Genomic DNA, 72,089 nt, shown 5'->3' on the forward strand with positions numbered 1-72,089 from the left:
CTGGCTTCACTCACCAGGATTTTCATCTGCCTAGTTTCACTCACTAGGACTTTCACCTGGCTTCACTCACCAGGATTTCCATCTGCCTAGCTTCACTCACTAGGACTTTCACCTGGCTTCACTCACCAGGATTTCCATCTGCCTAGCTTCACTCACTAGGACTTTCATCTGCCTAGCTTCACTCACTAGGACTTTCATCTGACTTCACTCACCAGGATTTCCATCTGCCTAGCTTCACTCACTAGGACTTTCACCTGGCTTCACTCACCAGGATTTCCATCCGCCTAGCTTCACTCACTAGGACTTTCACCTGCCTAGCTTCACTCACTAGGACTTTCACCTGGCTTCACTCACCAGGATTTCCATCTGCCTATCTTCACTCACCAGGACTTTCACCTGGCTTCACTCACCAGGATTTCCATCTGCCTAGCTTCACTCACTAGGACTTTCACCTGGCTTCACTCACCAGGATTTCCATCTGCCTAGCTTCACTCACTAGGACTTTCACCTGGCTTCACTCACCAGGATTTCCATCTGCCTAGCTTCACTCACTAGGACTTTCACCTGGCTTCACTCACCAGGGTTTCCTTCCAGTCAGGTATACCTACTTGACTCTTCTTCATTCACACTGATCAGTCCCTGATCAGAATCTCCCCATATGAACAACTGCACATGCATTGTCCATGTGTCTACATGTATTGTCAAACATCGAAACTATGACCAAGACTCAAGCTTGGTCAAACCAGTCAACCTTGACCTAAGGGATATTGCACCAACACAAACCTAAGTTAAGTTAGGGTAAAAAAAATTTATAAATTTTGCAAGTAAAAAAAATTACAAGTAAGAAAAAATTTTTAAGTAAAATTTGCTAGAAAAAATTTTACAAAAAAAATTTCAAGTAAAAACTTTTAACCTTTTTGCAAGAAAATTTTTTTGCAAGTACCTTCTAGACTTGTTCTTCCCTACTTCCCCTTTTGATCACATTAAAAATGAAGTTCATTTAAAAGTCTAAGAATAAAAATAATAAATCAATAAAAAAAATTCTAACTGTTTTAAAAAGATAAGAATTAATTAAAAAATATTTTATTAATTTTTAACAGAAAATTAAGGCATTTGTATAACTTTTAAATGCTTAATAGTAAGTCAATTAAATACTTATTATAATAATTAGCTTCTAGGTTATGGCGAGGCACTAGCCCTTCTTAGATATTGGAACAACAACTACTTTTTAGACAAAATCTCTTAAAGAAATTTAATATTTAATTTACTCTGAAAGCCATAATTTAAAAACATTTAATCCAAATATGATTTTGGAACTGTAACGACCCGCCTTCTACTGGCTAGGCTGTAAGGCCGGGGGTTACATTATGTTGTGCTAAGCTATAATTTAAGGTGCGGAAAACTAGACTAATTTAAAACTTTGCTAAACTAATACCATTTCTTTATTCTACATGTGTCAAGGGATGCAATCTAAAATATCCATGGCATATCCTACATCCCCTATGGTCCAGGAGCTGAGATACAAGATTTCCTGGTCGAAACCCAGCTTCCCAATCGATTCAGATTGCACTCAATCGATTGAAAGCTATTAGATCAATCCGTTGATCGATTCAGGTGGCTACTGTATACAAAACTTCGTTCGGATCGATTGGCTGATCGATCCAGACTTGCTGATCGATCCAGTGATCGATTCAGCTTGCTACTATGCACGGAATAAATTCTGGATCGATCGGCTGATCGATCCAGACTTGTCAATCGATCCAAGGATCGATTCCAGAGCTCTCTGTCACGAGAGCTAATTCCCCCGATCGATCGGTCGATCGATCCTTCAACTCTCTATTCGCGACAGAACGCTACTGCTCCCGTCCTTCTTCTTCACGAATAGTACAGGCGCTCCCCATGGTGAGTGACTAGGACGTATGAAGCCCTTGTCAAGCAGCTCCTGTAGTTGCTCCTGAAGTTCCTTCAGTTCTGCTGGAGCCATGCGATAGGGTGCTTTGGAGATGGGGTTTGTACCGGAAATGAGCTCTATCTCGAATTCATTCTCCCTGTCTGGTGCTAGGCCTAGTAATTCTTCAGGGAAGACTGCTGGGTAGTCACATACGACTCGGACCTCCTCTAGCTTTTGGTCCTTATCCTATCTGGTATTGACTACATGCGCTAAAAATCCCGTACATCCTGAATCTAGCAATTTCTGTGCTTTCAGAGGTGAGAGAAATTTCTTGGCTTTTCTCTTTAGTTCACCGCTGTACTCAAATTGTACTCCTACTTCAGGTTAGAATATGACTTTCTGTTTACGACACTCTATGGAAGCACCGTACTTGATCAGGAAGTCCATTCCCATGATGACATCGTAGTCAGCCATATCTAGCACTATCAGATCGCCAAACAGCTCTCTGTCTGCTATAATGACTGGCACTGCTCTAAGCCAGTGCGTAGATGCCATAATTTCTCCCGAAGGTAGCGTAGTCAAAAACTGACCACTGAATACCTTTGGGGGTACTGCTAACTTTTCGGTGAATGCCCTGGATATATAAGAATAGGTTGCCCCAGTATCGAATAAGACAGTTGCACTTTGCTATAAAATACTAATCTGACCTGTAACAACTGTCGAGGCATTCGCTACATCCTCCCTGGTGAGTGAATAGATCCTTGCATTCGTCGTGGCTGAGGGGGCTTCTAATCTGCCCTGACTGATGTGTGGACCATCTAAAACAGCCTGTATCTGGTGTAACTGGGCTGGCTGGCCTCCATGCTGAATCGGCTGTGGTTGAGGAAAACCGGTCTTGTTCGGGCACTGCTTAGCCATATACCCCTCTTGTCCACATTCGAAGCATCCCCGTGTGCCCTTGCGACAAACTCCTGGATGGAATCTCCCACAAGTAGAACACTTGGGATAACTAGGCTGTTTGTTGGCTGGTCCTCCTTTTGGGTAACTCTCTGGTTTACGTTTGTTGCTGGAGTTCCCTTTCCAATTAGAGTCGTGGGAGCTGTGGCCCTGGTGTTTCTGAGTACCTGAGCCTCCCTGACCCTTGGACTCTGAGAGGACTTGCTTCTGCTGTCTGATATTGTTCTGGTAGTGCTCGATGGTCAAAGCGCTGCTTACTAGTTCTTCAGTGGTTTGCAGCCTATGGATGCCGCTGGTCACGTTCATTGCTATTTCCGGCCTTAGCATCTTGAGCATCAACCGGACTCGTTCTTTTTCAGTGCTGACTAATTCAGGGCACAGACGAGCCAATCTGTTGAATTTCTTCACGGCTTCCTCCACTGAAAGGTTGCCCTGACGAAATTCAGTGAACTCGTCGTAGTGGCGGTTTGTAACCCGCATGTGAAAGAACTCCTCGAAGAATTCCTTCTCGAAGTCAGCTCATGTCATCTGATTCACTAGGCGCTTCACTTTAATTCTCTCCCACCACATACGTGCATCCCCTGTCAAGCAGAAGGAGACACACTTCACCTTCTCATGTTCTGGCTAGTCCAGAAGCTCCATCGTACTCTCCAGTGTTTTGAACCAGGCTTGAGCATCCCATGGTTCACTGGTGTCTGAGAAGTTCTCTGGCTTAACTCTCTGCCACTGGATCAGATAGGCTTCTCCCCTTGCCCCGACTGCTGGGTCTACTGGTGTTGTAGGTTGGACTGGTGGAACCGCTATTACTGCTGGGGTCGCTAAATTGGGTTCTGGGGTGACAGTGGGAGTGTTCTGCTGATTAGCCCTGAGGGTGGCTATCTCCTGTTGCTGTTCAGCTAGTTGCTTCTGTAACTGAGCCACTACAGCTGTAAGGTCTGGAGGAGGCACTGAACTGCCTGCCTCATGCTGGGGCTCAGTAGCTGGTGTCTTTCTAGTTGGACGTCCTCGTACCATTTTCTAAAGAGATAGAGGACATACACGACTAAGGCAATCATGTTTATATAACTACTACTACTATCATGTTAGGTACTATCATCAATTAACATGCTACAGTATCTATAAACATGAAAGAAAGAACATAATAAAGTGAGAGACGTTTCTTACTTGGAAGTTGCAGGTTCAATGCTGATATGTGTGTAAGAAGTATGGAACTTGCTCTGATACCACTCTGTAACGACCCGCCTTCTACTGGCTAGGCTGTAAGGCCGGGAGATACATTATGCTATGCTAAGCTATAATTTAAGGTGCGGAAAACTGGACTAATTTAAAAATTTGCTAAACTAATACCATTTCTTTATTCTACATGTGCCAAGGGATGCAAACTAAAATATCCATGGCATATCCTACATCCCCTATGGTCCAGGAGCTGAGATACAAGGTTTCCTGGTCGAAACCCAGCTTCCCAATCGATTCAGATTGCACTCAATCGATTGAAAGCTATTGGGTCGATCCGTTGATCGATTCAGGTTGCTACTGTATAGAAAACTTCGTTCGGATCGATCGGCTGATCGATCCAGACTTGCTGATCGATCCAGTGATCGATTCAGCTTGCTACTGTGCACAGAATAAATTCTGGATCGATCGGCTGATCGATCCAGACTTGTCAATCGATCCAAGGATCGATTCCAGAGCCCTCTGTTCACGAGAGCTAATTCCCCCGATCGATCGATCGATCAATCCTTCAACTCTCTGTTCGCGACAGAACGCTACTGGATCGATCGACTGATCGATCCTGGAGCTTACTGTTCACGGAATAACTCCCCAATCGATCGGCTGATCGATTTCCAACCCTTGAATCGATTGGCTGATCGATCAGGGTTTCTGATTTCGTATCAGGAGTCTGATTTCAGCACTATTTCGTGCTCAAATCACATACACAAACTCTATAAGCAAAAACAAAGGTACTAGATCTATCATTACTCATGACTAGCTAACTAAGATCATCATAATCAATAATCTAAGCATGACAACTAACAATCTAGGCATATCTTTTCATAGTCCAGGACACTAAAATAACTAGAAGTGTAGAAAAATAACACTATGAGGAAATACTAAGTTTTTAGTTGCTAGTTTCTCCAAAGATCTTTATTCCAAGTTCCATCCACACACATCTTCATCGCATTGTCCTCCAGCCTCCCCTAATCCATCTTTCCTTTACCTTTATCTGCAATATAAGGAAAAGAAGTATCTGTAAGCTTACGCTTAGTAAGAAACCATCTACCTCACAAAACATGCATACGATGCAATTTATGCTTTCAAAACATGCTATTTGAAATATATGCTGAACATTGCTAAACACGGATTCTAAAACATGGCATAATCACATACAATACATGACATTCAAACTAAGCAGAGAACTATCATGTGAATCCGTAAGAGAACTAAACTGACATAAAAGCTGAGCTGAACTAATATCAAACTAATGTTAAAGCTGCACTGTATTCACATAACTAGTTTGTGAAGTTTGAAAACTATATATCATAAATAGATGAAAATACATAATCATGCTGCTGATGGACCCGACAACTGTACTTGTTGTGCGCGCATCCCTAACTAAACCCGGGGTTGCAAATTCCGAATCTAGTAGGGTCTACTAGGTTATCTAAACCTAGGGACGATTGTGGGAGCCCAACCCAATGGACATCTAGTCCAGTACAGTGCCACTGCTGAAAATAAAATACTAGTTATAGCTGAATTTTTCTTATCTTGCTATTTCTAGGTTATCTGAACCTAGAGCTAGGTTGTCTGAACCTAGAGGCGACTGTGGGAGCCCACCCATTGGACTGTAGTCCCATATAAGCTGTAGTAAAACTGCATGTACTGAATAAATGCTTCTATTGCATTTAGCTAAGCTATTAAAATGCCTGTGGTAGCATTTAACTGAGCTACACATTTTATCAAACATATGGTGTGCACTAGTTCACACCCTACATACTAAAATTCTGCATACGACTTAAACTAATGCGTAAAACCTCAAAAAGAGCTACTTATACTGCAGGTGAGGGGTTTCTTACCTCCTGCTCGAAGTTGCTTACAAATCTAAACGTTAGGTTTCCGGTGGAGAAGATCCCTTCGTTGATCTCCTCGCGTCTACGTGTCCTTCTCGTGGAGAAGAGCGTTCTCGTGCTGAAGTCATCGCTGGAAGGTGCTCCTATGGCCCTTGGAACGAAACCCTAAGTTCCTTGGACTTGGGCGCCGAGAGGGTGAGGGAGAGAGGAGTCGGCGGCATGTGAGGGTTTGAGGGAAAAGTTTTCTCGTTTAGGAAAATAACTATTCCTCACTTAAATTCCCTATTTATATTAAGTGGTTAATTCGCCCAACTTAAATATAACTACAATTGATTCCCTCTTCTTTCAGCACGGCCCTGCTAGGTTCACTTGGTTACTAGGGTTCACCATAAGTCGTAGGACCCAATATGTCTCGAGTTCAATTCCCGCGTAGGCTATTTTACGATTCTATTTATTTTTGCTACTTTCGCTGCTCTAAAAATTCTGTAAAAATATCCTAAAATTCCAGAAAAATACTAGAATATTTCTAATAACTATTTTGAGAATTTTCGGGCATTACAGGAACCCAATATAGGTTCCTTCCTACTGGATTAATTAAAAATTTCTTAGGTATGTATTTCTGTGAAATTTTCCTAATATGACCCTTATGGTATTTAAGGTACCAATTCAATTTACTATATTTTCTAATATATTGAATATTTGGGCATACACGATTTTTAAAATTTTCTATTTCATTTTTCAAGCTTTCATTTTCATTTTTTATTTTATCATAGTCTTCTAATCGACAAGATTTAGCCAGAGTTGACTTTAATTCTTTAGCTTCTTTTTTCTAATTTACAACAATTCTTTGTTAATAATTTAACAAACAAAAATAATTTATTAGGAGGAAGAGATTGTACTTGACTTACCTTATCGATCCTGTGATCCGAAGCTTCCCCTGAAGTACTGCTTTCTTCCTATGTCGCTCCCCCTTCGTCGATGCTTTCGATATTCATTTCGGACGAGCTTGCTTCGTCTCCTTCTCCTTGCTTCGTCTCCTTCTCCTCTCAACCTCTAATGCGGAAGAAGAGGAGAGAAAGAGATTGCGCGGAGCAACCAAACAAAGATACACAAAAAGGAGCAAACATAAGGAAGGAGAAAAAGAAGAGAAAGAAGAAGAGTTATTGTGGTTCGACAACATGTCTATTGTTGGAACAGGTAGGGCCGGCAAGAAGGAAATGATTTTATCTGTCAAAAAGTAAAATAACACCTTTCTCGATCGTTCAACTCAGATTAGCAGCAATAGTATAATTAAAATAAACAACAAGAAAAATAAAGGAAGTGGCGCAGGGTTTACTTGGTTACAACCTAGGTGGTTGTTAATCCAAGGACAAATGAAAGCTCTAAAAAAACTCTTTCAGTGAAGGCGGAGAAACCTCTTACACTCATTAATTGCTCAGACTATTGCTAGGAAAAGAATACAGGAGTTTTGTTGTATTTCCTAGGTGCAAGGGTTTTTTTATAGCCCTTGAAAAATCTTATCCGTGGCTTGAAGGCGCCTTCCATAGGGCTGGAAGGTACCACCAGTGAGGCGCCAAAGGATAAAGCTTTATCCTTTGGCAACGGCTAAAATTAGCCTGGTCGACGGCGCCTTCCATTGGGCTGGAAGGTGTCTTCATACTGTTCATCGAAGGTGCCTTCCACAGTGAAGGTGCGGAGGTGCCTTCAACTCCCTTTGAAGGCCTCTCCAACAGCATTTTTAGTCTTCTTTTGTTCTCCTGCTGTTCCGATTGCCTGGGTGATGTCGACCAACTGAAATAGAACTCACCCAAACTCAATTTCCTACCTTCTTCTCGAGTAAGCTTCCGCTCCGGCTTCTCGTCCCTCCGACCGCTGCGCACGTCCTTCTCGTCCGTCGGTGTACTATTCCATAGCACCTCATCTCTCAGATACACCAAGTTCGTCGGCTCTGTCCCGTGCCGTCCTTCTCGCTAGCCGCGTCTTGCGCTCGACTTCTCGTGCTCCTAAGCTCCTGCACACTTAGACACGGGGTTAAACACCAACAGGACCTAACCTGACTTGGTTGATCACATCAAAACTACTATGGGGTACCAACAATCTCCCCGTTTTCGATGTGATCAAACCTAAGTTAAGTTAGGGTAAAAAAAAATTTATAAATTTTGCAAGTAAAAAAAATTGCAAGTAAGAGAATTTTTTTAAGTAAAATTTTCTAGAAAAAATTTACAAAAAGAATTTTTACTAAAAAAATTTTTCAAGTAAAAACTTTTACCTTTTTGCAAGAAAATTTTTTTGCAAGTACCTTCTAGACTTGTTCTTCCCTACTTCCCTTTTGATCACATTAAAAATGAAGTTCATTTAAAAGTCTAAGAATAAAAATAATAAATCAATAAAAAAAATTCTAATTGTTTTAAAAAGATAAGAATTAATTAAAAAAATATTTTATTAATTTTTAACAGAGAATTAAGGTATTTGTATAACTTTTAAATGCTTAATAGTTAGTCAATTAAATACTTATTTCAATAATTAGCTTCTAGGTTATGGCGAGACACTAGCCCTTCTTAGATATTGGAACAACAACTACTTTTTAGACAAAGTCTCTTAAAGAAATTTAATATTTAATTTACTCTGAAAGCCATAATTTAAAAACATTTAATTCAAATATGATTTTGGAACCCAATATAGGTTCCTTCCTACTGGATTAATTAAAAATTTCTTAGGTATGTATTTATGTGAAATTTTCTTAATATGACCCTTATGGTATTTAAGGTACCAATTCAATTTACTATATTTTCTAATATATTGAATATTTGGGCATACACGATTTTTCAAATTTTCTATTTCATTTTTCAAGCTTTCATTTTCATTTTTTATTTTATCATAGTCTTCTAATCGACAAGATTTAGCTAGAGTTGACTTTAATTCTTTAGCTTCTTTTTTCTAATTTACAACAATTCTTTGTTAATAATTTAACAAACTAAAATAATTTATTAGGAGGAAGAGATTGTACCTGACTTACCTTATCGATCCTATGATCCGAAGCTTCCCCTAAAGTACTGCTTTCTTCCGATGTCGCTCCCCCTTCGTCGATGCTTTCGATACTCATTTCAGACGAGCTTGCTTCGTCTCCTTCTCCTTGGTGACTTGCCACTAGCACAAGTCCGGTGATGACTTCAATTTCTGATCCGGACGACGTTTCGTCCCACGCCGCCTTCATATTCTTGTACTTGTTCACTTGGGTCGATTTCTTATTCTTGCTGTTGTCCTTGTCTTTTAATTTAGGGTCGTTATCTTTCACATTCCCTTCTTCATTGTAGTGGTAGCATCTTATCATTCTTTTTCTACGCTGCACTTGATTAAATATTTTAGTTTTAAATAACTGTTTAAATTTACGTACCATTAGTGTTGTTTCATTATCATCAAAAGAAGATTCTAAATCTTATTTGTTCGTCTTTGCCTTTAAGGCAATGTTATGCTCCTTCTTTGGACCTGCACATCTCATTTCATGGACTTCAAAAGTTAAAAATAATTCTTCTAAAGTAGTTGAATCTTGATCCTTAGATATATAATAAGCATCTACTAGTGATGCTCATTCAGAATTTCTAGGCAATGCATTAAGAGCGTACCTTAGCGAATCTCGGTTACTTATCTTTTCTCTGAGATTCGTGAGTCTAGTGATGAGCTCCTTAATTCTTGAGTAAAGGGTGTAACAGTTTAGCCTTCTTCCAGTTTCATGTTGCTGATCTGGTTTTTTATCAGTTCCCATCTCGCGAGTTTCGCCTCCGAGGTTCCTCCGTGTAGTTCTAGGAATTTCTCCTAGAGCTCCTTCGCAGACTCGTAGGCTCTAATCCGGTTGACTTCTTGTGGCGGTAAGACGCTTAGCAGATGGAACTCTGCTTTGCCTTTTGTCATGAAATCGGTCTGCTCCTTTTTGGTCCAGCGATATTTTTCTTTACCTTCAGGTGCTACAAAACTAAATTCCATTATTATAAGTAAATCAAAATCAGTTTTGAAAAATACCTCCATATTCTTCTTCCAGTTAGCGAAATCCCCCTCGAAGTTCAGTGGGTAGATGCTTGATCTGGCCATCTTATGTAATTCGTTTGACGGTTAGTCCTCTTGAAGAGAACCTGGCTCTGATACCACTTGTTGGAACATGTAGGGCCAGCAAGAGGGAGATGATTTTATATGTCAAAAAGTAAAACAACATCTTTCTCGACCGTTCAACTCATATTAGTAGCAATAGTATAATTAAAATAATCAACAAAAAAATGAAAGAAGAGGTGCAGAGTTTACTTGGTTACAACCTATGTGGTTGTTAATCTAACGACAAATGAAAGCTCTAAAAATCTCCTTTGGTGAAGGCGGAGAAACCTCTTATACTCGTTAATTGCTCAAACTATTGCTAGGAAAAGAATACAAGAGTTGTGTTGTATTTCCTAGGTCCAGGGGTCTTTTTATAGCCCCTAGAAAATCTTATCTGTGGCTCGAAGACGCCTTCCATAGGGTTGTGGCTGGAAGGCGCCTCCAGCGAGGTGCCAAAGGATAATGCTTTATCTTTATCCTTTGGCAACGACTAAAATCAGTCTGGTCGAAGGCGCCTTCCATAGGGCTGGAATGCGCCTTCGTACTGTTCATCGAAGGCGCATGCTAGCCATGGAAGGTGTCTTCCACAGTGAAGGTGCGGAGGTGCCTTCAACTCCCTTTGAAGGTGCCTCCAGCAGCATATTTAGCTTTTTTTTGCTCTCTTGCTGCTCCGATCGCCTGGGTGATGTTGGCCAACGAAATAGGGCTCACCCGAACCCAATTTCCGACCTTCTTCTCGAGCAGGCTTTCGCTCCGGCTTCTCGTCCCTTGGACCGCTGTGCGCGCCCTTCTCGTTCGCCGGTGTACTCTTTCGTAGCACCTCATCCCTCAGATGCACCGAGCCTGTCGACTCTGTCCCGTGCCGTCCTTCTCGCTAGCCACGTCTTCCGCTCGACTTCCCATACTCCTAAGCTCCTGCACACTTAGACATAGGGTTAAACACCAACAGGACCTAACCTGACTTGGTTGATTACATTAAAACTACCACGGGTACCAACACCTATTCCACAAAAACGACCGAAGATTTATTAGAATTCTCTCTATACAAGAGAATCACATTCAACGATTCTTGTGATTATACAATTGGTTTACAACAATCCCTATAAATAGCGCATAAACCCCAAATTTGGTAAAATTGTAACAAAATTTTGTTATGAAAAATCATAATAGAATTATGTTATGAAAAATCGTAACATAATTCTGTTATATAAAATTGTAACAAAATTTTATTACGAAAAATCTTAACAGATTTTTCTTCCATGATATCCATCGCATTGACCTTCATCCAAATATGAGTCACCCGTCAACATTAAGCTTGTTTGATTAGTTACTGAGTTTGATAATACAAATATGTGAGTTCATTTTGAAAGTTTCTTAGTAAATTGATAAGAGTATTATTAATAAACATGGTTCACGAGTATTGTTCATGAATATTATTCACCAACATTGTTTACAAATATTAATGAGTTGAACACATATGTGTTCAAACTTGTTTGTTTAGTCAAACGAGTTATTTAAATTTGTTTATTTAATAAAGTTTGTGTATATTGAACGAACATAAACAAACTCTTATCAAGTCGAATACCAAACTTTTTTATGAACGTTTAGTTCATTTACAGTCATACTCTTAATCTCTCATTAAGGTATATTTTTTTTAAAACATGTAAAACTTGTGTTTATTAGTTTGTTCATTTTTCTGATAAGTAGTTTTTCTCTTGTGTATATCTCTTTTAACTTTAAATTCATATATAAGCATGATTTTTTTTCATATATGAGTAGTTTTGTCCTTATTTTTTTAATAACCTATCGTATTTTACTTGATGTAAGATGAGATGATGATGAATATACTAGTTTTTGAGTAGGATAGGATGTGTTGGATTTGAACTTTTTGTGTTTGTTTTTGTGATGAAATTATTTTTGATCATGTACAATACTTTTTGTTGATAAATGAATGAGTTTGCGAATGTTGAGTGTATATTTGTTAATGTAGCATGGATGATTTTTAATGTTAGATCATTGTTTGTGAATGAGTCTTTAATGTATTGAGGATGTGTTTGTGATGATTTGTCAATGATCTATCAATGTATGTGAATGATGATTTAATGTATTGTGGATGGTTTGTGAATATTGAATGCTGAATGTGTAATGTTGTATCGTGGATGTGTTTGTGAATGATGTATCGTTAGATAGATATATTTGGATGTAAATAGGATTTAAAATGTGAAATAAATGGATGCTCAAAATTTTTGGCAAAAATAATCGTGGATATTTAATTTTCGTCGCTAAATTAGCGACATCCGTCATTGAACTTAGCGACGAAAATTAAATTTTCATTGCTAAATCAATATGCCCATCGCTATATTTAGAGATAGATTATAAATTTTTGTCGCTAAGTATAGCGACAGAAATAAATTTAAATCTCTCGCTAAATGATGTCAGCGCCCTAAAAAAATGAGTTTGAAATATTCAATCATTATATCCATTTAGTGACAAATTAGAGACTGAAATTTCAGTCGTTAATGGGGTTTTTTTATGGTGCCTTGCCACTCTACCATGCTGGGGGCTATATACTTGGTCTTTTTTTAGTTGTCACCAGATATCTAGTTTTTTGAGCCGACTAATTCTGGAGGTGACTGGTTTGATCTAATGAAAGTTTCTCATCGGTGACCAGTGTAAATCAAGAAGCGCTAATAGAGGCTCACTCAAACACTCAACGTTTTTAGGTCCACTTCTCAGTAAAAGGAAAATCCCCTATAATGTGTCATATATGAGATTCAAATCTTAGATCCCTTGGTTATCCGTTGGAAGACCTAATCATTGCACCATTGCCCTAGGGACCTATATACTTAGTCTTTTTTTTCACAAGTATAGGAGGGAGAACTATTAAATGATAAAATTAGAGTCCTTTTAATGATATTTGTTGGTGTAGGAAGCACTAGAATCGAATCTAGGTTTTGATATTATTAAAGGTTCAAACTTAAGTCTTATTGTAATATAATATGTTTACCAAGTGTGTAGACTGAAGGACTTGACGAGTCTAAAGGACCAAACACTCGGCTAAAGTTGAGTTAGGTCAAGAGAACCAGATAATTGGCAAGAAGCCCAGATAGGTCAGAGAGGAGCAGATATCTGGCAGGAAGTCCAGTTGGGCCAGAAAGACCAGACAACTAGCTAGCTGAAGTCCAAATGAGACATCTAGTAAGAAGACCTGGTGGGTTAGGAGATCAGATGTCAAGTGAAGTTATTCTGCAAATGGTAAGTAAAATAAGCAACAGGAGGAGAGAGATCCAGTGAGGACGGGTCCTAGTGGGACTGTAGGCATTAGTCCAACTTAGATCCAACTTTAAAATCTAAATTGAGATCAAGACTAGATTTTGGTCTTGGTTAGACAGGATTTAATTCATAATGTGCTAACTCTGTTTTGCATGTAGTTTTGTTATTTGGACTAATATGTTTTGCAAGAGCTTGAAGCGAAAAATCAAACTTAGATGAATAGTACTCCAAACGCTTCAAGTGAAGAAGGGTGCTCTAGTGAAGGATTGAGGGCGCTTTGGGTGACTGGAGACGGCCCATATCAATAAGGGCACCCCCAAGTGGATAAAACAATGAAGTTCACAAATCGGATTAGCATGGAAGATGCACCTTGGATGAACCGAGGTGCCCCCATGCACTATATTAGGAGTATGCGGCCCAACACTCCATATCAATTCTTCTACAAACTCCAACTCGATTTTGCTGCATCGTCTCCTTGCAACTAATGTGTTGTGACCTTGCTACACAAAATCTACGATCTAACAAGCTTCTACGAAAAGAATCAAAACTACACCGAGGTTCAAGTGTTGGTAACGATTTAAATTAATTGTTATTTTTGTTGCATAAGAAAATGTAGCGTGTTACACCTTCTTTCTTCTTGCATTTGACCCCTCTGCCCAAAGGTTTTTCGGGAGAGAATTTAGTGGATTGCATAAATGAAATGGTCTAAGGAATTATGGATCTTGGAGTAATAATCATGGGGCTATGAATCAAGTAAAGAAAAAAGCGTTCTTACTTTTCATAGTGTGATTCTTATTTTATTTTTCTACTACATACTTATTTTCTAACAAGCTTTAAAAGTTAAAAAGAAAATTTTACAAATGAGATTCACCATTCTATTGTTCGTTTTGATCCTATAATATTATTATAAAAAAGGCAAATATAAAAATGGCGCTCTACATTTAATGAATTATATTAAATAGATGTCTCTTTTATAAAAATTATTAAATGGACGTTGCATCATATATTTTATCTAAAAAATAACCTTATTGAAAATATTATAATATTATAACTTATTTCTAATGTATGCCATTATAAGTTGTTGTAGCTACTATAATGTTATACTTTTAAGGTAGCGTTTGGTTGTGTGATAGGATTATTGAGGGATTATACATTTGCATGATAATAATCTTTTAATGAGAATATTTAGTAAATTATGATAAAATTATTTTTGTTTGGTATGATTTTTATGGTAAGGATAAAAATATGGATTATTAATTATATGACTAAAATATTCCAGTATTAATAATTTTTAGGACAAGGAAAGCATCAAAACAAGGGTAAAAATATCCTTTTAACTAATTATCAAGTTTATTGTTCAATTTGGGATTATTAATACCTTCTTCTAAGTGGGATTGATTTTTCAACTGCTACAGTATTTAATCAGACTCTAAAGTTATCATTGGCTTTTTAAAAAATCAGTCAAACATGAATTTAACTTATAATCCTATCCTAATCCACCGTACCAAATAGGGCCTAAGGTCATTATAGCATTTACGACTAACTATACAACATGTAACAACTAATACAAAATTATTATGGTAACTATTTAGTAGTTGACACAATTGCTATTTAGTAGTTGACACAATTATTATGGTCGTATCCGAATTTTAAATTAATAACAAATAGAATAAAAATCTCAAAAGAGAGAAATTTATAAGAACACTAAAATGAAAGGAGGGTAGGTACAACTAGGGGTGAGAAAAATCTCGGTTAAACCGAACGAACCGAACAAATCGACCGATATTTTAATTTCGGTTCGGTTAATTCGGAATTTCAGTTAATTCGGTTTTATAAATCGGTTATTTCGGGTTAATCGGTTCGGGTTCGGTTTTCACCTTTGTTATTCGGTTAAACCGAAAAAACCGAACTTGAACCGGTTTTAAATCACACGTAAACCGGTAAACCCTAAAATCCCTAATCCTCTCGTCTCGTCTCCCATCTCCGCACGAGTTGCACGATTCCCTCCTTCGCCGCTCACGCAGTCGGCAGTCACGCGACTCACGCTCTTGTTGTCGACTGCTCTCGCCGCCCATCACCTCTGGTCTGCCCTGCTTAGTCCTCCTTCCTCTCGTTGCCGAGCGAGTCCACATCTCCGCCAGTTCTCCAGCCATCCCTCCTTCCTTCTCCGAGCATCTCCTCGGCCCTTCTTGCTCACTGCTCAGCCCTTCCTCCTTTCGCCGCTATCTCCGCCGGTCCTTCTTGCTCACTGCTCAGCAGCCCTCCATCCTCCCATCGCTCTCTCTGTGTTCCTCCCTGCTCACTGCTCAACCCTCCCCTTTCTTGACACTCTCAAGTCTCACCGCCGGCTCATTCCTCCAAACTCCAGAGCTCTCTCATCCTCACACGGTCACACCACAGTAGCCAACAACTGCCCTACGGGCTACGGTGTGGGTAAGTAATACCTACTTTTAACTTACTCAATATTTTGAAATTAGTAATCATTGATTTTGTATGACATATGAATTCTTTGTTGAACTCAAGTATTTAACAGTAGCTAGATTAACATCATACTTAGTCATAAGTTGAATTCATATTTATCTTTCAATTTTAGTTATTTCTATTTTAAACAGTGTTATCACACCATGTAATATTTTGTAAACAGTGTTTGTGAATCATTGAACTGTGATCAGTAATTGTCTGATATCAAGCAAGGAGATTTATCAAATATGGATGTTACTAATAGTTGTTCAACACCACAATCTGAAAGTGGTCCTACTGTGGGAACAAAAACTACTATAGATTCCAAAAGAAAGGCAACCAAAAGAAAAGCAATGAAACCAAGAAGTGAAGTATGGGATCATTTCATAAAGTTTACTAATGATGCATCAGAGATAAAAGCCAAATGCAAATATTGTGATAAAGAATTTTTTTGTGATCCATACAGGAATGGAACAACAAGTTTGAGATCTCATATTACCTCATGTAAAAAACACCCTGATGTTGTTGAAACAATTCAAGCACAATTAAGTTTACAAAGTTCAAGAGAGGGTGAGGTGTCTCTAACTTCTTGGAAATTTGATCAAGATGCATCTAGAAAAGCATTAGCTAGAATGATCATCATGGATGAACTTCCTTTCAAATTTGTAGAAAGAGAAGGATTTAAAACATTTATGGCTATGGTATGTCCAAAGTTTCGAATTCCTTCAAGATGGACGATTGCACATGATTGTGTTGAATTATATACAGTAGAAAGGGAAAAATTGAAAAAATTGTTGCATGATTCAACACAAAGAGTTTGTTTGACCACTGATACATGGACATCGATTCAAAAAATCAACTATATGTGTCTAACAGCTCATTTTATTGATACAAATTGGAATTTACAGAAAAGAATTCTCAATTTTTGTCCAATTACAAGTCACAAAGGAGAGGCTATTAGTTTAGCCATTGAAAATTGCTTGAGAGGTTGGGGAATTGATAGAATTTTCACAATTACAGTTGATAATGCAAGTTCAAATGATGTTGCTATCAATAGTTTCAGAAAAAAGATGACTAATTGGGATTCCACTATTTTGAAGGGAGAATATGTTCATATGAGATGTGTAGCTCATATAATCAATTTGATTGTTTCTGATGGTTTAAAAGATATAAATCAATCTGTGATGAAGGTTAGGAATGCAATTAAATATGTTAAGCAATCCCCCTCTAGATTAAGCAAGTTCAAAGAATGTGTTGAGATTGAAAAAATTGAAAGCAAGAACTCATTATGTTTAGATGTACCAACTAGATGGAACTCAACTTTCTTGATGTTGAATACAGCTCAAAAATTTGAAAGAGCTTTTGATAGGTTTGATGAACAAGAACCATGTTTTAAATTAGATCTTCAATATGTAGAATGGCATACCATTTTGAATGAGAATGGAGAGATGATATTTGATTCAGATGGTAAACCTAAAAGAGAACTGAAGACTTTTGATGGGAAGCCAACAAGTATAGATTGGGCTAATGTTAGACATTTTGCATCTCTACTGCAAGTTTTTTATGAGCTAACATTAAAAGTTTCAGGATCTTTGTATGTCACATCCAATACTTTTGCACATGAGATTAGTTATATTTTTACCATCTTGAAGGAGTGGCAAGAAAGTGATGACCTTGACGTGTATTCAATGGGAATTAAAATGAAAAATAAATTTGACAAGTATTGGGGAGATCCTGAGAAAATGAATAAGTTGCTTTATATTGCGGTGGTGCTTGATCCAAGGCATAAATTGGATTTCGTTGAATTTATGTTGATTGAATTATATGGAGATGAGAAGGGTGAAAGAGTAGGAAAGATAATAAAGGACACTTTATTTGCTTTGTACAAGAATTATAAGGAAAAAATGGAGCCTCAATGTAATACTTCAAGAGTTCCATCTATTTCAGAATCAGTTGACAAGGACAATACTTCAAACAATATGAGTGATTTGAAAAGACAAACAATTATAGCCAAGTATAAGAAACAAAAGTCACAAGTTTTTGGTGATGGCAATATGTCAGAATTAGACAAGTATCTGAATGAAATAGTTGAAGAGTATTGTGATAATTTTGACATTTTGGGATGGTGGAAGCAAAATTGTCACAGATTTCCTATACTTGCTCAAATTGCTCGTGATGTATTAGCCATTCCGATATCAACAGTTGCTTCAGAATCTGCTTTTAGTACTAGTGGTCGGGTACTTGATTGCTTTAGGAGTTCATTGACTCCGAAAGTGGTAGAAAGTCTTATTTGCACTCAAGATTGGCTTCGGTTAAATTTGAAACCACTCAACATCGAAGAAATTTTAGAGGATGTGGAAAAACTTGAAAGTGGTAAGTTTTTCTTTTTAAGAAAAAGATAATTAGATTTTTATTTATAATTATAAACTTATAAAGAATATTGTGATAACTTGTATTTTTTTTATCAGAATTCTCAAAAATTATAGTGGACTCATCTTCTTCGACAACACCGGTGATAAACAATGGTATGTTTAAATATCATATTTTTATTTAAATTGACCTTGAAGCTATCTAATGATGTAAGTGATCATTTTCAATTGTTGTTATCTTGTTCAATAAACATGTGGCAGTACATGTTGATCTTATGCAATTTGATTTATATAATGTAGGTTGATTTGGAAAGGATTGCAGGCACATGGCTATGTTGCATGTTGGGGCTGACCTTGTTGCTTTATGCATTGAAACTGCTCTCCAAATGATGAATTTTTATCTTGATGTAATCAAAACATTGTATGAAGTTTTTTGTATATCTCAAACAAGTAGATGATCTATTAGCCTAGAACCTTTTGTGCTCATTGTAATTTTGCCTAGATTGTCTTGTGCAATCAAAAACACTCACTTGTTAATAGTAATTCTAACTCCTACTCAGCCTTTTTCATAGCATTTTTTTATTTGATAACTCAAGCTTTTAAAAGTTTACTGCTAAGGCAGCATGCTACACAAAGTTAGGTGCTTTGCTTGAAGATTTTAAAGATGCCAAGAAGTTAGGTGCTTTGCTTGAAGGTTTTAAAGATGCCGAGAAGTGCATGTGCTGGATCCATCATTTTCTAAAGGACAAGGAAAGGTGCAATCCAATTCCTTATGAAAGAGTATAGTATTGCAAAGTTCTTACTTTGGCTATGCTATTTTTGTTCTTGATACTAGCAATGGTCTTACTTTTTTTTTATGTTCTGTTTGAGACTAGCAATAATGAAGTTTTGAACGAAAGCATATTGAGTCCAGTCATGGTAATGATGTTTCTAGAAATGGTCTTAATGATGGTAAACTTTTACTTCCTTTGTTTACTATGGATTCATTTTAAGCGTAAGCATGTTATTTATAACAAATGTTTTATTTTTTACTACCACAGTTGATGCCATTTCTGGAAACAGCAGTGGTGATGATCTGAATATGATGGCGCCAATTGCAGTTTCAGACAAAAAGCAGAACAATAATGCTCCAGCTCGGAAGCAGGGAGAAGATGTGAAGGCTGCTGCTGAATTTGCCAAGCACATATCTGGTGCCAACCCAAAAGATGTGAAGGCTGATATAGATAGGGAAAGGAGCAGACGTTCTAGTGGCAAACAGAATTTGAGAGATCGTGATTGGAATGATGATGAGAGTAGCCGTTCAAAAGATGAAAGTAGGGAGAAGATGCATGATAGGAATATTGATCAGGAAAAAGGCAGAGAAGATAAACTAAAAACTGGAAATAAGAAATTATTGGATGCCAAGCAGTTGATTGATATGATTCCAAAAACAAAAGAAGAACTGTTTGTCTATGAAATTAATTGGGATGTTTATGACAAGGTAATGCTTTCTTTTATGAATTTTAATATATGATAGTGTTATGGATTCAAATGTTTTTTTAGTATTGAATGCCATAGCTTAGTGTACTAAGCTGTTGAATTTGTTAGAATGATATTCAGCTAAATGAGATATAGTTCCCTGAAGATTCATAAAAAGGGTTACATTTTTACTGGCATAAAGTTGCTCTTTTTTCTTGTACTATGCTCTCTGCTATTGATAAATGTATACCTTGTCCTTTGCAGCATCACTTGCATGAGAGGATGAGACCTTGGATCTCAAAGAAGATAACTGAGTTCTTTGGAGAAGAGGAGGCCACTTTGGTGGACTACATTGTTTATTAAAGATCACGTACAAGCATCCACAATGCTAGAAATGCTTCAGTCTATATTAGATGATGTGGCAGAAATGTTTGTCCTCAAAACGTGGAGGATGCTGGTTTTTGAAATTAAGAAAGTTGAAACAGGCTTATCAATGAAATCAAAGTCCTAGGCTCCATTTTTTTAAAAAGTATTTCTGTCGTCTTATCATGCCTTCAAATTTCCTTTTGTGCCAAAGGTCAGTGACTGTATTAGGACAAATATTTTGAGAGACCTTGTTATTTGGTATGAATTAATTGTAGCCAATCAAGCATGAGGATTATGGGTTGATTTAAAATGAGGTTTCCTTTTTTTTCTTTCTATTTATTGTTAAATTTTAGTTATATTTGTGGCAAATGAGATTTAATATGTTTTGATTGTCTTGTACTTCATTATACAGTTATGTTATGCTACAATAAAATCAGCCATACTATCCATCATGTATCAGCGTGTCTTTTAAATAACCAACTCAGCTTTTGTATGCCATTGATGTGTCCTTTTTTCTGAATAACTACGCCTAGTTGTACGTCACTTCAATTCTGTATTGCGAAGCATATTTCATTGAAGAAGACTAAAACCACAATATGCACCGTAAAATTACATAGGCAATAATAATGCTCTTCATGGTTGAATTTGATTCTATGATCAAATGAAATCTCGATCGATTCAGTTACAAAAAATAAAGTGTTAGTTTGTTATGAAATTAGAAAAAAAAAATATAAAATCACAAATTCCCCAATTTACGAATACAAGTTAATAACTGGTATTCCAAGTCCAACATTTTAAATGCTAAGCCTTGTGGTTATGGTGCAGTCCTCCAATGATGCGATCTAAGTTATTATAAATGATTTCTCATTAATTTTGTGAGAAATCCGGCCTATTCGGTTAATTCGGTTGAAAACCGAATTAACCGATTTTTAATCGGTTCGGTTTGTTCGGGTTTTAATGAGTAATTCGGTCGGTTCGGTTTTGTTTTAAAAATTCGGTTTATTCGGGTTCGGTTTATTCGGTTCGGTTCGGTTCGGTTTTAACCGAATACTCACCCCTAGGTACAACGGGAATCTACTGTGTAATTTTGATGTTGAAAAATCTGCATTGCGCCGTCAGTGAAATACCGAATGTAACAACTTCGACAATTTATGAAAAGGCATACTTAAATTTTTAAATTTATCAAAAAAAAAAAATATATATTACTTTAGTATTTATAAAGTATTTATCAAATGACATATCTTTTTATAATGTCTTCTTATTCTACCCTCTGGACAAATTTAATTGATTTTCTTTTTTTTTTTCTTTGTCATTTCCCTACATTCTCTTTCCTAGTATTTTCTCTTTCCTTTTTTTTTTCTTCTCTTTGTTTTTCTTTTTTTTTTTTCAATTCTTTTCTCAAACATGTTATAAGAGATCAACCCACGTTGGACTTGATATCTCTTCATATCAGGCCCACATTGGGCCTGATATGGAGAGATATCAGGCCTAACAACAGGGAAAAAAATAAAAAAGAAAAAAAAGAGAGATTTAGATTTTTCAACACCTCTAGTCCACAACTAGAAATACCGAAAATAATAATGGAGAGCATATTTAGACTCCTTACAATTTTAGAAATCTACAGGATCTGAAATGATTACAATTTGAGGTTTCTAAATCGATCAGTGAGTTTTGACCGAAACTCACATATAGACCTAGAGAGCTCCGATTGCACCGATTTCAGTTCTTATGAATTTTTAAAATTACAAGAAGTCTAAATATGCTCTCCATTATTATTTTTGACATTCCTAATGGTGAACCAGAGGTTTTGACTAACATAAATCTGTCGTTCTTTTTTTTTTCCTTTTTTTTTATTATTTGGCCTGATATCTCCCATATCAGGCCCAATGTGTGCCTGATATGGGAGATATCAGGATTAATAACAAAAAATAAATAAATAAATAAATAAAGAGAGATTTAGGTTTTTTAAAACCTCTGGTTCACCACTAGAAATGCCGAAAATAATAATGAAGAGCATATTTGGACTCCTTGTAATTTTAGAAATCTACAGGAACTGAAATGGGTGCAATCGGAGCTCTCTAGGTCCATCAGTGGATTTCGATCAAAACCCACTGATGGACTTAGAGAGCTCCGATTGCACCCATTTCAGTTTCTGTGGATTTCTAATATTACAATGAGTTAAAATATGGTATCTATTATTTATTTCAACTTCTAAAAGATGTTAAAATATAATAAGAAAGAATCAGCAAAACAATCCCTATACATTTTATGTTTTTCAAAACCTCTGGTCCACCACTAGGAATGCAAAAAATAACAATGGAGAGCATATTTGAACTCCTTGTAAAATTAGAAATCCACAGAAACTGAAATGGGTGCAATCGAAGCTCTCTAGGTCTAAATCTCTCTTTCTTTCTTTCTTTTTTTTTTTCTTTTTTTTTTGTTATTAGGCCTGATATCCTCCCATATCAGGCCCAACGTGGACCTGATATGGGAGATATCAAGTCTAATAACAAAAAAAATGAAAAAAAATTTGAGATTTAGGTTTTTCAAAACCTCTGGTCCACCACTAGGAATGCCGAAAATAATAATGAAAAGCATATGTGGACTCCTTGCAATTTTAGAAATCCACAGGAACTGAAATGGGTGCAATCGGAGTTCTCTAGGTCCATCAGTGAGTTTCGGTCAAAACCCACTGATGGACCTAGAGAGATTCGATTACACTCATTTCAGTTTCAATGGAATTCTAATGTTGTAAGGAGTTAAAATATGCTATCTATTATTTATTTTAACTTCTAAAAGATGTCAAAATATAATAAGAAATAATCAACAAAACATTCCCCATACGTTTTAGGTTTTTCAAAACTTCTGGTCCACCACTAGGAATGCCGAAAATAATAATGGAGAGCATATTTGGACTCTTTACAATTTTAGAAATTCACAGGAACTGAAATGAGTGCAATCGGAGCTCTCTAGGTCCATTAGTGGGTTTTGACCGAAACCCACTGATGGACCTAAAGAGCCCCGATTGCACTCATTTCAATTCCTGTGGATTTCTAAAATTGCAAGGAGTCCAAATATACTCTTCATTATTATTTTCGGCATTCCTAGTGGTGAACCAGAGGTTTTGAAAAACCTAAATCTCTCTTTATTTATTTATTTATTTATTTATTTTCTTTTTTTTATTAGGTCTGATATGAGGAGATATCATGCCCACATTGTGCCTGATATGAAGAGATATCAGGCCCAACGTGAGTCTAATATCTCTTAATATCAGGCTAAATAACAAAAAAAGGAAAAAAAAGAACGACAGATTTAGGGTTTTCAAAACTTTTGGTCCACCATTAGGATTGCCAAAAATAATAATGGAGAGGATATTTAGACTCCTTGCAATTTTGGAAATCCACGGGAACTGAAATGGTTGCAATCGGAGCTCTCTAGGTCCATCAATGAGTTTAGGTCAAAATCTACTGATCGACTTAGAGACCTCAGATTGCAATCATTTCAGATCCTGTAGATTTCGAAAATAGCAAGGAGTCTAAATATACTCTCTATTGTTATTTTCGGTATTTCTAATAGTGGATCAAAGGTGTTGAAAAATCTAAATCTCTCTTTTTTTTCTTTTTTGTTTTTTTCCCCTATTGTTAAGCCTGATATCTCTCCACATCAGGCTCACATTGGGCCTGATATGGAGAGATATAAGGTCCAACGTGGGTTTGATCTCTTATAACATATTTGAGGAAAAATTGAAAAAAAAAAAAAAAAAAAAAACAAAGAGAAGATAAAAAAGAAGAAGGAAAGAAAAGATATGTTGCATGCATAGTAGGAAAGAGAAGAGAGAGAAATGATAAAAAAAAAATTTATTAAATTTGTCAAGAGCATATAATAGAAAGATCATTGTAAAAAATACGTCATTTAATAAATGTTAAATTAGTATATTTCTTTGATAAATTTAAAAATCTAACAATACCTTTTGATAAATTACCGTAACAACTTTGTTGACTGTTGCTTAGGTTTGAACACATGCAATGTTTTCGTAAATCAGTGTCATCATCACTAGGCTTCAGGCTAGATTCCGAGATGAATAAATAACTACAAAAACAAAAAGCAAAGCGCACACTGCACCCTTTGTACTTAGATTTGATGGTTTAGCAGGGAGTCTTTCGAACTCGAAAAACAATTGTCCTTGCAATACTTTTTTTTTTTTTTTGCTTTTTCTTTTATTTTCTTTTGAAGATTGTCACGATGCCTCCGATTTCCGGCGGTGGGCTTTGGTACCGGTGTGTTTATGATTAATGGCGCTTGAATTTGCTAACAACATTAGATTAATTTAAAATTTCCTAGAATTTATTTAAATATGGATTTATTTTGCAAATAAAGAATGACATTACTTTAACCAACAAAAACCATCATTAATGATGAAATTAGAGACAGAATTAATATTTCATTTCTAATGTTCATCAGAGATAGAACTTAAAGTTCCATTTCTAAATAGAAACAAAACTAAATAGCGACAAATTTTATATTCCGTTGTTAATTATCATTATGATATTTAAATATTATAGATGAGCATTTATTTATATCTCTATATTAGAGACAAAATTTAAATTTTGTCTCTAAAATAACAACGGAAAACATTTTCTATCACTAATATTAGGATCAAAATTAGGGCTAGACCTCGATCTCGTAAACTCTTTTCGTGTTCTCGATCTCTCTAGCGAAATCTCTGGCGACTATGCCCTCTCCAATTTTTGACATCCCCTATAATCTCCGGCATCTTCGACGCCCTCTCCTTGATCTCAATATGATCTACTCCCTTCCCTCTCCTCTCGTTTTTAACTCTAATGATGGCGAGCTTGGCTGGCCATGAACTCACGGTCGCGAGCTTGGTCGCCAGTGAGTTTGCGGCCGTGAGTTAGGCCGGTCGTGAGCTCGCTACTGCGAACTTGGCCCTAAGCTCACAACCGTGAGCTCATGACCGAGAACTTGGTTGACCGTGAGCTCGCGTCTGAGAACTTGGCCAACTACGAGCTTAGTCGATTATATCTGCCTTGGTCGTGAGGCCTTGGCCGGCGGTAGCCTCAGGCCGGCCATGGCCTCAGGCCGGCCATGGCCTCAAATCGGCTGTGATGTCAGTCTTGGCCATAAAGTGTTGCTTAGTATATCAAATCTACTCATGGCCGCGCAACGAGCGTCGCTTAGCATATCAAATAAATAAATATATATATATTTGATATGCTAAGTGATGCTTGCTGCGCGCGACCATGAGCGAAATCCGACGTGGGTGATCTAACACTATCAAAATTTAATTTTTTTAATCTCGCACTCTCTCTCATCTACATGGAACAATTATTCTCTCTTTCCTCTTAAATTAAATAAATAATTTTCTATCTTTTTCTTAAATTGAAATAAAATTCTCGCTTCTCTCTCCTATAATTGCATGCAACCATCACTCTTGTGTTAATTTTTAAAGGTGGTGTGGCTGCTACAATGTATAGCAGCTGCTACACAATAACTGCTATATATTGTAGTAACTATTATATAATAACTGCTACAACATAGTAGCTGTTACACATTGTAGTATCTGCTACACGTTGTAGCAGCTATTGCACAATAACTGCTACACATTGTAGCAGCTACTAGACAATAACTACTATAACATAGTAGCTGCTACAGTAGCAGTTGTTACACAATAAATGTTGCAACATAGTAGTTGTTACTGTAGTAGCTACTGTACTATTGTCGTAGCTATTGCACCATTGTAGCAGCTATTATTGTAGCAGCTACTGTACTGTTGTAGCAACTACTACACCATTGTAATAGCTACTACACAATAACTACCAACGGAAAAATAACATTTTGTCGATAACTAGCCATAGAATCACTATTTCATCATAAAATCAGTGATTTCGCACATTAATTAATTTTGATAATCAACAACGGAATCATGTTTTTCATCAGTGAACAATGATAGAATAGTTCTTTCGTTGTAAACTTCGTAGTTAATATAATGACAAAAAATAATGATTTCGTCACTAGTTAACAATGGAACTATATGTTTCATCATTAGTATTAACGATGGAAATGAAGTTTCCTTCACTATATTAACTACGGATTTTACACTTCTGTTGCTACTTACAACGACCATTATTCCATCGTTATGCCGAAGCTATGGACATATAGCGACCGAAATTTCTATCTTTATATAGAAGCGATTTTTTTTTATAGTGACAATATGCAACTTCAAATCAACAAAGAGAAACAACATTGGAGGCAAGTGTTAACAAAAAAATCTCCACTGTGAAAACACTTAGTAAAAAATGTTAGAACCTCAAGGTTGTTTTGGTGTGATCAACAAGTTAAGTTAGGTCCTGTATGTTTTTAACCTTGTCTCTAAGTGTGCAGGAGCTTAGGAGCACAGATAATCGAGCGGAAGACGCAGCTAGCGAAAAGGATGACACGCAGTGCATCCGAGGGATGAGGCGCTGCGGAAGAGTACACCGGTGGACGAGAAGGAAGCGTGCGGTGGTTCCGAGGGACGAGAAGCCGGAGTGGAAGACTGCTCGAGGAGTAAGAGACACAGCTAGCGAGAAGGTCGGCAGGGGTGCGACTGAGGGACGAAGACTGCGGATGAGTATGCTGGAGGACGAAAATGAAGCACGCAGCAATTCCGAGGGACGAGAAGCCTGAGCGGAAGCCTGCTCGAGAAGACCAGAAGTTGGGTTCAGGTGAGCCCTATTCCAGATGGTAGAGATCACCCAAGTGAGCGGAATACTCGGACAGAGGCGAACGGAGCCAGAGCAGAAGACCTGGACTGCAAAAAGTCAACAAGGTTGACTTTCCCAGCCGGGGCGCCGGAACAGTCCGAGCCGCCCGGAACTGATCGGGGCTCCCGGAACCGTTCCGGGCACCCGTAGTTGACTTTTTGACCAGATCACGTCAATCGCGATCTGAACGTTCGGGGATAAAGTTTTATCCCCCCTATGATGCCCGGAACCCCTTCGGAGCGCATCGACCAAGGCTATAAATAAAGTTTTGGTCCAGAAGCTTTCAATCAACTCAGAAATTGTAATTCCAATACTTGTGTGCTTCTTTTAGAATTTAGCTTCTTTCTTTTTGCACGCTCATCGTTGTAAGAGGCTTCTCCGCCTGAAGGAGACATTTTACTGTGACATCTTTCTTGGATTAACAACTTCTCCGGTTGTAACTAAGTAAATCTCTGTGTGCCTCGTCTTTTCAGTGTTAATTTATTGCTTTCTTAATTTCTGCAAGTGTTAGTTTAAGAAAGTTCGAGAAAGGTTTTTCTTTTTTGTTTACAGGCTATTCAACTCCGCTTCTAGCCGGTCGCCGCGATCCAACAAGTGGTATCAGAACAAAGGTGCTACAGGAGAACTAACCGCCGAACAAAACAACGATATAATGGCCGAACCAAGCATCTACCCGCCGAAGTTCAAAGGGGAATTCGCTAGCTGGAAAAAGCGAATACAGGTATTCTTTAAAACTAAATTTTATTTAATGTTATTTATGGAATTCTGTTTTACAGCACCGGAAGGTAAGGAGAAATACCACTGGATGAAAAAGGAGCAGGCTGACTATGTGGCAAACGGCAAAGCTGAGTACCATCTACTAACTGTTCTTCTACCACAAGAAGTCAACCGGATCGGCAACTACGACTCCGCGACGGAACTTTGGGAGAAGTTCCTTGAATTACACGAAGGAACGTCCGAAGCAAAGCTCACAAAACGGGATTTACTCCGCAACCAGCTCACCAGCCTGTGACTTGGGGAAGACGAGACAGTTGTGCATCTACACTCAAGGATAAAGGAAATCATCACCGAACATTCGAATCTCGGAGAGACGGTAAGTATCCGACATTCGCTAAGTTACACACTAAACTCCTTTCCTAGAAATTCAAAGTGGGCGTCACTAGTAGATGTCTTTTATATTTCAAAAGACTTAGAAAAAAATTACATTAGAAGAATTCTTTTCTACATTTAAAGTGCACGAATCAAGATGTGCAGGTATGAAGGAGCCCAAGAATAACATCGCCTTCAAAGCATCAAGAGACGAACTTCAGTCGGAGTCTTCTCTTGACGACGAGGAAATGGTAATGATGGTAAGACGATTCAAGAAATTATGTAAGTCTAGAACTACTAATCATTCGCAGAATATAAAGGAAAGGATCATCCGCTGCTACCACTGCGACGAAAAAGGGCACATCAAGGACAACTGCTCCAAGCTAAAGAACAAGGACAAAGATAAAGGTAAGAAGCCTGTTCAAAAATGCAAAGCATTAAAAGCGACATGGGACGATACGTCGTCTGAATCGGAAGTCAAAGCTTTCTCCGGACTTGCACTAATGGCAAGTCATCAAGACAACGACTGCAAGTCAAGCTCTTCCAAAATGAGCATCGAGATCATCGATGAAGGGGGAGCCACGTCGGAAGATAGCAGCAGTTCAGGAGGAGACACGGACAACGAGATCGACAAGGTAAGTCAGATACGATCTCTTCCTCCCGATAAACTCTTTAAATTCATTAAATTATTAACAAAAGATTGCTGCAAATTAGAAAAAGAAAATAAAATTTTAAAAATAATACTAGCTAAATCTTGCCCTCTAGAAGATTTAGACAAATCAAAATTAGAAAATTAAAAATTAAAATCAGAAAATAATAATTTGAAAATGCAAATAGATAGTCTAAAAAATCATGCATATTCAAATAAAATATATTTTAAAAAATACAATAATTTAAATTGGTATTTTCAATATCATAAGGGACAGATTAGAAATATTTCAAAGAAAAATGTCCCTAAGAAATTTCTAGTCAAATCAATAGGTTGGAACCTATATTGGGTTCCAAAGTCTTGTTTAACTTAAATTTTTAATCAGATTTAGAGCTTTCAGCGAGAAACTTAGACATTAAAATTTCTCTATGAGACGTTGTCTAAGAAAGTGGTTGTTCCTCCAATAATCAAGAAGGCCTAGAGCCTCGTCATGACCTGGAAGCCAAAATATTGAAATAAAATGTTTAATTAACTTTCTGATAAAAAATTAAGATTAAAATTTAATAATACTTTAAAAAGTTCTTTTTAACATTTTTTTAAAAATTTCTTTGGATTTTTTTTTGTAAAACTTTTTAATATAAGTTAAAAGTTTTTCTGAAATTTATGCTTAAAATCTTTACTTAGAAAACTTTTCAAAATTTTTGCAAAATTTCTTAAGTCAGAATTTTTTAAAATTCAATTACTTAAAGCATTACGTAGAAATTTTTTATATACTTTCCTTAGAAAATTTTCTAACCTAGAAAGCTTTACTTAGAAATTGTTTAACTTAGAACACTTTTTTTCTGAAAATTATTGCAAATTCTCTAACTTAGAATTTATTCAACTTAGAATTTTTTTAAGAAAGTTAGAAATTTTTTTTTAACCCTTAGATTTTTCTCGGAACCCCATTTTTTATGTGATCAAAGGGGGAGAAGGAAATTATAAGTCTAGGGGGAGGTAGACTAATTTTTCTATCTTTTTACACTTAATTACAAATTTAATTAGTTTATTTTCATGTCTATTGTTACCCTAGCTTAACTTAGGTTGCTCACATCAAAAAGGGGGAGATTGTTGGAACCTCAAAGTTGTTTTGGTGTGATCAACAAGTTAAGTTAGGTTCTATGTGTTTGTAACCTTGTGTCTAAGTGTGTAGGAGCATAGGAGCACAGGTAGTCGAGCGGAAGACACAGCTAGCGAGAAGGATGGCACGCGGTACGTCCGAGGGACGAGGCGCTACGGAAGAGTACACCGACGGACGAGAAGGAAGCGTGCGATGGTTCTGAGGGATGAGAACCCGGAGCGGAAGACTACTCGAAGAGCAAGAGATGCAGCTAGCAAGAAGGTCGGCATGGGGTGCGACCGAGGGACGAAGACTGCGGATGAGTATGATGGCGGACGAGAAGGAAGCACGCGGTGATTCCGAGGGACAAGAAGTCGGAGCGGAAGCCTGCTCGAGAAGACCGGAAGTTGGGTTCGGGTGAGCCCTATTCCGGATGGCAGAGATCACCTAAGCGAGCGAAAGACTCGGATTAAGGCGAACGGAGCTGGAGCAAAAGACCCGGGCTGAAAAAGTCAACGGGGTTGACATTCTCAGCTGGGGTACCCGGAACCCTTCCGGGCGCTTGGAGTTGACTTTTTGACCAAATCAAGTCAATCGTGATCTGAACGTTGGGGGATAAAGTTTTATCCCCCTGCAGGGCGCCCGGAACCCCTTCGGGGCACCCCGACCAAGGTTATAAATAAAGCCTTGGTCCAGAAGCTTTCAATCAACTCAGAAATTGTAATTCCAACACTTGTATGCTTCTTTTAGAGTTTAGCTTTTTTCTTTTTGCGCGCTCATCGCTGTAAGAGGCTTCTCCGCCTGAAGAAGACATTTTAGTGTGACATCTTCCTTGGATTAACAACCTCCCCGGTTGTAACTAAGTAAATCTCCGTGTGCCTCGTATTTTCAGTGTTAATTTATTGCTTTATTAATTTATGCAAGTGTTAGTTTAAGAAAGTTCAAGAAAGGTTTTTCTTTTTTGTTTACAGGCTATTCAACCCCCCTTCTAGCCGGTCGCCGCGATCCAACAAGTGGTATCAGAGCAAAGGTGCTTCAGGAGGATTAATAGCCGAACGAAGCAACGATATAATGGTCGGACCAAGCATCTACCCGCCGAAATTCAAAGGGGAATTCGCCAGCTGGAAAAAGCGAATGCAGGTATTCTTTAAAACTGATTTTGATTTAATGTTAATTATGGAATTCAGTTTTACAGCATCGGAAGGTAAGGAGAAATACCACTGGATGAAAAAGGAGTAGGTCGACTATGTGGCAAACGACAAAGCTGAGTACCATCTACTAACCGTTCTTCTGCCACAAGAAGTCAACCGGATCGGCAACTACGACTCCGCGACGAAACTTTGGGAGAAGTTCCTTGAATTACACGAAGGAACGTCCAAAGCAAAGCTCGCAAAACGAGATTTATTCCGCAGCCAGCTCACCAGCCTGCGACTTGGGGAAGACGAGATAGTTGCGCATCTACACTCAAGGATAAAGGAAATCATCACCGGACTTTCAAATCTCGGAGAGACGGAAAGTAACCGACATTCGCTAAAGTATGCACTAAACTCCTTTCCTAGAAATTCAAAATGAGCGTCACTAGTAGATGCCTTTTATATTTCAAAAGACTTAGAAAAAATTACATTAGAAGAATTCTTTTCTACATGACAATGATAATGAGGAGCTCATAAGGATTACCATGTTAAACCCTGCAGGTGGACTTAGTCCGACATGACAATGAAGTTGAGTGGTACTACTCTTGGAGCTAGATATTAATTAAGTGAGTTGTCAGTAACTTACTTAATTAGTGGACATTCGTTATCTTAAACACAGGGAGACTAACACACTCATGATAAGAAGGAGCCCATAATGTAATTTGGGATTGGTGTGGTAGTGCGATAATAACTTTCTAGTGAAATGAGTTATTATCGATGAACTTGAGTTGTGTGTTCGGGGCGAACACGGGATACTCAAGCTCATCGGAAGGCTAAAACCAATTTCTCCTCTAGGTCCCTGTCGTAGCCTCATTATAGCCTCAAGTCCATCCAAATATAAGCCCATCTTGGTGTCCAAGAAGGAGGCCGGTCCAATGCTTGGTAACCAAGCAAGGGCCGGCCACATCCTCTTATGTAGGGGCTGGCCCTTTGCTTGGTGACCAAGCATGTAGGGGCCGACCACAATAATTCAAATAAGGAGGGGTGCTTTAAATTTTTAAAATCTTCTCTTTATAGAAAACTATAAGTTTTAAAAGAGAGATTTTAATTTCAAAAACTTTCCTTATTTGAATTAGGCCACATGTTTTAAAAGAAAGTTTAAAAGATTTTAAAAACTTTCCTTTTTTAACCATCCTCATGGTTTAAGAAAAAAAAGGAAGATAAGTTTTAAAATTTAAATTTTCTATCACCATGTTAAAAAAGGAAATTTTATAAGAGAAGTTTTAAATTTTAAAACATGGTTTTAATTTTTAGAACTTTCCTTTTTTAACTCCTACTTTAGGAAAGAGAGCTTGTAAATTTTATAAGAGGATTTCTTCTTGTAATTTTTTTTAAAAAAAATATATTTCCTTATCCTTGATGTGGTGGCCGGCCACCTTGCTTGGAGCCCAAGCAAGGGGCCGGACAAATTATAAAAAAAAATCATCATCTAATTGATTTGGTGATTGATTCAATCAATAGGAAAGAAAAGGAAAATAAAAAGGGAAAAGAAAAAATTAGAGGAAGATTTTAATTTTTGTAAAAATTCTTCCCTTATTTGCCTTAGGCAAGTACTATAAAAGAAGGGGTGAGGAGGCTTCATGAGATACAATTCTTATTCTCTTGGAGGAGTCTCTCTTGGTGTGGTCGACCCTCTCTCTTCTCCCTTTCCCTTTGCTCTCTTCTCCTTGGTGGTGGTGGTGGCCGGATTTTAGAGGAAGAGGAAGAAAGCTTTTGGGTGGTGTTCATCTTGGAGGATCGTCGCCCACACGACGTCCAAGGCGAGGAGAGGAATATGGCAGAAGATCTCGAGGTCATTAGTTTACAAAGAGAAGGTATAATTAGCAATTGTTTTCCGCATCATGCTAGTTATTTCTTTTTGTAAGAATTCCAAACACAAGAGGCATTAGATCTTGTTTTTCGAATTAGTTTTTCGAGTTTGTGTTTTCTTCTTTTTCAAATTTGTGATTCGATTGTTCTTTTTGGTTAACCTAGAGTTATTTAAGGAAATTAAATATTAGCTTTCCTTAAAAGGCTTTGTCTAGGCGGTGGTGGTTTCTCCCATATGCACACTACAAGAAATTTTAGATTTAACCACACCTAATAGACAACAGTTTTTCGAGAAACTGTTGTCTTTTTGCCATTTAACAATGATTTTATTGAAAATCGTTGTTGTTCACCATAATTTTTTTTAAATGACACCGGTTTTTAAAAAATTGTTGTCTATTATATATCAAAGACAACGGTTTTAAAAAACTGTTGTCTTTTAGCGTTGCTTACATGATAATATACAACAGTTTTATTAAACTATTGTCTATTGAATGTTGTTGAATCCCAAAAAAATAATAGCTTTTTTTAACTTCACGAAAAAAAACTCACGAACAAAGAGTTTTTTTGTTCGCGTGAGGCTAGGTCACTGATAATGAGCATTTTTATTAGTTATTTTAGCTCTTAGACTTAGTATTTTTACCTTCTCACAAGCTTAATTTGGTGTTTATATTATATTTTGTGAGTAGGAATTCATTTTGGACTTAATTATAAATTTTCTATAAATTTTGGAATTTAATTGCATATTTTGATGTGGTTTTGTAGGAAATTCAAAGAGCCATGGATTAGGGTTGAACCGGATCAAATTTGGCTTGATTTAGAGGTCAAATGAGGAAGATCAAGCTAAATTAATGTGGACCGTTGATCAAGATCCAGTGAAATCTTGCCCCTTCATTCAGATCTAAGTGATCCAGCCTTTCATCATGATTTAAAGCGATCTGGACCGTTGATCTAGAACTTAAGGCATCCAAGGGTTCATTCAAGAAGTGGAGCTCCAATTCAAATCCAATCCAAAAGTCCACTCTTCAAACCCAATTTCAAAAGTCCAATTTCATCCTCTTAATGGATCCGGATCCCATTAACCCGAAATCTCAACTTCTCAACCCAATATCCAAAATCCAAAAGCCCACTTTTAATCCTAGGTTATTGGATTCGGATTCCTCCCCTTAACCCAAAACCCGAACCCATTAAGAAAACCCACCTCCCCTTTTCTTCCTCACGCACGGAACAGAACCCTGGAATCCCTCTTCTCGCGCGATTCTCTTCCTCGCGCCAAGCTAGGGCAGCGGCGACAACTCCCCACATCGCGCCTCCTTCTTCTTTCTTCTCTTCGGCCGGCGACTTCTCCTTTGCTTTCACTGCTTCCGACCGGCCAGCCAATACAGTCCAGTCTTTTCTTCTTCTCAGATTCCAGCGGCGAGCGGCAGCAACAACTCGGCAGGGGGCAGCAACCTTCGACGACAGATCCGACCAACTCCACCTTGCCGGAGGGGTTCTCTGGCAAGAACCTTCACCTCCGGACGTTCTTCCTTCACTCCTGACTTGATTGTATACATTGTTTGGGATGTTGAGTTTGGTTGTGTGATCGTTTATTACAGATCCATCCGGCCAAAAAACATATGCCGCCTTCTCAACCGCCAGCCGCAACTCCCCCACCGCGCCCTCACCGAGAAGCACCCTGACGCCTCCTCCGCCGACGGCGAAGACGATCCCCTCCACTTCTCCGTGACTCTTCAACAGTCTTTATGCTGCCTATGCTAGAACTGATAACTTCCATTAAAATCAAATGATTTCTCCCTTTTGCAGTAACATCCATTTAGTTCTTCGCTTCTAACTGATTAATATCTTTCTAGTTCCTTTGCTTTTTGAATTTTGGTGTATATGCAAGATCCAATGATTTTAAATCGCATTTTCAGATTTGACTTAATGTGTAGTGTCCATCTCCATTCAGTCCCTTAGTAGATCAAGAATGTCATGTTATAGAATGTACCTCTTTTTTATTGGAGAAGATGATTCTGTTTCCATTTTGATATCAGGTTCATAAGCAAGGTGTTGCACTTGGAAGATCTGTTGACTTGACAAAGTTTGATGGTTATGACCAATTGATCGAGGAGTTAGATCAGCTATTTGAATTCAAAGGAGAATTGATGGCTCCAAATAAAAATTGGATGATTGTATTTACTGATAATGAGGATGATATGATGCTTGTTGGAGATGACCCTTGGCAGTAAGCATGCTTCTACATTCCTAATGTTCTTCTCTTATGTATATATATCTTCCATTTTCTATGTATAAAGTGGATTTGTTGACAACTGGTGTTGTATAATTTTCTGCAGGGAATTTTGTGCTATGGTCCGTCAGATTTTTATATACACAAAAGAGGAGGTCCAGAAGATGGATTAAAGTACCTTGAACCCAAAAAATGAAGATTGTCCTGATATGAAAGAGAATGTCAAGGAAACAAAAGGCAGTCAATCTGCATCATCATCTAATTCAAAAAACTCATAGGCTTATCCTGCAATGTAAGTAGGAATCTTTTTTTGTTTAATATAAATTGTCGTGATAATCATTTTATCCCATCATTTCCCAGGTTATTGAGATGTTTTATTTGAAAACTATGATAGGTTAGGCCCTTCTCCATTAATTCGACATTTGAAAGATAACTCCAACAGATAATCCCCGAGTACTTCATACTCATATTACAGCTAGTCAAGTATTTATGTAACATGTTATCTGCCAATGAAAATTAAACTGCATCCTTTACAAGAAAGACTAACAACTAGAAAAATAGTTCAATATCGCTACTAGTATTTCATGTTTGGAAATTGATTTAAGCGAGAAGTTTGCAGGCTGATGACATCTTTGCCATGTGCAGTTCAATCTTTGTAGGATCTTGAAGCACAAACAAAGTGATTGTTTGTGCTTTATCTAAGTGATTGTTTGAACAGTTTTATAGCATGCATCTTGACAATTAATATAATTTTGAAGATCACTATCAAGGAAGAATGTTCAAAGGAAAGTAAAGGCTAAGGAGAAGATCACGTAATTACCTACACGGGTAGGTTTCCGTAAGAATTCAACTTTTTCTTGATCTATTCTTATGTAGTCCATGGTACACATAAAGATTTCACTGTAGCTTATTTTCAGTATTCTAACATGTAACTTAATACACTTCTGTGGATCCTCCAAACAATCTAAGTTGTGATGGATTGATATCCCTTTATGTTCCAAACCTTTGTTTTTTTTTTTGGAGCTTGTAATTTTCATTGCAAACAATCCATATGGTGTATGAATTACATTCAGTCCAGTATAAACTTAGCACTTTCGCTTCAGAGGCAATTTATGGGTTTTATTCTATAATCATGTTTACTAATTGATCAGATTGATTAAGAAGGGAGTTGGAGTAGTTTGGTAAATTTGTTTTGCTAGGTTATGATAAATTAGCATTCAGCAGAATAGATGTTTGGATTTCTTCTTCAAATCACACAGTAATATTTCTCTTGTCATTGGTGAAACAATCAATCCACTCTCATTATAACTTCCACAACAGAAAATTTTATGTTATTTGCCTACTACCAATGCAGTTTAACTGATTTTACATTGACTGAACAAGGTTGATTTTATTTAGGTATCAAACTCTCCCATTTGTTTTAGATATTACATGTCTTGTTTGTTAATTTCTCCAAACCATTATTTCTTAATTTGTTAACAAGGAAACTCATGTTAGCATAGTCATGATCAGAGCCTAATTATAGTTTACAATTATCTGAGTGTTATTGATTAACTGTTCTGTTCTTTCTTCTGGTTCTTTTTTTTTTTAAAATTTGTGCACTCATTTACATGGTTTATTATTCTTGTTGTGATGAATTCAGGTCTAGTGAAAATACTGAAGAAGTATGACAAGAGAACATAAGCACTTATCAGGCAGCCCTTCATCGAAAAGGTGCTGCAGCAGCCATTCTTTACAATTGATCTCCTATACAAACTCGTGAAGGAGTGTGTGGCTATGCTCGACCACCTCTTCCCCAGCAACAACCTATCAATTTCAACAGAATGCGACGGACAAAATGAAGTGCCAAAGACGGCACAATCAGGTGGGAGGGTTCCGGAGTTGGAGGAGATTAAATATATGCAGAGCTTATACATGAAGAGCACCGTAGCAGCGCTGCGGTCCTTGAAACAGATTAGGAGCAAAAGTTCAACAGTCAAAATAGATTAGAAAATCTCGTGTTATATTGTTCTACCTTTATTTTAATAGTGTTATCATTTTGTTGGTTGCTTATGAAATTTTGTTGGTTGCTTATGAAATTTCTTCAGAATGTTATAGATATTATTTTTGAATGTTAGAAAATTGTATATTAAATTTTATTTTGAAATTTAGTATTTTGAATGATTTATAATATTGGAAAATTGTGTATTAATTTTTTTTATTTTTTATCTAAAAAAGACAACGGTTTTTAACCGTTATCGTAGATAGTTTAAAACTGTTGTTGAAGACCCTGTTATTAAAGGTAGACGCTCAAAGACAACGGTGAAAAACTGTTGTCTTTGAAGGAAAAGACAACGGTTTTTCACCGTTGTAAAACTGTTGTCTTTGCCTTCAAAGACAACGGTTAAAAACTATTGTCTTTGGGCACCCCTTTTAACAACACGGCCTTTAACAACAGTCCGAAAGGGGCTACGACAACGGTGAAAAACCGTTGTTGTTAGGCTTTTTCTTGTAGTGCCAAGAAGGCCATGTGCCTCGTCATGTAGTCCTGGAAGCCAATTTGTGAAATTAATATTTAATGGAATTAATAACATAGGTGGATTTGAATCAATAGTGTTAAGTTCCACTTGTGATTCAAATCTAAACCATTAAGAACAGATAAGTTAAATTTGGAATCAATGATGTTAAGTTCCGTCTGCGATTCCTAATTTAACTTCTAAAGAACACAATAGGTTATTTAAGGAAAGGTTCTACACTTGTACAAAAAAATTTTATACAGTGGAACCGGTACATTTTCCTAGGACTAACCAACAATTGGTATCAGAGCTAGGGTTTTTCTCTGTGTGTTTTGGTTTTCAAATTAATTATGCACATGTCATACATAATTTAGACAGGATAATAGTAGGATGTGCTAACTTTGTGGTTGCAGGCTCCAACTATTATGACATTTAGATATTGTGTGTGATTGGACCCTTAGACATGTCAAGGGCATTATTTTGTGTGCATGATTATATGTATCAAATACAACAGGAGTTGTATTATTTTTGGAATTTTATTTTTTTGATCTAGAATACATGTACATTCATTTATGGAATATAGGATTGATATATGTAAAATTCTATATTTGTCGCGGATCGTATCTTTGCGAGGCGTAGTGCTATTGGAGGACTAGAGGCACAGCGGAATAAGAAGCAAGATAGATGCGACAACTCGACCCAATGGCGGTGGCTAAAGATGGCAACAGCTAGGGTTGGAGCATACTGAAGACAGTGATGGAAAAGGCCATAATAGTTGGAAAATTAATTTCCAAATTTATTGCTTTTATTTACTGTGATGTTTATATTCATGTGATGTATGCTAGCATAGGTTAAAATCCTCATTTTAAATAACTAAGTGGGAGAGGGATTTTAATAAATCCCATGGTCTCCATTACTAGTTTGTAAGTGATGCAACAAGCTTGCGTGTTGGCTCTAAGTGCCTCCCTCCATAACAGATGGGTTTGTTGCGGATCACTAGATCAAACTTCCTTTATGGATGGTTATAGGAAATTATTTAGGAGCGTGTGATCTTCTCCAACTGAAGGGGCACAATCCTATTTAATGGACTTAGTATCAAGTAATGGTATATACTTAGACGCATTCAATAGTATCCTCCCCAACGGAGTCACTGCTATTGTTTTGTGTGCCCAAAGTGAAACCAACTATTAATTTTATTTGTCATAAAGTTAGGATGACAAGATAATAAAATTAATGGGTCACACCCTCATCTTACAAATGTTGAATTTGTATACGTCCACACTAACGTGGCATGCAATATTCATGATGATTTGAGGTGTTGGTTAATTTAAAATAGTATTGTTTGAGGAATCAATATTATTCTAAATTTAGAGTCTTGACCAAAGTTTATTTTTGTGATTCTTAGGATGACTTTCAACCCACTGGCCATTATACTAAAAGAGAACAAACTTACTGGTCCCAACTATATTGATTAGAAAAGGAACCTGGACATTGTTCTTACTACTGAAAGTTATAAGTTTGTATTGACTGAGACTTGCCCTGATGCACCTGACGGTGACTCTACCCCAGAGGAGATTGAGTATCATAAGAAATGGGTAAAAACTGATGAGATGGCGCGGTTTTACATTTTGGCATCAATGTCAAATGTATTGCAACATCAGCAACAAGATTTACCAACAGCTTATGATATAATGAACAATCTCAAAGAACTCTTTGGGCACCAGAGTTGAACTGCTAGGCAAGAGGCAATGAGAAAGTTAATGACGGCCACCATGTCTGAGGGAATACCCGTAAGGGATCATATCCTCAAAACGATGGCATATCTGAATGAAATACAAGTTCTTGGAGGAGAAATCGATGGGAAAACTCAGGTCGATATAATTCTCCAAACACTACTCAGAAGTTTTGAGCAGTTCTGCCTGAACTATAACATGAACAAAAGAGAGTATATGTTGACGGAACTTCTGACAGAACTACAGGCAGCAGAAGGTATATTTCATCAAAGTTCTTAGATTCACTATGCTGAAAATGGTTCTACTTCTCAACCGAAAGGCAAGAAAAAGAAGAAACAAGTCTTTTCAGTAAAGAGAGTGAATAAACCTCAGGGACAAAAAGCTGGAATGAAGAAGTCGAAGGGCAAGTGCTTCATCTGCAAGCAGTCAGGACATTGGAAGGCGGACTGTCCTCGTAGGAATCAGAACAATAAAGGTATATCTCATGCACTAGTAGTTGAAACATGTTTAGCGGTGTTATCTACTAGCACCTGATGTGTAGATACGGGAGCCACTGATCATGTCTGCAATTCTTTGCAGGGGTTCCAGGAAACCCGACGACTATTTGATGGAGAGATAACCATCTACATGGGCAATGCTAATAAGGTGATGGCTGTTACAGTGGGAGACGTCTACTTATCTTTTGATAGGAATAGAAATTTGATTTTAAGAAATTGTCTTTATGTACCCAGTTTTAGAAAGAATTTAATTTCAGTTTTTAAACTGTATTTGGATGAATATTATGTTTCCTTTAGTAACAATGTCGTTATAAAGAGAAATAAGGTGATTATCTATTCTGGTGCATTGGTTGGCAATTTATACACTTTAAATCCAATTTCTCCCACAAAGCAAAATATGGAAATTAATAACACATCTTCTAAATCTAATAAGAGAAAAGAACCTTCGGAAATGAACCAAACATATATTTGACATCTAAGGCTTGGTCATATTAACTTAAGTAGGATTCAAAGGCTTGTAGCCGATGGACTCTTGGGTTCATTAGAGTTGGAAAACTTTCCAATATGTGAATCCTGCTTAGAAGGTAAAATGACCAAGAGACCTTTTAAGGCCAAGGGGTATAGAGCCAAAGATGCGTTAGAACTGGTTCACTTTGATTTGTGTGGTTCTATTTCTATCCAGACAAGAGGTGGTTATGAATACTTCGTCTCCTTTATAGACGATTATTCAAGATACAGATACATTTACCTGATGCGCCGCAAGTCTAAATTCTTTGACAAGTTCAAAGAATATAGGGCTGATGTGGAGAAACGTCTTGGTAAAAGTATCAAGACACTACGGTCTGACCGTGGTGGCAAATACCTCTTTGAAGAGTTTAGGAGTTACTTATCAGAAGTCGGGATTCAATCTCAATTTTCTGCACCTGGTACACCCCAACAGAATGGTGTGGCAGAACGAAGGAATAGGACTCTTATGGGAATGGTTAGATCAATGATGAGTTATTCAGAATTACCAAATTCGTTTTAAGGATATACACTGAAAACGGAAGTGAACATAGTACCTTCTAAGTCAGAACTCTCTACTATTGGTTGCTACTCAGAAAACCCAATGGCTCCACTGTAAAAAAATTTTGTACGTGATCTAAACCTTTCCTAGCTACCATGTGTCCTTTTAAGTTAAACTTGTATCTCCTGCGGAACTTAACACGTTTGATTCCAAGTTTAACTTATATGTTCTTTTAGGTTTAGATTTGGATCTCCTGCAGAACTTAACACATTTGATCCAAATCACTTAGGTTATAAATTCAATTAAATATTTGTTTCCAAAATTGGCTTCCAGTACTGCATGGCGAGGCACTTGGCCTTCTTGGATATGGGAGCAACCACTACCGACTAGACAAAGCCTTTTAAGGAAAGTTAATATTTAATTTCCTTATATAACTCTAGGTTAACCAAAAGGAACAATCAAATCACAAGGAAAAAGAAAAAGAACACAACATCGAAATTAAATTCGAAAAACAAGAATCGAATGCCTCTTGTATTTGGTATTTATACAAAGAAAAATTAACTAGTATGATACAGAAATTAAATACTAGTTGTACCTCTTCCTTGTATGCTAAAAACCTCGAGATCTTCTGCCGTATCCCTCGCCTCCTCTTGGACATCGTGTGAGCAACGATCCTCCAAGATGAACACCACCCGGAAAGCTTCTCCTCTTTCTCTAGAATTCGGCCACCACCACCACAAAGGAGCAAAAGAGAGCAAAGGGAAGAGAGGGAGAGGGGTCGGCCACTTGATGATCTCCAACAACACAATATCAATTGTTATGTTTTTCAAGGCCTCCCCCCCCCCCCCCCCCCCCCTTTTATATTAGTTTCCCAACGGAAAATTATGGAAAGAGTTTTATAAAAAATTAGACTCATTCCTATTTCCTTTTTTTTTCTTTTTCTTTCCTTTTAATTAATCAATCCTAGATTGATTTATTAATTAAACAACTATTTGTTGATGTTTAATTATTTGACCGGCCCCTTGCTTGGGCACCAAGCAAGGTGGCCGACCACTTATTAAAAGGGAAAGAAAGAAAAAAATTTTTATAAAATTTTAAAAGAAGAAAACTTCTAACAAAATTTTACAAACTCTCTCTCTTTTTTTTAATGTGGGTATTAAAAGGAAAGTTTTAAAATTTAAAACCAAGTTTTAAATTTTAAAATATCTCTAATAATATTTCTTTTTAAAAGAAAGTTTTATAAATTTTACAACTCTCTTTTAAAACCTTGTGGCCTAATTTAAATTAGGAAAATTTTATAAATTTTTAAAATCTCTCTTTTTACAAATTATAAATATCTGAGGAAATTTAAAAATTCAAAAACAACCTTCCTAATTTAAATATTGCGGCCATCCCCCTTTGCCCAAGGCAAGGGCCGGCCATTTCTAGAGAATATGTGGCCGGCCATTGCTTGGTCACCAAGCAATGAACTGGCCCCTTCTTGGACACCAAGATAGGCTTTTCTTTGGATGGACTTGAGGCTTTATTGAGGCTACAACAGGGACCTAGAGGAGAAATTGGTTTTGGCCTTCCGATGAGTTTGAGTATCCCGTGCTCGCCCCGAACACACAACTCAAGTTCATCGATAATAACTCATTCCACTAGAGAGTTATTACCGCACTACCGCACCAATCCCAAATTACATTATGGGCTCCTTCTTATCAAGAGTGTGTTAGTCTCCCTGTGTTTAAGATTACGAATGTCCACTAATTAAGTGAGTTACTGACAACTCATTTAATTAATATCTAGCTCCAAGAGTAGTACCACTCAACTCTATTGTCATGTTGGACTAGGTCCACCTGCAGGATTTAACATGGCAATCCTTATGAGCTCCTCTTGGGGACATTCTCAACCTACATAACTAGGACACAGATTCCTTCTATAATCAACAACACATACTATAAGTAATATCATTTCCCAACTTATCGGGCATATTGATTTATCGAGCTAAACCTCACCCTTTGATAAGTCAAAGAAATAAATATTAAATATACATGCTTGTTATTATATTAGGATTAAGAGCACACACTTCCATAATAACTAAGGTCTAGTTCTTTTACTAAGTCAATACAAAAAGAACTTACCTAAATGATCCTACTCAATACACTTAAAGTATATCAGTGTAATTTATTAATCAAGATAAACTAATACTTAATTACACTACGTCTATTCTGATGGTTTGTTCCTTTCCATCTTAGTCGTGAGCAACTGTTTATAATTTATAGAGAACCGACAACATGATCTTCTAAGTATGACTCCACACTCCATGTTATCTACTATATAAATTAATTGAACAATTACATTTAACAAATAAATGTAAACATTTGACCAATGTGATTCTTTATTTCAAAATAAATGTGTACAAAAGCTAAACTTTTAAGTATACACTCTAACATCTACTCCCATAGAATTGCAGATTGGGCGTAAGCTTAGTCTGAAGCATATTCGGATTTGGGTGGTCTAGCACATGAGAGACACTGATAATATTGGACATGAGTTAACTAGTTTGTGAAAAACGAAAAGTGGTTTTTAGTCCTTAAAATCGGAAGTCCATTGTTGGCACTAATGCCCGATTTTAGAAAAGGACTATACTATGAACCACAAGCCCATGAGTAAAAAATTGTTCTTAAGGAAATTAAAGGACACATCTAATCTAGTACCATTTGTACAAGATGAAATATCACAAGAAACTACAACGCGTATCACAAATGATACACAATTGCAGAAAGTGCCTCGTCATAGTGGGAGGGTTGTTAGGCAACCTAAAAGATTCATGCTTTGGGAGAGTCTTTGGACTTGATCCCTGGTGGACATGAACCTGATCCCTGGACATATGACGAAGCACTCCAAGATAAAGATGCAGTATCTTTGCAAAGAGCAATAAATACAGAATTAGAATATATGTATTCTAATAGAGTCTGGGAGCTTATAAAATCACCAAATGATGTAAAAGTCATTGGGTGAAAATAAGTCTACAATAGGAAAAGAGGGATAGAAAGGAAGGTGGAAACTTTCAAAGCAAGGCTTGTTGAAAAAAGAAACTTTTTCACCGGTAACCATGCTTAAGTCTATCCAGATTCTTTTATCTATTTAGCAAGTGGATATCAAGACAACTTTCCTTTAATGGAAGTCTTGAAGAAAACATCCATATATAGTAACCAGAAGGGTTCATTGCAAAGAGCAAAGAGCATCTTGTGTGTAAGATTAATCAGTCTTTGGACTAAAGTAATGCTTTAAGGTCTTGGATCATCCGATTTAATAAAGTAATCTAGACCTATGGATTTATTTAATAACCGAATGAGTCTTGTGTATACAAGAAGTGTGATGGAAACGTGGTGGTATTTCTTGTACTATACGTTGATAACATTTTTGGAAGTTGGAAATAATATCAAAGTGTTGTCAGAAGTAAGGGTATGGTCGTCTAAATAATTTGATATGAAGGACTTGAGAGAATACATATATTCTTGGGATCAAAGTAATAAGAGATCGCAAGAAAAGAATATTTTTGTTATCCCAAGCTTCATATATCGAAACAATCCTTGCTCATTTTAAGCATGCAAAACTCCAAGAAAGGTTTCTTACCTTTTCAGCATGGAGTAGCTTTATCTAAAGAGATGTCTCCGAAGACATCAAAGGAGATAGAGGAAATGAAGGCAGTTCCTTATGCTTCGGCTATCGGAAGCCTAATGTATGCTATCACGAGATCAGAAATCTGTTTTGCCGAGGGCATAATTAACAGATATCAAAGTAATCCTGAATAAGGACATTGGACTGCGGTAAAGCATATATTGAAGTACCTTAGAGATACTAGAGATTATATGATAGCTTACAAGGCAGATAATTTGGTCCCTGTGGGTTGCACGGATTTTGACTTCCAATCGGATAGGGATAATAGTAAGTCGACCTCGGGGTTTTGTGTTTACTTTAGGAGGTGAAGTCATAACTATGGAAGAGTGATAAGCAAAGGTGTTTTTTCAGACTCCACCATAAAAGCTGAGTAAGTGGCAGCCTCTGAGTCAGTCATAGAAGCTGTATGGCTCAGATACTTCATGATGGACTTAGACATGTTTTCTGGTTTGCCCAAAAATTATTACAATTTATTATAATAATAAGTGGTGCAGTAGCAAACTCGAAGAAATCATAAGTCCATAAGGCAAGTAAACACAATAGAGCGCAAGTACCACCCAATACGAGAAATTGTATAAACGAGGAGAAGTTGTTGCGGCCTAGATTGCATCAGGTGATGACCTGTAGATCCTTTCACTAAGGTCCTTAAGGTAAGAGCTTTTGATGGGCATGTTGAAGGGTTGGGAATCAGATGTATGGCAGCATTTATGGCAGTATAGTCTTTTAGTATAAGTGGGAGATTGCTAGAGTGTATACTAAAAGCCTAGGTTTTGTATAAATATTTATTTAGAAATAAAGAATCACAGTGGTCAATATCTACATTTATTTGTTAAATGTAATTTGTTCAATTAATTTATATAGTAGACAACATGGTGTGTGGTGTCACACACAGAAGATCATGTTGTCGGTTCTTTATAAATTATAAACAGTTGCTCACGACTAAGATGGAAAGGAACAAACCATCGGAATAGTCGTAGTGTAATTAAGTATTAGTTTATCTTGATTAATAAATTACACTGGTACATTCTAAGTGTATTGAGTATGACCATTTTAGGTAAGTTCTTTTTGTACTGACTTAATAAAAGAACTAGACCTTAGTTATTATGGAAGTGTGTGCTCTTAATCCTAATATAATAACAAGCACATATATTTAATATTTATTTTTTTGATCTGGTACATTCTAAGTGTATTGAGTATGACCATTTTAGGTAAGTTCTTTTTGTACTAACTTAATAAAAGAACTAGACCTTAGTTATTATGGAAGTGTGTGCTCTTAATCCTAATATAATAACAAGCACATATATTTAATATTTATTTTTTTTTATTTATCAAAGGGTGAGGTTTAGCTCGATAAATCAATATGTCCGATAAGTTGGGAAATGATATTACTTATAGTGTGTGTTGTTGATTATAGAAGGAATCTGTGTCCTAGTTATCTAGGTTGAGAATGTCCCCAAGAGGAGCTCATAAGGATTGTCATGTTAAACCCTGCAGGTGGACTTAGTCCAACATGACAATGAAGTTGAGTGGTACTAATCTTGGAGCTAGATATTTATTAAGTGAGTTGTCAGTAACTTACTTAATTAGTGAATATTCGTTATCTTAAACACAGGGAGACTAACACACTCATGATAAGAAGGAGCCCATAATGTAATTTGGGATTGGTGTGGTACTGCGATAATAACTCTCTAGTGGAATGAGTTATTATCGATGAACTTGAGTTGTGTGTTCGGGACGAACACGGGATACTCAAGCTCATCAGAAGGCCAAAACCAATTTCTCCTCTAGGTCCCTGTCGTAGCCTCATTATAGCCTCAAGTCCATCCAAATATAAACACATCTTGGTGTCTAAGAAGGAGGTCGGTCCAATGCTTGGTGACCAAGCAAGGGCCGGCCACATCCTCTTATGTAGGGGCCGACCCTTTGCTTGGTGACCAAGCATGTAAGGGTCGACCATAATAATTCAAACAAGGAGGGGTGCTTTGAATTTTTAAAATCTTCTCTTTGTAGAAAACTATAAGTTTTAAAAGAGAGATTTTAGTTTCAAAAACTTTCCTTATTTGAATTAGGTCGCATGTTTTAAAAGAAAATTTAAGTTTAAAAGATTTTAACAACTTTTCTTTTTTAACCATCCTCATGGTTTAAGAAAAAAAGGAAGATAAGTTTTAAAATTTAAATTTTCTATCACCATGTTAAAAAAGAAAATTTTATAAGAGAAGTTTTAAATTTTAAAACATGGTTTTAATTTTTAGAACTTTCCTTTTTTACCTCCTACTTTAGGAAAGAGAGCATGTAAATTTTATAAGAGGATTTCTTCTTGTAATTTTTTTTTAAAAAAATATATTTCCTTATCCTTGATGTGGTGGCCGACCACCTTGCTTGGAGCCCAAGCAAGGGGCCGGCCAAATTATAAAAAAAAATCATCATCTAATTGATTTGGTGATTGATTCAATCAAGAAGAAAGAAAAGGAAAATAAAAAGAGAAAAGGAAAAACTAGAGGAAGATTTTAATTTTTGTAAAAATTCTTCCCTTATTTGCCTTGGGCAAGTACTATAAAAGAAGGGGTGAGGAGGATTCATGAGATACAATTCTTATTCTCTTGGAGGAGTCTCTCTTGGTGTGGTCGGCCCTCTCTCTTCTCCCTTTCCCTTTGCTCTCTTCTCCTTGGTGGTGGTGGTGGCCGGATTTTAGAGGAAGAGGAAGAAAGCTTTTGGGTGGTGTTCATCTTGGAGGATCGTCGCCCACATGACGTCCAAGGTGAGGCGAGAAATACGGCAGAAGATCTCGAGCTCATTAGTATACAAAGAGAAGGTATAATTAGCAATTGTTTTCCGCATCATGCTAGTTATTTCTTTTTGTAAGAATTCCAAACACAAGAGGCATTAGATCTAGTTTTTCGAATTAGTTTTTCGAGTTTGTGTTTTCTTCTTTTTCAAATTTGTGATTCGATTGTTCTTTTTGGTTAACCTAGAGTTATTTAAGGAAATTAAATATTAGCTTTCCTTAAAAGGCTTTGTCTAGGTGGTGGTGGTTGCTCCCATATCCAAGAAGGCCATGTGCCTCGTCATGCAGTCCTGGAAGCCAATTTTGGAAATTAATATTTAATGGAATTAATAACATAGGTAGATTTGAATCAATAGTGTTAAGTTCCGCTTACGATTCAAATCTAAACTATTAAGAACAGATAAGCTAAATTTGGAATCAATGATGTTAAGTTCCGTCTGCGATTCCTAATTTAACTTCTAAAGAACACAATAGGTTATTTAAGGAAAGGTTCGACACTTGTACAAAAAAATTTTGTACAGTGGAACCGGTCGCCGCAATCCAACAAGTGGTATCAGAGCAAAGGTGCTTCAGGAAGACTAACCGCCGAACGAAACAACGATATAATGGTCGGACCAAGCATCTATCCGCCGAAGTTCAAAGGGGAATTCGCTAGCTCGAAAAAGCGAATGCAGGTATTCTTTAAAACTGATTTTGTTTTATTGTTAATTATGGAATTCGGTTTTACAGCACCGGAAGGTAAGGAGAAATACCACTGGACGAAAAAGGAGCAGGTCGACTGCGTGGCAAACGGCAAAGCTGAGTACCATCTACTAACCGTTCTTCTGCAACAAGAAGTCAACCGGATCGACAACTATTACTCCGCGAAGGAACTTTAGGAGAAGTTCCTTGAACTGCACAAAGGAACGTCCGAAGAAAAGCTCACAAAATGGGATTTACTCCGCAACCAGCTCACCAACCTGTGACTTGGGGAAGACGAGACAGTTGCGCATCTGCACTCAAGGATAAAGGAAATCATCACCGGATTTTCGAATCTCGGAGAGACAGTAAGTAACCGAGATTCACTAAGGTACGCACTAAACTCCTTTGCTAGAAATTCAAAATGGGAGTCACTAGTAGATGTCTTTTATATTTAAAAAGACTTAGAAAAAATTACATTAGAAGAATTCTTTTCTACATTTGAAGTGCACGAATCAAGATGTGTAAGTATGAAGGAGCCCAAGAATAACGTCGCCCTCAAAGCATCGAGAGACGAACTTGAGTCGGAGTCTTCTCTCGACGACGAGGAAATGGTAATGATGGTAAGACTATTTAAGAAATTATGTAAATCTAGAACTACTAATCATTCGCAGAATAGAAAGAAAAGAATCATCCGCTGCTACCACTGCGACGAAGAAGGGCACGTCAAGGACAACTACCCCAAGCTAAAGAACAAGGACAAAGATAAAGGTAAGAAGCCTGTTCAAAAATGCAAAGCATTAAAAGCGACGTGGGACGATACGTCGTCTGAATCGGAAGTCAAAGCTTTCTCCGGACTTGCACTAATGGCAAGTCATCAAGACGACGACTGCGAGTCAAGCTCTTCCAAAATGAGCATCGAGAGCATCGATGAAGTGGGATCCATGTCGGAAGATAGCAGCAGTTCAGGGGGAGACACGGACAACGAGATCGACAAGGTAAGTCAGGTACAATCTCTTCCTCCCGATAAACTCTTTAATTTCGTTAAATTATTAACAAAAGATTGATGCAAATTAGAAAAAAAAAATTTAAAAGTAATACTAGCTAAATCTTGCCCTCTAGAAGATTTAGACAAATCAAAATTAGAAAATGAAAAATTAAAATAAGAAAATAATAATTTGAAAATACAAATAGTTAGTCTAAAAAATCATGCATGTTCAAATAAAACATATTTTAAAAAATACAACAATTTAAATTGATATTTTCGATATCATAAGAGACAGATTAGAAATATTTCAAAGAAAAATATCTCTAAGAAATTCCTAGTCAATCCAGTAGGTCGGAACCTATATTGGGTTCCTAAGTCTTGTTTAACTTAAATTTTTAATCGGATTTAGGGCTTTCAGCGAGAAAATTAGACATTAAAATTTCTCTATGACACTTTGTCTAAGGAAGTGGTTGTTCCTCCAATAATCAAGAAGGCCTAGTGCCTCGCCACGACCTAGAAGATAAAATATTGAAATAAAATGTTTAATTAACTTTCTGATAAAACATTAAGATTAAAATTTAATAATACTTTAAAAAGGTTTTTTAACATTTTTTAAAAAAAAGTTTTCTTAGGATTTTTTTTTTTTGCGTAAAACTTTTTAATATAAGTTAAAAGTTTTTTTTGAAATTTATGCTTAAAATCTTTACTTAGAAAACTTTTCAAAATTTTTGCAAAATTTCTTAAGTCAGAATTTTTTTAAATTCAATTACTTAAAGCTTTACTTAGAAATTTTTTATATACTTAGAGTTTTTCCTTAGAAAATTTTCTTACCTAAAAAGCTTTACTTAGAAATTGTTTAACTTAGAATACTTTTTTTTTCCTGAAAATTATTGCAAATTCTCTAACTTAGAATTTATTCAACTTAGAATTTTTTTAAGAAAGTTAGAAATTTTTTTTTAACCCTTAGATTTTTCTCGGAACCCCATTTTTTATGTGATCAAAGGGGGAGAAGGAAAGTATAAGTCTAGGGGGAGGTAGACTAATTTTTCTATCTTTTTTCACTTAATTGTAAATTTAGTTAGTTTATTTTCATGTCTATTTTTTCCCTAGCTTAACTTGGGTTGCTCACATCAAAAAAGGGGAGATTGTTGGAACCCCAAGGTTATTTTGGTGCGATCAACAAGTTAAGTTAGGTCATGTGTGTTTTTAATCTTGTGTCTAAGTGTGAAGGAGCTTAGGAGCACAGGTAGTCGAGCGGAAGACGCAGCTAGCGAGAAGGACGGCACGCGGTGCGTCCGAGGGACGATACGCTACAGAAGAGTACATCGGCAGACGAGAAGGAAGCGTGCGGTGGTTCCGAGGGACGAGAAGCCGGAGCGGAAGACTGCTCGAGGAGCAAGAGACGCAGCTAGCGAGAAGGTCGGCACGGGGTGCGACCAAGGGATGAAGACTGCGGATGAGTACGCTGGTGGACGAAAAGGAAGCACGCGGTGATTCCGAGGGATGAGAAGCCGTAGCGGAAGCCTGCTCGAGAAGACCGGAAGTTGGGTTCGGGTGAGCCCTATTCCGAATGGCAGAGATCACCCAAGCGAGCGGAAGACTCGGACTGAGGTGAACGGAGCCGGAGTAGAAGACCTCGATTGAAAAAAGTCAACAAGGTTGACTTTCCCAACCGGGGCGCTCGGAACCCTTCCGGGCACCTGGAGTTGACTTTTTGACCAAATCGCGTCAATCGTGATCTGAACGTTGTGGGATAAAGTTTTATCCCGCCAGGGCGCTCGGAACCCCTTCGGGCCGCCCCGACTATGGTTATAAATAAAGCCTTGGTCCAGAAGCTTTCAATCAACTTAGAAATTGTAATTCCAACACTTGTGTGCTTCTTTTAGAGTTTAGCTTCTTTCTTTTTGCGCGTTCATTATTGTAAGAGGCTTCTCCACCTGAAGAAGATATTCTAGTGCGACATCTTCCTTGGATTAACAACCTCCCTGGTTGTAACCAAGTAAATCTCTGTGTGCCTCATCTTTTCCGTGTTAATTTATTGCTTTCTTAATTTATGCAAGTGTTAGTTTAAGAAAGTTCGAGAAAGGTTTTTCTTTTTTGTTTACAGGCTATTCAACCCCCCTTCTAGCCGGTCGCCGCGATCCAACATGAAAAATACTTTGGCCTTTTGAGGGGATGATGAGAAATTTTATGTGGAGAACTATGGGCATTTTTTTCAAATGATAGAAATGGTTGCTGAGTTTCTATAATACTTGGTTGTTCTCTAATTGCGAGTCATCAAGAAAAAATGTCTCTAGTGCTATAATGCTTGGATGATTTGACAAACACACCAAAAGTAGAAGAATATTGGGTTGAGTTTTTAAAGGTGGATGCCACATTAGGTCTTGGGTTATCAAGTGAACTTCTAAATACGTTAACTAGAGTTGGGCTTGACATTGATGACATAAGAGAATAGGGGTACACCAACGGGTCTAACATAAGTGAAAGACACAAAGATATACAAAAAAGATTGCTTGAAATAAATCCTAGAGCTTTTTACATACCATGATGTTGTCATAGTCTTAATTTGACCTTAGTTGATATGGTGGAATGTTGTCCTAAAGCCAAGTCCTTCTTTGGAATGGTGCAACGCATCTACACATTATTTTCTTCCTCTACAAAGAGATGGAAAATTTTTAAGGATTAGAGGTGCCTAGTTTGACCGTTAAGCCATTGTAATATACCCGTTGGGAAAGTCATATTGAAAATGTGAAAGTCATAAAAGAGTAAATTATACATATAAGAGATGTTTTACTTCACTCAGCATAAGTTGCTGAAGATTCTAAAACAAAGAGTGATGCTGAGACCTTAGTATTATATGATCTTGAGAGTTTTGGGTTCTGGCTTGGAATGATAATCTGGTATAACATGTTATAAGCAATAAATACTTTTGAGTAAATTTATTCAATCTGAACATATGGATATTGATATTGCGATCAAGCTCTTACAAAGATTTGATAAATTTCCAGATGAGTTTAGAAAAGAGGGGTTTGCTAGTTCCATGAATGAAACTATACAAATGGCAAGTGAAATGGGGAGTATACCTAAATTCAAGAAAAATGCATCATTCAAAGAAAGAAAGAAATAATTTAATGAAAGTGGTAATGATAATGTGACAAGATCAGGTGAAGAGTCTTTTAGAGTTGAATATTTTCTATTTATAATTGATCAAGCTCAATCTTCTCTTCAAGTTCAATGTGAACAATTTAAACAATATCAAGAGATTTTTGGATTTTTATTGAATTTGGAGAAGTTAAAGGATGAGCCTTTAACTAGCCTGATGAAGTTTTGTATGGAGCTTCAATAATTTTTGAGTCATGATGGGCGTTCAAACATTAATGGTGATGAGTTGTGTTCAAAGTTGATGGTCATGAGATGCTATTTAACAAATGGAAAAAGAACAATTGACATGCTACAATGTCTGAGAAAACTGAATGGTTTATTCCTAAATACTTATATTGTCTATAAGATTTTGTTAACCATACTAGTAATAGTTGCATTGACAGAAAGAAGTTTCTTAAAATTAAAGTTAATCAAGAATTATCTTTGATCAACAATGTCACAGTAATGACTAAATGGGCTAGCAATATCGTCAATTGAGAAAGAAATAGTCCGATAATTATATTATGCATATTTAATAAATATTTTTACTTTTAAAATAACTAGATGAGCAGTGTGTATGTAATTATTTCAAATATTTGATAACTTTTTATTAATGTAATATATTATTTTTAGTTTATTTATGTATTTAGTGTATTTGTTATTTGCAAATTGAACTTTACAGTTATTTACTGTAACAAAAGGGTCATTTTTTATTATTCGCTTCAAGCCTCATCGAACATAGGTATTGTTGGTGCAATCAGCCTCCAGGGTTTTGATGTTTGATAATGTACCTAAGTCTGGTCAGTTTGACTAAGGGTTAATCCAAACAGGGCTTGATGTTTGGAAGAGAGAAGTCTAGTCAGAATTAAATGACTAGCAAGGATAAGTCCTAACTTGAGGTTAGACAGGTGAGAAGTTTACTAAGTGACTAGTCCTAACTAAAGGTTAATTAGGCAAGGGGAAGTCCTAGTGACTGAAGCTAAGTGGTGGAAGTTCTGGTGGGTGAAGTCAGACCTTAGTAAGTGAAGCTAGGTGATGGAAGTCCTCGTGATTGAAACCAAGCCCTAGTGTGTGAAGTTAGACAGTGAAAATCCTAATGAGTGAAGTTAGGCAATTGAAAATCCTAAGGGGAGGTAACCCTAGGTAATGGGAAGTCTTAGAGGAGTGAACTCCAAGTATGAAGCCTAGTAGGTCAGGTAGACTTATAAAAGTATAGCTTGATCATAAAGGATTGTCCCTTAGGTGGTAGACTTGCAAGAGGGATCTTTAAGGCAAAAGTTAAGCCTAGTAGATCAAGTAGACTTAGAGAAATAGGCTAGGTTGTTTCTTTGTGTTTTGTATGGTTATTTTGCAGGAACCTAGAGCTGGAAGCAAAACAGAGAGCAGACAAATGCAAATGGAAGAATCAAACTTTACTCGAGTCAAATCAGACCCAAATTGATTCAGTAAACCGAACCAGTGGTTTAGATGAGGATAAGGATAAGCCAAATTGATACGTTATGAAATGTTAACATGGGAAATGATGTGACAAAAGATTTGGTTCATCTTTTTGATTTGGATGAGGATAAGGATAAGTCAAATGATGTAAATAGAGATAATATTTGATCCAAATAAGGCTTGATCCAGATATTACTTCGTCTAGATAAGGCTTGCTCCATATATTGCTTCATCTAGATATGACTTTATCTAGATAAGAGTTGATCTAGATAAGGATATGATCCAACTCTATAAAAGGAGACGAATGCTCTACATTCAAGATATTGACTCTTCATACTACTACCGTCTCTATGCTCAGAAAGCTACGTAGTGAAACTCTGTGATCGGGGAAGCTCCAAGAGCAGTGCGCTGCACTCAGAACTTCTGGATCAGTCATCATCCTTTTTGTTTGGTTTGTTTTATATATGTGCTAAGTCTTTATATTATTTGTGGCTGTAAAATAAATTGTAAGCAGTTTCTCCACCTCCAGAAGGTTTCCAAAAAGGAGAAAGAGTAATGGATGAGTGCCTCTCGTTATTAAGCTTTGGGCGTACTGACCTTGGGCGGTTGGGAACCAAGTAAACCACCAGTGTTTTTTATTGTGTCTTTATTGTTATATTTCCACTGCCACTAACCAACTCTGATAGAATGAATGAAAAAACAAGCATTAAAGATGAATCGATATTCACCCCCTCCCCTTTATCTACTCCACCGATCCTACAGGTATGACTCTAAAGGTAAAACAGGAATAGTAGAGAAATAAGTGAATGATTTGGTAATTAACAAAGTATAGATCATATTTTGGTTGATTATGAAATCTATATGTCTTTTGGTAAATTGTTGGATATCCCTTGAGCATCTAAAGTTTTTAAGTTTTAAATTTCTTTTAGCTTGAACACTATAATCCAATACCTAAACCCTAAAGATAAAATCTTATTGGCTTAACTTAGAGCTAAAAAAATAAATAATTTTTTTTTAAAAAAAATACTATTAGGCATCTTAAATATGTACCTCATGAACATCTAAATTTTATTTAATTTTAAATCTTTTTAGGCTAAACATTATAACTCAAAATTTAAATCCTAACATCAAAATCTAATTCGCTTAAGCTACTGAATTAATCGAGACGCAGGTGCCTCAACCATCGTCCTTATCCCTATCATTTTACCTTCCCAACTTAATGTTATTTGATTAAAATATATTTAACATGATAAAATGTGTTTTGGTGGGTTAAGTGACGCAAACAAAATAGATTTACAAAGTTTTTGGAATAAATCGTAATTAACAAATCTGGAGGTTGAAATCTCAAAGTTTGCAAAAAAAAATTTTGTAGTGTACACCGGCCGGATCGAATTGCCCCGCCTCTCCCTTCGAACGCCTCCCCATCACCATCGCTGTCGAGATCACCGACACAGCAGAGGAATCCTCCAAAAGTCCTTTTCTTCCTCTTTGTTATGTTTCTTCCTATGAAGAGGACCACGAGATGGTATCCGCCATGGCTGGCTCTATCACTCTCCTAAGTCCTAATACCTTTCTCCATCTCTAGTCGTGGGTAAGATCGACTTCCGATGTGATATGAGCAATGGTTGCTGCCCGGATGTGGGACAATCTTATGTCGTAGATGATTTCTTAGGTGGCGTTTGGTTTAGGGGTTTGGGAATGAGAGAATGGATTCATTCCCAAACCTTGTATTTGGTTGATGGGAATATAATCAAGATTTTGGAATAAAACCCAAAAATTTGGGTATGGATGAAACTCACCCTCTCCCTTGAGTTTTGATGGAATGAGAATAAGAATTAAGTTTTGGACGAAAATACCCTTAGTATATTTGTTCAATTTTTTCCCATTTCACTCTCTCTCTCTCCTTGTTCTCTCTCATCATACTTTCTCTCTCCTCATTTTATCATCACACTTTCTCTCTCAATATACTTTCTCTCTCCTCATTCTCTCTCATCACATATTTTCTACCATTTCTCTCTTTATTCTCTCTCCTCATTTTCTCTCTCTGCATTCTTTCCTCATTTTGCTTATCATACTTTCTCTCTCCTCAATCTCTTTTACCATACTCTCTCTCCACATTTTGTCTCATCACACTTTCTCTCTCTTTATTCTCTTCCATCACATTCTCTCTCCTCATTTTCTCTCATCACACTTTCTCTCTCTTCATTCTCTTCCATCACATTTTCTCTCCTCATTTTCTCTCATCATACTTTCTCTCTCTTCATTTTTTCCCCATCACACATTCTCTCTCATCATACTTTCTCTCTCCTCAATCTCTCATTTTCTCTCATTATACTTTCTCTCTCTTCATTTTTTTCTCATTACTCTTTCTCTCTCAGCACATTTTCTTTCTCGTCGTACTTTTTCTTTTCTCAATCTCTCTTATCATGCTCTCTCTCCTCATTTTCTCTCATCACACTTTCCCTCTCTTCATTTTTTCCCATCACACTTTCTCTCTCATCATACTTTCTCTCTCATCATTCTCTCTTCTCTCACATTCAACTTTCTCTCCCATCTAATTTTTTCTCTAATTTTCCTCTAAAGGTAAAAAAGGAAATTTAGGTTCATTTCAATTGAAAATATTCAACTAAGCAAACATTAGTTTTAAGAATGATACCCAAGGTCATACTCATTCACATTCCACAATACTATGATACTCATTCATATTCCAATTCCTAAGAGAGAACCAAACGCCACCTTAATATTTGCTATGTTGCAGCAGCTTCCATTCCTTTTGGTGTAGTAGCTATTCCAGAAATTTTACACGCTCTGGGGAATGCAAGCCTTAGGGCGCCGAGCCCATCTGGAAACCTGGATTCTCCTTGGGAAGCTTGATGGAAAGGGTGGAACTTCTTATGTAAGCATGATGTTTGTTTTTGCTCTACGTGCTTTGATAACCACAAAGAATATGAATTTGAAGAATTTTTCTTCCAAATTGAAATGAATACTTCATATACCTAACTATTAGATCTAAGTACTGTTGGGCAATCTGTTGTCGGAGATATTGGGGAATTAACTGAATTGAAATTACATAAAATTAATTCTAACTTATCTGTCGAGATGACCCGAGCTGATAATCTCAGGCTGTCAGCGGGGCTGGTTCTGCCAAGCTTCCAGTGGTCCGAGTCGCGAAGTCGATGCGGTGTGTAGCAAAATCGGGAGTCGATCACCGAGCCGAAAAGAGAATTCACCAAGTAAGATGTTGAGGCCAGCGCTCAACATAGTTTCCTTGAAACAGATTCGCCTCACCTCCGGCTGTGCTTCGAGATTCTCTCGGGTCATCTATTTCCCATGATACAACGGCAAAACCACGAACACAACCAAGCACTGGTTGTTCGTGGCGAACTGAGAATGCACCTGAGTGCTATCACGAGTAGTTCAGCCGAGCGGATGCACAACTGAGAGAGTTTTGTGGGAGAATACGGGTGAACAGAGGTTCACTCCTTGCTCTTCCTCTCGCTTTCTCTTTCGCTTATCTTCCACTCCACTCTTTGCTCAAGATTCAGACTTCTTATATAGGAGTTCTCACCTTACCTGCAATAAATGATCAAATTATGATTATTTAATGCTGGGTTTAATGTCGTTACGGAATCACCATTAATTTCACATTAATGCTTCCGTTACACTCTTGAGCATGTAACAAAAAGATATTCAAGTGGCAATATATTTTTTCATTCTTTTGGGCAAATTTTGCCTCAACTAGTCCGATATTTGACATGCGCAAGTCGTGCTCGCACACGAGTCAACTTTGGTTCAGTACAATCCAGGTCCTGGATTTGCACCCTCCCCTGTGCGCTCACGCGTGAGAGAGTCTCTCCCCATGCATATGTTTACAATATCAATGCATGTATCATAATTTAACCAACAATAAAGCCAAGAGACTTCTAATGTGGGACTAAAGTCATGCACAATAGAATCTTTTCGTCTCCAACTCTTTATTCTATTCACATTTCCAGCAAGTACTACCAAGAAAAGTTTATATTTGAGCTGTTAGGGTAGTTTTGGTAGGAGTGACTGAGGGCAAGCAAATGGCTTAGGCTAATTTGTGCTATATAATCCATAGCAGGAAGTGGATTTTTGGTTAATATTGTTCATTGTGTGCATTTGCTTCTTGGAGCATTGTCTAATGGCTTCTGTTGGATATTGGGGCCTTAATGGACCAATACAGTTTTGTGGAAAAATCAGAATGCCATCAATAGATAAAAGTCGTAATTGACTTCAAAATTGAAATCTACGTTTCGAGTAGATAAATTTAGATTATTAATTTTCTCAAAACCGATTAAAGGTAAATGAGAAATTAATTGTTTAAAGTTGGCCCAAATAAACATTAATTATCCATTAATGATATATATAAGGAAATGCATGGGAGAATAGTCCCACATCGGAAATTTTCGATATGCATTCTTTGCTTATTAATGATGCTGTGTTAATGGAGTTAACTCAGAAAAAAAGACCAGGTGCTCTCTTCTCAGGGGCGAGCAGGTGCTCGCACCTGTGAGCCCGCCACCCGCCACGTGCGCACGTGCGCAATGGGCGCTTTGTAGGCTCACTTTGCACTTCGCACGTACGACGACGACATTGCAGTACCTACGTGACACACGGGTGACGTATCAGGCTCGTATCTGACATGGCAATGCCTATGTGGCGAATTCATCTATTCTACTCTCTCTTGAGCATTCATCTCATCTTGTGCATTAAAGAGTCCAAAAAGCCTACGAGAAGGTTCGCTGGTCTCGGAATTCGGAGTGCTACGATTCTGAGACGTTCATCATTGTATCTTGGGAATGAATTGCTGCTATCCGTTAGCACCGTAGCGGAGCAATATCATTTACAGAGATGGTGTTGAACACTAGCCTCGACGATCAATATCAGTTTGCGCACTCCGGGAGATACCGGGAACAACAGTCGTAAACAATATTCTGCAAACTGATATGGCTACTTCCAACGACGTTCCGACCGTCATTCCGCCAACATCAATTCCACACAGAGAAAAGCCGGAGAAATTCAGCGGAGCCGACTTCAAAAGATGACAGCAGAAAGTGTTGTTTTATCTAACGACGCTAAACCTTGTACGGTTTTTGTAGGAAAACCCGTCAGCCGCTACGGAAGGTAGTAAGGCTACTTGCGATGCGTGGTCATACGGAGATTTCCTATGCCGCAACTATATTCTCAACGCCTTGGACAACACGTTGTATAACGTGTATTGTTCATTGGAGACGGCGAAATCTTCACTACAAGAAAAACCCTCATAGACATCGGTGGAACAATAGCAGTTTTAAGCAAAAACCGATGTCTTTGAGTATTTTACACCGATTTTTCCAAAAACCGGTGTCTATAAGAGCAGATTTTCTCTCATAGACATCGATTTTTTAAGCCGATGTCTATGAGCGTCTTTTTTTCGTTAATAGACACCGATTTTAACAGCGATTTTTAAAACCCGGTGTCTATGATAAAATAAAATAATTTATTTTTCCTACCCATACTTATCCAAAATTTGCAACACTTCACTCTTCCCTCCAAACCTAAACCTATATCGCGCCGTCCTCCTCGCCACAGGCCGTCCAACCATCTCTCTCAGTTTCATCTTCCTCTTCCCCTTGTTAGATTGACGCCTCTTCCTCTCCCGATCAGGATTGACTCACGACGCATCTCCTCCACCTCCTCCCTTTGGGTAAGAAGAGGAACCTTTCTTCGCATTTCGAGAAAGGAGAGGTGACGAGTTGGTCTTGTTTTCTAGGGTTTCAGAGTAGTAGCGGCGGAGGGAGGCAAGATGAAGACGACTAGGGGGAAAGGTGATACTAAGTTCCACCGATCCGATGAAGACGATCAAATCATGCCTTTTATTTCTAAATTCTAAGTTTGCAGGAACCTCACCGCTGCCCTCTTTCCTCTCTCCCTCCTTCCTTGTCGGCCTACCCCGCAACCTCCTCTCCGCCTCCGACGATGGCACCGTGTGCATCTTCAACACTGATCCTCTCTTTCACCTAAAGATCATTCCCATCTACTAAAATGGCGTAATGGATCTCTCTGTCCACCCATCTGGCTGCGCTGCAATCACGGTCGGTAGGGAATTTTTCCTCGCGTTGATCAATCTGGTGAGAGGACGAAAGAGCTTCTCGTGTCAGCTCGACCGTGTGGCCTCGATCGTGAGATATGGTTGTGGATACGGGGGAAGGTTCTTCACGGTGTCAGAGGAAAGGATTACAGTGCATGATTCAGAGGACGCGAAGATGATCCGTGAATTGAACGGGCAGAAGAGGGTACTTTGCATCGCTCCTGCCGAGGTACCCTTACTGTTTCTTTAATGGCGCCCTTTTGCTACTATTTAGTTAGATATACTAATGATCAAGATTTTCACCTCTTTTTAGGATATTTGTCGGGGAATCTTTTCCATGTCCTTTGCTAGAGTTATATTTAGGCATATCTCCTTTGAAATTTATCGAACAAGAGCAAGTGTTAGTACATCAGAAATCAATCTTCTCTTTTCAGTTTCCCTACTGATAGTTCAGAATTACTGCAATTTGGTTCAATTTCCCTATTAGCTATTTTTGAACACACCAGTGAATTTTCACTTGAACAGGAAGTGGGCTTGTTTAAAATATGTGCTTGTATTTCGATGTGGTTAACCAAATTTTGCAGCTTGCTGATTGCAAGACAGTACTAGCGATTTGAAATTTTGATGGATTACTAAGTTGCAAGACGAATCTTAGAAGGCTTGTTGAACTTCTGGTTGATGTATTATTGCTCTGGTGAATGTTCTCTAGATTAGCATATTATGTGGTCTTCGATAATAGGATGCTAATAAGTATAACACCCATATAAAAGCTGATTCATTAGTTCTTGCACTGCAATATATTTTCTAGTACGCATAGTTCTTCAATTTGAGGAAACTGGTGTAATGTCTTTTACATGTTAAGATTAAGTTTTGATATGTTCCATATTAGTATAGCCCATGAGTTTTTTCTTATGCCACATGATATCAGAATGGAGTGCTGTTTACTAGTGGAGAGGACCGCTGTCTCAGTGCTCTGGGGATATGAGAAATGGGGAAATCGCATATAGCTTTGAAAATGCACATTCAACTCGGGTGAAAGGACTTGTTGTTTTGAAAAATAGAAGCAAGTCCGAGACTTCTAATGAATCAAATCTGATTGCTTCTGCATCCTCGGATGGTATGATATGCGTGTGGGATGCTAGGATGATTGCTAAAGATAAACCAAATCATTTGGCTGAGGCTGATACGAAATCTAGACTAACTTGTTTTGCTGGTTCATTTAAGAAATGTGAGTTATAGGAGATTTCTGCTTTTTTGTATATATATATATATATATGCTTTTATTATCTTCTTACCATTAAACATTACTGTTGTGACATCATTATTCAATCCTTTCTGAAATATTTGTGCAAGGTTACTAAACCTATAGGTTCATTGCTAATGATCTGGTTGTTCAAAGATTCAGTAAGTCCCTATATATGTTAAGGGAAATTTCATTTTACCATCGAGGTTTGATTGCTTTTTAAAAATGCTTGCTATAATTCTAGGATTTTCAAAATACCCTAGGATATGAGAAGTCTTGTTATTTTACTCTTTCACCAATGAATCTGTTAAATAACAACAAAATGATGACTTGGTAGTTTGTGGTTGAAGTGTAAAATGATCAGAGACTTAAGAATTTTCAAACTCTAAGGGCCTTTTGATCATCTTAAATTTTTGCAAGGCATTTTGAAAAAGTAGGTAAAAATTTTAGGGATTAACATGAAGATGCTGAATATTTACTTGCATTATATATCACAGTGCTCTTTGTAATAGTCTGCAGTGTGTAGAAAACTAATTGTTCATACAAGAAATGTTTGAGATATTTCTAGGCCATCAACAAAATTAAAGATCACCTTTCCTATCATACTAAAAATGTATTTTAGAAACTGCTGAAAATCACTTGTCATAAAAAGAGAGAAAAAGATCACATGTCATATTTTCTAGGCCATCAACAAAATTAAAGATCTTGCCGTAAGCATAGAGGGAAAAAGTCTTGAAGAGAAGAAATCCTTGCTGGCTAAATGTGCAGCTACTACACTTTCTTCAAAGTTAATTGCTGGTGAGAAGGAGTTTTTTGTAAACATGGTTGTGGAGGCTATCCTTGCAATTGGCAATGATGATAGGCTTAATTTGATTGGGATAAAAAAGGTTAAGCTTGTATTTCTAACATTCTTAACCAGTTCAGTTGATTTGGATTTCATATTACAGTTTTTATACTTAATGGTAGATTGGTAGTACTTGTATACTGCCCCTGTGTTATGTGACGCTAACTATATAGATTTACCATTTTTCAAGTGAAGAACTATTTTCACAAATTTGACTGACTTTGATATTGCCCAACGCTAGCAACGGCGGCGACGGCGGAGGCAGCAGCCGACGAGGAAGAAGGAGAGCACATTGTGTTGTTCGCTGCTGTCGGTGAATAGGGTTTGATTTCTTCTCTTCTGGAGGTGTCCACCTCTCGATCTCTCATTTTCGTGTCGACCACAAGTTCCCACCTCTCGATCTATTTCTTCTCTTCTGGAGGTGTCCAATGTAAGCTCAGGGTTTGTTGTTGTTCGAGCTGATGCTTTCTCTAGATTTCGACTGTATTTGTGTGGCTAATCACAGTGATTTTGCAGAGTGAAACAAATCTTGTGCTATAATCTCTCTTGTGGTTACCAGAAGATTCCTCCTTTAAGCAACAATTATTTATATGAATCCTTCCGGGACTTTATCTAAAGACTTCTTTTTTCTGGTCAGCAACATTAATCTTTCACTAATACATGTTTTGGCATATTGTCTTTCTTTTCTGCATCAAAATCATTTATTTGGTCACTGTCAGTTCCTAAATTAGGCTAGCTTCACTCAGAAAATTCTATCATTTCACTGCATATTTTTTGGCTATGTTCTATTCGCTCAACTGCATTAGATCCCAATAGAGCCTAGTGCTCTCATGGGCTCCGTGTAAACAAATATTTCTTTTTCTTTTCCAATTTGGAGCTAGTGTGCTATTACGCTTTCATTTTGTTTGAAGAAAGCTATACTAAAAACAGGGCAACCTATTAATCCTTCATGTCTTTTTCTTGCTATGAAGGGCTTCCCCTCTGAACGTACTACAGCATGGACTCCATTAAGGAAAAATATTATGGCAGCAGGTGAGTCTCTCTCCTACAATATAGTGTGGTCCTATGTGGTTGTTTACAAGTTAAGATTCTCAATTAATTTAATCTCTTTTTTCAGTGGTTATTGCCTTCTTGACTTTGCCAAATGTAGATGTCAAGCTGCTTCTAATTTATTGATCCTACAGTGATTAGACCAGGTTTCTAGCTTATCTGTTTGTAGACTTTAAAACATTTTATCCAACTTGCTGATGCACCAATCAAACTTTAAGACATCACCATTTATGAATTCTTTAAAACGTAAACTGTGTTTTATATGTTTTCCTTCTTTTATTCTCCAATCAGGATTGATTGTAGACTGTTTAAGGATCATATGCAGAACATGTCTTTGTCTCCTCATGCTGGTCATGGGATTCCTACACAGTCCTTTGAGGAAAATCAAGGGGGCAGAAATTAATAGATGCCAGGAAATAGGTGATAGTATTGGAAATATGCTGTCAACATGTAAATTTTTTGGCTTCTTTTCTTACCTTTGTTGAAACATGGATGTATTTTGATGTGGCAATATAATTCCCACTGATTATATGTATGAAGGGCCTTGAAAATGTATAATGTGGAGGCGGGAAGGAAAGGGAAAAAACAACCAACATGGGTAGTTGTCAAGGTATGTCCTTTTGATTAGCAACTGTTTCACTATCCTCGAAGGAGTTATTCCAATATTTCTTTTCTAACATAGGCTCCTCAACAACCGGATGCGGAGTAATGTGGTTTTTATATCATGCGATATATGAAAGATATAATTGAAAATTTTAGAGTTGACTACAAGGATTCACTTCCAGCAATGGCAATAATACAATATCTTCCATTTTACATATAAGTGTTAGGATCGATGATCGCGGCTAGAGAGGGGGAGTGTGAATAGCCGACCCCAAATTCTCGTTTCTTCCTACGAATTAGGTGAGCGCAGCGGAAATAAACACAAGAAACGAAAACAAGAAGATCAAACCTCAACGCGTCGATGTAACGAGGTTCGGAGATGATACTCCTACTCCTCGGCGTGTCCGTAAGGTGGACGAAGCCTACCAATCCGTCGGTGGATGAGTCCCCGTAGAACCGGCTAATAACTACTCCTTGTGGGTGGAGAAACCTCGCCACAATACTTGTAACAACAAGAAAGGAGTACAACAGATACAAGAAAGCAAAAGACAATATGAAACACTTGCTTGCCTTTCTTGTTGACTGGAGTGATGAAGCAGCAACCTCACACCAGCAGCAGCTGACGAGAATCCAGTCGAGAAGCTCACGCGAAGCTTCAGCAGCGAGGAGCTCAGCAAAGCTCTGATAGCAGGTAAGAGCAGAAGCTCTAGAGCACCAGAACAGAAGTTCTAAGAAAAGAAGCAACTCGCAGCAGCAGCCCTTCACCTAGATTTATACCTGCGAAGAACCTGCAACGAAGACAGAAGACGCAGAACCTAGCCGTTGTCACTCACAACGGCTAGATCCAGACCGATCAGGCCCTGTGCTGATCGGTCCCCATACCGATCAGAAGGCTTCACAGAGAGTTGTCCAACTCTCTGTGTGGAATCTGATCGGTCCCCGGACCGATCCCACCTGTCCCCGATCGGTCCCGGGGACCGATCAGGCTCCATGCTGATCGGTCCCGGGGACCAACAACCTTCTGTTTGTTATCTGATCGATCACCAGACCGATCAGATACACAAACGTATCACTGGATCGGTCTGCAGACCGATCCAGAGCTTGGTTTTTGCTCAAACCAAGTCTCAAACCTTTCAAACCAATATCCGGTCAACCTTGACCTATTGGTACATCATGCTTAGCATCCGGTCACTCCCTTGACCTGCTAAGACTCCCCACCAGGTGTCCGGTCAAATCCTTTGACCCACTTGGACTTTCCTCTTCGTGCCAAGTATCCGATCACTCCCTTGATCTACTTGGACTTCCCAACACCAGATGTCTGATCACCCTTGATCCATCTGGATTTTCCCTTGTCCCGGGACTTTCACCTAGATTCACTCACTAGGGTTTTCACCTGGCTTCACTCACCAGGATTTCCAATCTGCCTGGCTTCACTCACCAGGACTTCCAAACTGCCTGGCTTCACTTACCAGGACTTTCCCTTGCCTGGCTTCACTCACCAGGACTTTCACCTAGCTACACTCACTAGGGTTTTCACCTGACTTCACTCACCAGGATTTCCAATCTGCCTGGCTTCACTCACCAGGACTTCCAAACTGCCTGGCTTCACTTACCAGGACTTTCCCCGTGCCAAGTCTCCATACTTGGACTTTCCGCGTGCCAAGCTACCTGCTTGGACTTTTCCTGAATCAGGTCAACTAGGTCAACCTTGACCTAAGGTTGCACCTACAATCTCCCTAACACCTATTCTTGTCAAACATCAAGAATACAACTCTCTTCTCGTCAAACATCGTCAAACATCAAAACACAACTCGAGTCAGGACAACTCGAGTCAGGTCAACCAGGTCAACCTTGACCTAAGGTTGCACCAACAATCTCCCCCTTTTTGATGTTTGACAAAATCCAAAATCAAGTTAGGTTAACCCGATAACCTAACTTAGGTTTTCCAATGTTCTTCCTTGAACATTCTTCCAAAACCTACACTCTCCCCCTTGGGACATCTCTCCCCCTTTTTGACACACATCAAAAAGAGGGAATCAAGGTCAAGAGTTTCTTCCTAATGAAAGTCTCATACCTTTCATTGAAACCCTTAATTTCCCCCTTGATACTAAACTCAACACTCAACTTAGTGACAATCCCATATCACTAATCCTCAATAGTCTTAAGGAGTAAAAACTCCCCCTTGACAATTAGTTAAGACTCCCCCTAAAGGTCAACTCCCCCTTGACCATTGCACCAACAATGTCTTGGAGAGTTTCAAACCTTTAGAAACCCGAAACTCAACTCCCACAGCTGAAATTTCAGACCACAGTCGAAATTCAGCAAATTCAGCGCGCCTGATCGGTCACCGGACCGATCAGGACCCCTCTGGATCGGTCCCCAGACCGATCCAGCCTTCCCTGGATCGGTCCAGTGACCGATCCAAGTTCAGATCAGGCGGTTTCTGATTTCTTCTCTCCCGAAATTCAGAAACTCACAACAAATTCCAGAAAATTTGAAAAATTATGAAATTTTGAGGATACATTCCTCATACCATATACTATCAAGGAAAAATAGTTTTCTATAAAAATAATTTCCATTTTCAAATCTTGATACAAAGTTCAAAAGTCTTTGAAATAGTTCAAAGTTAACTCATCTTTGTATCAATTTGCTCAATGATGAATGCTATCACTAAAAAAGCTTCATCAAGGTTTTTCAAACCAATTTCAAAATGATTTTAAACCTTTTAATTTAGGACCATAATCTTAGGACTATATGTATATGACTTGTACACAAGTTTTCCCTATGATCCTCCAATCTCTTGAATTAGGCTCATCTAGGTACAAGAACTATGTACCTTGATCCTAACTCATGATCCTAATATCTCACACACATCTAAAGTGTATCAAACACATCCAAGTCAATTTTGATGTGAGATATGGGTTTAGGTTATCTTAGGCTAAGTTCTCATGCATTTTTTAAACACCAATTTGATCTCAATATCAAATTGTGTTTTTATCCTTAAATCACTTTCATTGATTATTAATGCAAGAGATGATGACATGGCATAAAATGATGTCATAAATAGAAGCATGTGCCAATATCATGATGTCATGGCATAAAGTATGAAACTTAAATAAAGCATGACATATAGATAACCTGAGCATTATCATGACATTTTAAATGATCATAAACTAAATATGATGTCATGACATGGCATATGGCAAACAATATATGGCGAATAGCACATAAAGGTATAGAAAATACCTAATTCTAGCCTTAGTTACCATTTTTGATAATTTTGATCATTTTGCCATAGGTTCTATATTCCTAAGTGTAATAGACCTAAAATCATATACTAAAGATTTTTGGATCACCATGTGCCAATTAGATTGATCCTAGAAAACTCCTCAAATGAGATTGGCACATCCTAATCACCTTAGGAATAATTCTTAATTTCATTTTCAAGGCTTGATTATACCTTGAAAAATCCTAAAGTGACACCTTTTGCCATGATTAGGTTAACTACCTATTCAAGTAAGGTTGGCACACCCTAACTCATCTAGTGTGATGAAATCACGCTCCTAGGAACCCAATACCTATTGGAGCTCATTGGGTTCACTAAATATTCACTAGGAATGACTTCCCTAGCAATCCTCCTAATGACCCTCTTAGGCTTTAAAGCCTTGGTCATTTGGGACTCATCAAGATCAACTCTAGGGGTGACTCCCCTTGTGACCTTGGTGATGATCTTCCTAGCCCTAGATTTTGTTCCATAATCGAATGGAACATTGTGATAAGTGGGCTTGACCATTTGGGACTTAGGTTTGTGACCCAAACCTTTCTTGTCCTTGGACATTGGTTTTTGACCCTTAAACCCTAGAGATGACTTCTCCAAGTTCTTAAGAGCATTTTCCAAAGTATCAAGTCTTGACCTCAAGACTTGATTCTCCTTCTCTAATACCTCAATTTTTAATTTTTCATTTTTCTTTGAGGTATTCCTAGGCATATGTCTAGATGATTTGGGATTTCTATCTAGGTTTCCCTTAACCTTAGATGAGTTAATCCTAGGGTTGGCTTTCCTAGTGTTATCCTTATCTAGACTAACATCTTTGGCACCTAAACACATATATTGGTTCCTAGAATTAACATGCTTATCATTCTTGACAATAGCAATAAGGCTACTAGCATGCATCCTACTAGAATTGCAAGAATGTGCCTTAGAGATTACCTTGGGGTTTGCCCTAGCTCCCCCTATACATGTGCTCGATCTCTTGTCCTTGTGAGGTTGCCTCCCCCTTGGACATTGGCTCCGATAATGTCCCCTTCGCTTGCATTGAAAGCACACCACGTGCTCCTTGCCTTTGCGTATCAGGACTCCGGCTTCCTTGACTTTTGGTGCCGGTGGAGTCTTCCTAATCCTCCTTGGACACTTACTCTTGTAATGTCCATACTCCCTACACTCAAAGCACATTATGTGTAATTTGCTAGAAATTAAATGGCTTGAGTTACCTAGGTTTGAGGATGGATGAACGCTCTCTCCTTCATCCCTTCCGGAGGTAGAAACTTCTTCTTCTTGCTCCAAACTTGAAGAAGAAATCTCCTCCTCTTCTTCTTTAGATGTTGAGTGGCCCTCAACTTCTAAATCCACATCCCCATGGTGTGAGCTACTTAGCTCACTTGACTCCTCTTCATGACTTGAAATGGAGCTTTCTTCATGGAGCTTGGCCAAATTGTTCCACAATTCCTTGGCATTGTTGTAACCACCTATCTTACACAATATATCATTAGGTAAAGAAAATTCAATGATTTTCGTTACCTCATCATTGATGGTTGATTGGTGGATTTGCTCCTTGGTCCACTCCTTCTTCTCTAGGGTTTCTCCTTTCTTGTCCATCGGAGACTTGAAACCTAATTGAACACAACTCCAATTTTCAAGATTAGTCATAAGAAAATACCTCATTCTTACCTTCCAATACGCGAAGTCGCAGCACTCGTAGAATGGTGGAAACGTGATGTCTTCTCCGAGTCGATCCATTCTCTAGCTTGTGCTCCCCCGGGTGTTAATCCGACAAAGAGCAACCTTGCTCTGATACCACTTGTTAGGATCGATGATCGCGGCTAGAGAGGGGGGTGTGAATAGCCGACCCCAAATTCTCGTTTCTTCCTACGAATTAGGTTAGCGCAGCGGAAATAAACACAAGAAACGAAAACAAGAAGATCAAACCTCAACGCGTCGATGTAACGAGGTTCGGAGATGATACTCCTACTCCTCGGCATGTCCGTAAGGTGGACGAAGCCTACCAATCCGTCGGTGGATAAGTCCCCGGAGAACCGGCTAATAACTACTCCTTGTGGGTGGAGAAACCTCGCCACAATACTTGTAACAACAAGAAAAGAGTACAACAGATACAAGAAAGCAAAAGACAATATGAAACACTTGCTTGCCTTTGTTGTTGACTGGAGTGATGAAGCAGCAACCTCACACCAGCAGCAGCTAACGAGAATCCAGTCGAGAAGCTCACGCGAAGCTTCAGCAGTGAGGAGCTCAGCAAAGCTCTGATAGCAGGTAAGAGCAGAAGCTCTAGAGCATCAGAACAGAAGTTCTAAGAAAAGAAGCAACTCGCAGCTTTCTGGGTGTTCATGGGTACCAAGGATGAGGGGATTTCTGTCATCTCAGCGATGCAAGCTCAGAGATTATTGTCTCAAGGATGTCAGGGGTATTTGTTATCTATGATTAAGACTGATCAGGATCATACCCCACAGCTTTCTGACATTCCTATAGTTCGGGAGTACCCTGACGTATTTCCAGAAGAATTACCCGGCTTGCCCCCGAAAAGGCAAGTGGAGTTCACGATTGAGTTGATCCCGGGGACAGCACCGGTGTCCAAGGCTCCGTATCGCATGGCACCAAAGGAGTTGGAGGAGCTAAAAGTACAGTTACAGGAGCTGCTGGATAGAGGGTTTATCCGTCCTAGTGTGTCTCCGTGGGGAGCTCCCGTACTATTTGTGAAGAAGAAGGACGGTTCGATGAGATTATGCATCGACTATCGTCAGCTGAATGCAGTGACTATTAAGAATAAATATCCACTGCCACGTATAGAGGATCTGTTTGATCAGCTCAAGAATACTTGTGTGTATTCTAAGATTGATCTGCGCTCTGGCTATCATCAGCTCAGTGTGAGAAATTCAGATATACAGAAGACAGCCTTCCGTACTCGATATGGACACTATGAGTTCTTGGTAATGTCATTTGGGCTTACCAATGCTCCAGCAGTCTTCATGGATCTGATGAATAGGGTATTCCTTGAGTTCTTGGATCAGTTCGTGATTGTGTTCATCGATGACATTTTGATATATTCTCGATCCGAAGAAGAGCATGGGCGACATCTTCGTATAGTATTGGAGACGCTCCAGCGAGAACGTCTCTATGCAAAATTCAGCAAATGTGCATTCTGGTTATCTTCTGTGGGTTTTCTGGGACATATGGTTTCTAGCAGTGGTATATCCGTGGACCCACAAAAGATAGAGGTTGTTACCAGCTGGGAGCAGCCAAAGTCTGTACAGGAAATTCGTAGCTTTCTTGGTCTGGCCGGGTATTACCGCAGATTTGTTGAGGGCTTCTCTAGCATAGCTCTACCGTTGACTCAATTGACCAGGAAAGGGGTGAAGTTTTGCTGGACAGAGTCTTGCGAGACGAGTTTTCAGGAACTCAAGCGAAGACTCATTTCTGCACCTATATTAGTGCTTCCTTCCAGAGATGATGGCTTCGTACTTAATACAGATGCATCATTACAGGGGTTAGGCGCAGTACTCATGCAGCATGGACGGGTAGTCTCTTATGCCTCACGTCAGTTGAAAGAGCATGAGAAGAATTATCCAGTGCATGACCTGGAGTTAGCAGCTATTATATATGCGCTGAAAATCTGGAGACACCATCTATACGGAGTTACCTTCGAGATATTCACGGACCATAAGAGTCTTAAGTATCTATCTACTCAGAAAGAATTGAACTTAAGACAAAGAAGATGGATGGAATTCTTGAAGGACTATGACTGTACGATCAACTACCACCCAGGGAAAGCTAACGTGGTAGCTGATGCGTTAAGTAGGAAATCCCGAGGAGTTCTTGCCTGTCATCGCGTGATGGTTACAGAACTGGTACAGAAATTTTCTGAGTTGGGATTAGTATAGCAGAGTCAGACTGAGCGGGGTATTCTGTTATCGATGGTTGCCCAGTCACCCATTGTAGAGAAGATTAGAGAAGCTCAGGCTACCGATCAGCATCTACAGTTTTTGTGTAGCAGGATTTCCCCAGAACAGCAAACAGGGTTTTCTTGCGATGGAAATGGAATTCTATACTTCCGTGGGAGATTGTGTGTTCCTGAGCTACCTTCTTTGAGGGAGGACCTACTTCAGGAGGCACACCGATCTAGATTTGCGATTCATCCGGGTGGTACACGTATGTATAGAGATTTGAGGCGTTCATATTGGTGGGCTGGCATGAAGAAAGACATTGCGGATTTTGTTGCACGATGTCTTGTATGTCAGCAAGTGAAGGCTGAACATCAGAGACCCGCTGGTTTACTCCAGAAGATACAGATACCGGAATGGAAATGGGAGCATATCACGATGGATTTCGTCGTGGGTCTACCCAGAACCCGGCGAACACATGATACGATTTGGGTGATCGTTGATCGATTAACCAAATCTGCTCATTTCCTTCCGATCCGTAGGACGGAGTCATTGGATCGATTGGCAGAGTTGTATTGTAGAGAGATTATCAGGCTTCACGGTGTACCTCTCAGTATTATTTCAGATAGAGATCCGCGGTTTACTTCGCGATTCTGGCAGAGTTTACAGCAGACTATGGGTACAGAGTTACGATTCAGTACCGCTTTCCACCCCCAGACAGACGGTCAGTCAGAGCGTACTATACAGACATTAGAGGACCTACTGAGATCATGTGTCATAGACTACGGAGGTAGTTGGGAAGATCATTTACATTTAGTAGAATTTGCCTACAACAACAGTTATCATTCAGCGATACAGATGGCACCTTATGAGGCGTTGTATGGCAGAGCATGTAGATCTCCCACCTTATGGATGGAAGTTGGGGAAACACAGGTTTTGAGGCCACAGAGTCTTCAGCGTGATGCAGAGATGGTTTGTACCATCAGGCGCAGGTTGTCAGAGGCTCAGGATCGACAGAAGAGTTACGCAGATCGGAGACGGAGACCTTTAGAGTTTTCCGTTGGTGATCATGTGTTCTTACGAGTATCCCCTACGAAAGGAGTAAAAAGGTTTGGGTTGAAGGGTAAGTTGGCACCTCGCTACATTGGACCCTTCCAGATTCTCGAGAGGATAGGTGGGGTGGCGTATCGACTGGCGCTACCACCATCACTTACTGGGGTGCATGATGTATTCCATGTATCTATGTTGAGGAGATATGTACCGCACCCTTCGCATATTCTCACTGATGTATCAGTTGTACTTCAGCCGGATATATCTTATGAGGAGATTCCAGTTCGGATTTTGGACCGCAGAGAGCGCCGGTTGCGGAACAATTCGACTGGTCAAAGTCGGATGGCGGCATCACTCAGATGAAGAAGCCACCTGGGAGTTGGAAGATAAGATGCGAGCCAGTTACCCACACCTATTTACTGAAGGTGAGTAAAGTTTATTTCAATAACTAGAATAAGTTTATCTACTACTTCTTGCTTTTAGTTTGTAGTGGTAAATTTGGGGACCAAATTTTTATTAGTGGGGGAGAATGTAATATATGCGAATTTATTTTTAGGGTTATCGTGGAATAACCTTAGGAAAATTTTTAAGAATTTTTAGAAATTTTTCTGGAGTTAAACGGAGTCCATATGACTCGTTTTAAGGGATATATCGATAGGGTTAGATGGAGGCCGGTTTGGAATACCCAAATTAAGTGGAAATTGATTAAGGTTAAACTTAGGTTTTAATTAAGCTAACCTAAGGTTTGGATTAACCACGCTATAAAGTGCCGAAGCCCTTTCTTTTTCCCCCGATTCTCTTCTCTGTTCTTTCTCTGTCGCTCGCGATCTCAGACGTCACGCGACCGAGAC

General features: G+C 38.0%; 2 protein-coding genes, 1 long non-coding RNA gene and 1 pseudogene across 5 annotated transcripts; all 4 read left to right on the plus strand.

The window, feature by feature from the left end:
• The first annotated feature begins 15,980 nt into the window (after positions 1–15,980).
• Positions 15,981–19,180, plus strand: LOC122038075 (zinc finger BED domain-containing protein RICESLEEPER 2-like). The gene is made up of 7 exons (XM_042597650.1): positions 15,981–16,433; positions 16,641–18,105; positions 18,201–18,257; positions 18,363–18,397; positions 18,708–18,856; positions 18,977–19,052; positions 19,142–19,180. Exons 1-7 carry the CDS (start codon positions 15,981–15,983, stop codon positions 19,178–19,180), a joined length of 2,274 nt encoding a protein of 757 aa, XP_042453584.1.
• LOC122055673 (RNA-binding protein 25-like) lies at positions 18,727–20,258 on the plus strand. The gene is made up of 4 exons (XM_042617218.1): positions 18,727–18,856; positions 18,977–19,052; positions 19,142–19,581; positions 19,824–20,258. Exons 3-4 carry the CDS (start codon positions 19,183–19,185, stop codon positions 19,920–19,922), a joined length of 498 nt encoding a protein of 165 aa, XP_042473152.1. The 5' UTR covers positions 18,727–18,856; positions 18,977–19,052; positions 19,142–19,182; the 3' UTR covers positions 19,923–20,258.
• A 14,169-nt stretch (positions 20,259–34,427) lies between these two features.
• On the plus strand, positions 34,428–36,435 carry LOC122055683. 3 transcript variants are annotated; one of them, XR_006132912.1, is made up of 5 exons: positions 34,428–34,752; positions 34,862–35,047; positions 35,116–35,149; positions 35,415–35,583; positions 36,398–36,412. It is a non-coding gene; the product is annotated as an uncharacterized LOC122055683 (long non-coding RNA). The 3 variants fall into 3 exon arrangements; XR_006132910.1 differs by lacking the exon at positions 35,116–35,149; XR_006132913.1 differs by lacking the exons at positions 35,116–35,149; positions 35,415–35,583 and having other exon boundaries at positions 36,398–36,435.
• Positions 36,436–58,761: 22,326 nt separating this feature from the next.
• LOC122055665 lies at positions 58,762–62,972 on the plus strand (annotated as a pseudogene).
• Positions 62,973–72,089: the final 9,117 nt, after the last annotated feature.

This window comes from Zingiber officinale, chromosome 1B (genome assembly GCF_018446385.1).
Source record: "Zingiber officinale cultivar Zhangliang chromosome 1B, Zo_v1.1, whole genome shotgun sequence".
NCBI classification, from domain to species: Eukaryota; Viridiplantae; Streptophyta; class Magnoliopsida; order Zingiberales; family Zingiberaceae; genus Zingiber; species Zingiber officinale.

Coding starts and splice junctions, on each gene's coding strand:
- LOC122038075 (XM_042597650.1), top strand. CDS start 15,981: ATGGATGTTACTAATAGTTGTTCAACACCACAATCTGAAAGTGGTCCT. Junction 16,434..16,640: donor TTAAAACATTTATGGCTATG/GTATGTCCAAAG, acceptor TGGAATTTACAG/AAAAGAATTCTCAATTTTTG. Junction 19,053..19,141: donor TAGAAATGGTCTTAATGATG/GTAAACTTTTAC, acceptor TTACTACCACAG/TTGATGCCATTTCTGGAAAC.
- LOC122055673 (XM_042617218.1), top strand. CDS start 19,183: ATGATGGCGCCAATTGCAGTTTCAGACAAAAAGCAGAACAATAATGCT. Junction 19,582..19,823: donor ATTGGGATGTTTATGACAAG/GTAATGCTTTCT, acceptor TGTCCTTTGCAG/CATCACTTGCATGAGAGGAT.